Source organism: Cupressus sempervirens, chromosome 1 (genome assembly GCF_028749045.1).
Source record: "Cupressus sempervirens isolate cs-2001-9-10 chromosome 1, ASM2874904v1, whole genome shotgun sequence".
Taxonomy (NCBI): domain Eukaryota; kingdom Viridiplantae; phylum Streptophyta; class Pinopsida; order Cupressales; family Cupressaceae; genus Cupressus; species Cupressus sempervirens.
In genome coordinates this window covers 407319073-407383902 of record NC_143118.1, presented here as the reverse complement: position 1 = coordinate 407383902, position 64830 = coordinate 407319073, and the positions used below count along the sequence as shown (strand labels likewise).

The window sequence follows — 64830 nt, the reverse complement described above, 5'->3', positions numbered from 1 at the left end:
ACCATGGTTTGGGCTAAGCGAGTGGAAAAATCATGAATTATGAGGTAGCTTGCACTAGGTTTTCAATGGAAGCATGAAAAATACATCCACAAAGAGAGTGTAGTGGAAGTGTAAGAGCTATTAAAACTGAGGGTTTTAATTAGAGGCCTCTAGAGAAAAATGCAAGTGTTGGAAGAAAAAATGCATAGAGAGATGAATCTTGCTATTTGAGATGAAATTGGGGATGGATGTAAAGAAGAAAGAAATTTTGAGGAAGAGGTAGTTCTGAATCTTGAAGAAGAAAGTGTTTGTAGGGCCATCTCCAAGATTGGAAAAACATGTAAGTTTAAGATTCCAGACTTTTTGGGAAATCTTAGTAGTTGATTTTTTGGATCAATGAATTGGAGGAGTAATTTTAGTATGAAGATATTGAAGATAGGACCAGATGATAGCCAAATTAAAGTGAAAATTTCACATGGATTATTATCTTGATCTACTAAAGAAAATCCAAGGGTTATAGAAAGTGAGAAGATCATTTTAGGAGTGAGGAGTTCTATCAAGTTATTATTAGAAAAAGCCATCCAAAAGCTTATAAGGAGAAACTTACCTATTACCTAAATGGTTCAAGGCCAAGTATTCAAGAGAAATTGTGTCTTATCTAAGTGAACAATATTGAAGAGGCATACTATTTTTCCCTAAGATTTGAGGAAAAGATAAACCAGAAGTTTCATAAAAAAATTAGTGGAAGAGGTCATGGAAAAAGATCTAGCAAAGGTATTTTGATGGTCAAAATGATAATCAAAATAAGAAGGATGAAGCTAGTAGTAGGAACTAGAATCAGAGGGGAAATAATCATTTTCTTTCCTAGAATAATACAGATCCAAAGGAATAGGGAAAGGATCTAGTAGAAGAGGTTTACATGGAACCTATTTTCACTATAGAAACGGGTATAGGGCATTTGTGTTTTCTTAGTTCCAAATAAGGACTTATAGGATAACTAAAGGCCAAGAAAGAGTTGTGCATGTTGATTAAGATGCAAAATCCGCATATTTTGAAGATGTAAAAAGAGGAAAATTTTTAGTTAATAGAAGAGTCTAAATAATGGGCAAGAATGAACTCAATCAAAAGAGGAGCTTGTTACTCATCAGATGGAGATGTGAAGATAAGAGTTATGATGTGATCATTCATGGTGGAAGTAGTGACAACCTGGTGTTATAAAACATGGTCATGAAGATAAATGTCAAGAGGTGGAACACCTACAATAATAAAATATTTGTTGGGTGTAGGATGACCATAAGGTAATTATTAATGAGACATGCCTAGAAAGTTCAATATTTGGAGCTACCAGGATGAGGTGCTTTGTGATATAATGCCAATTGACATATGTCATACATATTTTGGTATGTCATGATAGTTTGACAGGAATGCTATGCATGATGGACATGCACATTGTTAGAAAGTAAAGTCCACCAAGATAATTGGAGGGGGGTTGAATTAGTTATCCACAAACATTGCATATTGAGATTTTAAATGCATTTACTTTCTCCATTCTATGCAATGATGCCTTTAATTAAAACAATATAGAAATATCTTTATTATAACTATATGGCCTAGTCCAAAATAAATGTCTAAAATGTAGTACATATTGGGAATATGTATCAGCATAGAAAACCACATTTGTAAAGCATCACCTTACAAGAGAGTTCGAGAAGAAATATGAGTGCATTCAATAACATTCTATATCTTTGAAATATTTTTTTCATATTTCAATAAGTGACATTGGGGTTTCTTTCCTGGTTATATATCATATTTGTTTTCTACTACAATAGTTTTAGGCATGTACCTATCATAAAATTTTGGGTATTGGTGATTTTGGGCTTTACTGATACTAGGTTGTTGATCAATATGATTAGTTTAAAAACTAGGTGCTCAAGGTCCAAAACCTATTATAGAGGATGCAACAAAGGGATGGCTAAATTGAAAGTTCTAAATCATGTTGATTAGACCAAAAAATTGTATAATTATCATATGATACTGATTTGTGTGTGCTTCAAAACTAAAACACGCCCAACATTAGAATATTGGCCTATTTTTGTGATAAGAAAAACCTACTATTGAGGAAATACTAGTTAAATTATTGTAATGTCAACTTTGAGAGAGAGAGAGAGCAATATGCAGTAAGGTAATAATAAAACCTTATGTATTAATTGAGAAAATTTCACATGAACATTCTACTTTGTAAAATTTGGGTTGTAGGTCACATAGTTTACGTTATAGATCTTGATGATAATTGAAGGTTCTAGTAGAAATATGATCACTATCTATAACCTAATAGATGTTTTAATTAGACATACTAAGTAGAGTTTAATTAAGGAGTTCAAGATGGAGTAGTATACATGTTCACCTTTGTGAGCATCACCTAAATTGAATGAGTGCTAAGTGTTCTATTTATTTTAATGAGAGATGAATTCATGTCAATCATCAAGGAATTCATTCAAGATATTATTCAAGTTGATTTTGGTGAAAATAGTCATATATTATTAAAATGTAAGTAGTTCCAACCATCTGTAGTACAATTTGATGAGTATGGATTTGTACATGCACATACATGACAATTTTTATCAAAAATAGATGAGCCATATGTTTTCCCTCTCCAAATCAACAAGTCTTTCTTAGTTGATGATTGTAGAAGCCCTGTTTGGTTATATGTCATTCAAACAGAGTCTTGTTCCAAACAAAAATTCATGGAAGCTTCCAATGTATTTCTTCATGGGCAATATGTTAATTTACAAGAAACATTTGAAGAAGTGGATGGAGATAATGAGAGAGTTATTGAAGAAGATATTTTAATTTCCAATGAATAAATTAGGAGAGAGAATGTACTACATTTCATAGATGAGGTTGATGAAGAAAATCAAGAAGATATAGACATTAGTGATGGGGATTTTGGTCTTCTTGAAAATGATAATGATTATTCAAAATCCTCACTTTTTATGATCATTCTATGTAAAAAAATCATCTTTTCTGATGTCTACTATATTTTGATGTCACATACCTATATAGTTTAAATGTTTTCTATATAGATATATGACATTAAATTGCACATGTTATGAGTCAAAATATTTCATGTTGACTTTGATCTTAAACTATATTGGAAGTTAAAGGCAATGAATTAGAAAAATTATGTTTATTTAATATTTTTGTGGTATTTGAAGATATTTTTAAATCTTTCCCTATATTGGTGGAATTTGAAATTATCTTGGATTCTTCATCTTCTTTATTTGATCAATTTTATAACACATATTTAATGTTTGTTCAACATCCAAAATTTTTGGTTGAATTCCACTCTATCTATTGTTTTTGTCATTAAAATGTTTACATCTTACAATTGTTAATATTCCTTGATAAATAGAAATTCACAAACCAATCATATAATACTTTTAACAAAAAGTAAGCAATTTTTCAATAATTATTTGCCAAATTTCATATGTGTGAAATATTATTTTATAGTTATTTTTTCCCCTCTTTTTCATTATACTTTCTCCATTTCTATCATGATGGTTTTATTTTTATCATGTTGCTAATCAATAAATTAATATGTTTTTTGGCATCAAAAAATGAGGTAAAATAATACAAGACATACACTAGATAACATTGACCAGAATCATACAATTCCAATAACAAATTATGGGTGCCTTTGTGAAGAATGAGAGGCAAAAAATAATGACTCTTTTAAATGTCTTGGCTTGAAATAATGACAAGTTTCAAATCTACTCTATATTATACTAGCATGATTTAATCTAGAAAATTTGATCACAAAATAGAAGTTCTACGTAAATTAAACTTGATTCAACTTTCTACTCTTTCCTTCCATTTGACATCTTTAAAGTCTACCAAGTGCCATTTTTTAATCCATCACTTCATAGTCAATTCCTAAAGTTAAGTATGTTAATTTGATTAGATGTTGTCACTATTAGATTTCTATTTTAGTCACCAGTTTTCATTTGCATAATAACTTGTTGTTTATCAAGATTTAGTTAATATGTAATTAGTTTGACTTTGATACAATATTGTAAATTGGTTAAATTTTTTACATTGAATAGTAAACTAATAACTTTGTCAATTGATTTTTAGTTGCATGAACATATGATAGTCATGAACAAGCCTAGGCCTAGTTATTATTTATGATCATAGTATAGTCTACCTCTACACAGTATAGTATGGTATAGTTAGTTAGTATTATTACTACTACTATCACTATTACTGACTGACCTCTCCTTCCACTACTCCTGTTATACACTAATGTGGTTATATGTAAGCCACTATGTATATAAGACCCTTGATGCAGAGTGCACAACAATAAATTCTCTCCAATCTAATCATTCAATATGGATCAATATGCTGATGTAATATTTATTCAAACTATTACACTCCCTTTCTTGGGTTCCCACTTCACTCCCAGGGTTCATCTTCCTTAAAAAGGCACTACAAACTTCAATACGCTCATCCAAGTCCTAGGGTATCATAAACTAGTTCAAATGATATATTTCATTCTTAGTTTCAACCACCAGAGATCTTAGAAAAGAATTGATTACATATATTGTAGTTTTGTGGCTTTTTGACCTTCTCGTAAACTAAGCCTCTCCTAAAAACTTTCCCATAAAATAAGGTTAAGGATGTGGATTCAAGACTTCTTGGAATGGATTCAACAGGTTCAAACACATCTCTTTTGTTAGGATTAAACCACAGACATAAATAACAATTACATACAAAAATAACCAATAACAAAAAATAATAGATCACATAGAAAAGAACACAACGCACCAAGATTTAACATGGTTCACCCAATCCCTAGGTTACTTCCACCAAATAGCAAGTCCAATATTTTTATGATCTAGTGATTACAACCTGATTACAATCCATAATCCCTTACAGCTCAATATTGCTGCAAGAACCAATTTCACATCACACCTTATGAAATAATCCCTAACCCTAAGCCCTTTTATACAAGTATTTTAACCGCTTTAGGGTTATAATTAGTAATTACATGTTGGCCCAAAATCCTAATCAATCACCACAATCTAATAATCTCCCACTTGGGGATTGATTAGGCTCCACACTAAACAACAATCTCCCACTTGGAGACTGATCCTGTAGCAATACTGCTACCACATGGGGCTCCCACTAGATCAAACCACCCTAGATTCTACTATTCTTTTATTCATATTTAGTCTAGAAGACCAATTAAAGCTAAACAGGATTTTAGCTTCTCCCTTGTTACAACCTTTGTCAATATATCTACTAGATTGTCATTTGTATGTATCTTTGCCAGCTTTAACTGTCCATCCTCCAAAATTGACCAAATGAAATGGTACGACAACTATATGTGTTTGCTCTTAGAATGTAAAGCTGAATTCTTTGCAAGATGAATGGCACTTTGACTATTTGTAAACAAATAATTATCCCTTTGAGGGTGTCCCAATTCTTCCAAGAAGAATTGAAGCCATATCATCTCCTTGGCTGCCTTTGTAGTAGCAACATACTCTACCTCTATAGTGGATAGAGCATTAATCTTCTATAACCTAGAAACCTAGCTCACGGCAGGCCCACCAACAATAAAGACATAACCTGTAGTACTTCACCTAGTATCAATATCCCCTACCAAATCTGAGTCAACATAGCCATGTAAATCAGTAGTAGAGCCCCCAAAGTGTAAACACTTATTGGATGTTCCTTTCAACTAACTGAGAATCCATTTGTCTACATTCTAATGCTCAATTCTTAGATGACTCATATACTTACTAACAATTCCCACTACATGTGCAATATCTAGCCTAGTACATACCATAGCCTACATCAAGCTTCCTATAGTTAAAGCATATTTTACCTTCGACATCTTATCCTCCTCTTCTTGTGTCTTGGGACACATCTCCTTAGTCAAGTTCAAATTACTAGGTAAAGGTATGCTGATAGCTTTAGTATTCTCCATAGAGAAACATTGCAACACCTTCTCAACATAATCAACCTGAGATAGCATCAATGTTCTATTTTTCCTATCTCTAGAAATCTTCATACGAAGGATTTTTTTTGCTGCCCCCAAATCCTTCATAGCAAATGCATGTGTTCATTGGCATTTCAGCCCCTTAATATGATCTATGTTAGACCCAGCTACAAGCATATCATCAACATATAAACATAAAATAATGTAGCTATCATCATCCAACCTCTTAAAATAGACATAGTAATCTAAATGACACCTATTATATCCATGCTCATGCATAAAATTGTCAAATTTCAGATACCATTTGTGAGGTGCTTGATTCAAGCCATATAAACTTTTCTTCAATTTGCACACTAAGTTCTCCTTACCTTTGACCTCAAAACCCTATGGCTGAGCCATATATATTTCTTCAACCAAATCACCATGAAGGAAGGCCATTTTAACATCTAGCTGCTCTAAATATAAATCTTTAGTAGCCACAAGACTTAAAACAATACAGATAGAAGCCATTTTAACAACAGGAGAAAATATCTCATCAAAATCAATTCCCTTTTTCTCTACAAATCCTTTTACAACTAACCTGGCTTTAAATCTTTTCTTACCTCCATCCTCTTCTTTTAACCTATAAACCCAATTATTTTGTAAAACCTTTTTACATACAGACAACTTGCACAAATCCCATGACTTATTCTTCAGCAAAGAGTCCATTTCATCTTTCATTGTAGACTCCCACTGAATCTTAGTGTCCACCTACATAGCTTCATCATAACTTTCAAGTTCATCAACATCAGTAAGTAAAATAGAATACAAAGACGGAGAGAATCTTTCTGGAGGTCTAATTTGCCTTGTTGACCATCTAACATTCACCAGTGTGTGTGGTATTTTTTATTGTGGTTGTTGCACATCATGAGGAATGGTTGGAACATCAACTTTTGAAGTATCATCTAGCACTATATAATCATCTTCTTTCTTCCCATGTTGCTGCAACAGATCTTTGTATAACACTTTCTCATTGAATATGACATCCCTACTTCTTAAAATTTTATGATTTTCAAAATTGCAAAGGCTATAACCAAATTCATTAATGCCATATCCAAAAAATACACATTTCTTTGACTTGGTTTCCAGATTGGTTCTATTTTTAGAATCTATGTGAGCAAAAGCTTCACAATCAAAGGTTTTGAGAAAAGGATAACTCACCTTCTCACTAGTCCATGCTTCTTATGGAATACCACAACCCAAAGGAATGGAGGGACTTCTATTAATCAAATATTCAAAAATATTGATAGCCTTTTTCCACATGTGTAAGGGCAACCCAACATGCAATCTCATGCTCCTTGCACGCTCCATTATAGTCTTGTTCATGCGTTCAGCCACTCCATTTTCCTATGGAGTCCTTGGAATAGTCTTCTATCTATGAATACCATTAGTGGCGCAATAATCTTCAAATTCATGACTATAATACTCACCACCATTATTAGATCTAAGAGATTTTAATTTTTTACCAATCTCATTTTCAACCAAGTATTTTCATTTGTTAAAAGTTTGAAATACATCAAATTTCTTTCTAAGGAAATAAACCCATACTTTTCTAGTTACATCATCAATAAATGTAACATGGTAATGAGAGCCACCAATGGAAGATGCCTGAGCTGGTCTCCATACATCAATATGCACAAGCTCTAATTTCTCCCTTTTATTTTCCTTCCCAGTCTTTGCAAAACTCACTCTCTTTTGTTTTCCATACACACAACTTTCACAGAAATCCATATTAACACATTTTAGACCTCGTAAAACTCTCTTTGAATGAAGTACTTTCATACCTTTCTCACTCATGTGCCCAAGTCTGTTGTGCCATAGTATTGTATCAAAATCTACAGTAGATATTTTTTTTCCCTGCTCAACTATAGAAATTATTCCTAAACACTCATTTTTCTCTGAAACAATTAAAGTAGAAGGAACAATATGATCTGTACAAAGATATAAGGTGCCTACTTTCACACCTTTTGCCACTACAAGGGAACCTTTTGAAACCTTCCAATTTTTATCATTAAAAGTAACCACACAAGCCTCATCACCATGTTTCCCTACTAAAACTAAATTCCTACTCAGCCTTGGAACATGTCTTACCTCATGTAGTAGCCAATGATTCCCATTGTATAACTTAATCTTAATTTTTCCCTTTCCAATAATCTGACAAGGTTCATTATCCCCCAAATAAACAAGCCCAAAATCCCCTTGGACATAATCAACGAAATAACCTCTATGAGGTATAGCATGAAATGAAGCACCAGAATCTACAACCCAAGAATCATCAACACTTTCTAAAGGCAAAATCAAAGCATCCTCTTCAAATTTATTATTTACTACATTTTCCTCCTTGTCTCCATCTGGTTTAGCTCCTTTATTTTTCTTTTGATTCCAGCAATCTTTCTTTTTATGACTTGGTTTCCTAGAGTACTAGTAATTGTTCAGTCCTTTTGATTGAAACCTCCTCCCCTTTTACTTTCCTCTTGATTTCTCACAATTTCCAAAGTCACTGCCTCTCAAGGTCGTTTTGCCCCTGCTTTGTGCATTCAAAGCACTTCCTAATGTAGATCCACCTTAGGTTTTCCTATGAGTTTTCTCAGTCAAAACAACATCGATCACATCTTCACATTTTAGGGTACTAGATCTAGGAATATAATTACTCATCGACATTACCAAGCCATTCCAGCTTTTAGGCAAAGAAAACAAAATAAAGAGAGCCCTAATTTCTTCTTCAAAATTGATACCCACAAAAGATAACTAACTAGTAATAGTATTAAACTCATTTAAATGATCTATAAAAGATCCACCTTCTACCATTTTCATATTTAAATAAATGCTTCATGAGAATACATTGTTTGAAGTGGAGGGCTTTTCATACAGTGTCACTAGGGTTTTCATCAACTCTTTTGTTGTCTTCACTTTTGTAATATTAAATGCCACTGATGGTGCCAGGCATAACTAAATGCTTTCGAGTGCCTTTTTGTCCAAAAGATCCCATTTGACATAGATCCTTGATTCTTGGCTTTGCCTTCCAACATCTTCCATAAATCCTTTTGATAAAGATAATCTTCCATTTGAATCTTCCAATCAGCTTACCCTCACCTGTCGTCGCTCCCACTCAACTGTGAGACTTTCCTATAGAGGATAACTAAAAAAAAGCTATGCTCTGATAGCACTTGTTAGGATTAAACCACACAAAAAAATAACAATTACATAAAAAAATAACCAATAATAGAAAATAATAGATCACATAGAAAAGAACACAAGGCACCAAGATGTAATGTGCTTCACCCAATCCTTGGGCTACGTCCACCAAATAGAAACTACAATATTTTTATGATCCACTGATTACAACCTTATTACAATCTATAATCCCTTACAGCTCAATACAACCGCAAGAACCAATTCGCATCACAATTTATGAAACAATCCCTAACCGTAAGCCCTTTTATACAATTATTTTAACCTCTTTAGGGTTATAATTAATAATTACATGTAAGCCCTAAATCCCAATAAAATAGGGCCCAAATCTTTTAAGTTTTTCTAATGAAGTATGTACAGTACTTTCTTGACTAGTCAGCACAATCTAACATCTTTCACTTCCTCAAACACTAATTACTATTTTCATCCCTTCAACACAAAACAAATGCAAACAACACTTTTGCCTAATTGATCAAGTTAGGCTAGGGTTTGATAGAATTTCCTTAGTTGGATGCATGAAACCAATCCATTGGTTTGGTAACCTCCTATAGAATGAGTTTGAAATGCTTCATCAAATAATATTGATCCACAACCTTCATTTTCTGATCACACTCAAACAGTGTATTTTTAGGCTAAATACATGGTTATATTTAGCCTAGGACATCAAATTAAGGATAGAAAATGGCATTTTACTGTTGTGGTGTTTTGGAATAATAAAATACAACATATTAAATTTTAGTTCACTGAATGGAATCAATTTCCAATAGTCAAATTGCAAGTTAGGGCCATTTCTTTGCTCCAAACCCTTAAATTGATGGTTTCAGACTTGTGCTCAGTAAAATTGTTGTAACTCTATTCAAAATTAATCAAATTCAACAAAACCAACTGAAAATGAAAGAAAAATTAGATAACTAACTTTACACATGCATTATTTGTTCCCACTAACATGTACATGGCCATAGAAAATAAAATTGCTCTAGAGAACAAGTTTTTTCTTAATAAAATGTCCTTACCATCTGTACAACTTGCTGATATGATATGGTAAAGATGCATTATGTATTAAGTACCTTCAATCACAATTTATTGAAACCACTCTTTATGTTTATGAATATTGGGATGTTAAAAGGACTTTTTATGACAACTTTTCAAAAAGTTGCATTTAGCAATTTTTCCATTTTTGCCAAATGTGACAACTTTTTAGCATTTTTGCTCCTAATTGTTACCAAATGATCCCAAACCTTTAGTAATAGTGGGATAGACATATCTAAGGTTAAGAAAATATTTTCTTTAGTTATTAGACTCCAAAACACTCAAAACCAAAAAAACCTAACCTATTGGACTAAGGACTCTCTTGGTTTATAATGTGACCACAAAGAGCCTTGTCTATGTAGAAGTTTAAAACACACACACAATGGATGGTGTTGTCACATCCTTATTACATCATAAAAAAAGAATAAAAGAAATCTTCAAGAAGGAGATAGGTATAGGTGCCCTACACCAACCCTTCATTTTCCTTTTCCCTTTCTTCCTTCACCACTAAAAATATAACTGCAAAGACATAGATCACAAGGATATAACAAGAGATAAAATATATATTCACTCCTGATTTCTAAATAAATGAATTAATGGAAAAACATGTGAATAACATAATTAAAGATAATCCAAAAGATCATCCATTGCCTTCAAAGCCACTTGATTGTCTAGATGGTTGGTAACTATAAGGAAACCAAAAGGCTAGTGAATGAAAAATTAGGTCACAAGGGAACAAAAAGGAGTCTATGGGGCTATAGAAGATTGGTAAAGGACTATATGAATTGACTATATTCACAAAGATATCCTGTATTCCATGTTTAATAAACCCCAACGTGTGGAGTCAAGCATAAGATAGAAAAACATGACATGTATAATATGATGGAAGAGGAGCATGCATCATTTTTCATGTGTAATGAATATGACAAGGAGTAAAACTAGTCTCAAATAAGACTGTGAAAACAATATGGAAATTTGTATAGGTATGTTAATTCATGGAGTGGTTCAGTGGAGTTTGGACTATGTTGGAATATAGTGGGAATGGACTAATCTTTCAAAAAACAAGTAAAAATGAATAGCATTCAAAATGGAGGGTCAGGGCATTATTTTCTTAAGGGTTATTGGGCATGACTATCCTTGTCTAACACAAAATGAGTAATGGGCTTGTAATTTGGGCTAAGTGTTGTAGGAATTGTTGATTTAGGTTTAATGTTTTGGTTTCTCACCCAATTAGGCTAGGATAAATAATTATTTGATGAAAAATTCATGGATGTAATGAAATGACACCTACATGTATGTCTAGGTCACTTTTGGCAAGTTATAAGCCAAAGTTGCTAGTTGGGCAAAATTGGGTCTTTTTGAGGTTTTATTTAATATAGCATAGGATTAGGTTTTTTAAGTTGATTTTGAATAAGTTGGAACCTTTTCCAAGTCTTAGAGTTGAAAATTTCTTGAAATGGAAAATGTTGCACTTTTTGTGTAAAATTGCTAATTTTCAATATTGTAAAAGTTGGTTAAAAATGTAACATAGTTGAAAAGAAGTTGTAACTATTCAAAAAATAGTTATAATAGGAGAAGGAGACTTGTAGGAGGGCTGAGTATTTGGAAATAAGTTTGAATAAAGTAAATAGAAATTCTTGAGCATTGAGTGTGATTCCATGACCCCATTTCCCTATAGTTGCTTTGCAAACCAAGCCTAATTAAGCCAATAAGGACTATGTTACTTAGTGAAGGAAAGGGAGTGCTGGAGTGGAATTGAGACTAGATGACTTAGGGTTGGACATAACATTGAAAATTTTATCTAGGACCCTAATTATATTAATACTTATTTGGGGCTTTTGGATGTTAGACCCCAAAAACCTTGTAAGATGCCTAACAGGGCTACTGGATGAAGTTGGGTTTGATACATTATGGAAGTGTGGAGATCAAACCCATGATGTATTTTGTGTTACATTATTTCCCTAAGTCCATTTTATGCCTTGGAATGATTAGAGAAAATTATTTTTGAGTTTTCCTCATGTTGCCCTAGTTTTGGGAATTAAGTCCTGAAGCCATAATTTGGATTAACTTGATCCTTAGACCATGGGTGCTTGAAGAAGTTGGTAGTCTTGTTTTCTTCAACTTTGAGAGGATTTTAAATTCTTATGACCTTTTGAGAATTTTGGGGATTTGGTAACTTGTTGATTTCGTGATAAAATGGGAAAGCCCATTTACACCTTTCTAGTTCTGTACTCTGCATCAAAAGGTCTTACTTGAAGGTGTAAAATCATATGATGGTCATGATGAAGCCTAGTCATAGTTATTATTTATGAGAAAAAGGTGTTGAACCAAAAGAATGAGGAATTGTGTGCCAAGCATAGACAATATAAAAACTAGTTGAAAAACCGTAATGGAGCTGAGAAATTGAAGACAAAGTTCATAGAGATTAAGAAGTCATGGAATCCTAGTAGGCCAAATTTAGAAGGAAAAATGTGAATTGAGATTGATGAAGATAGAAAATTTTACATTAATCTGAAAGATGATGAAGGACACTTGAAAGAAAAGTTGAGAGTGTTTTATTATAAGAGCATAGAATTGCAAATTAAGTTTAACAAATATTTCTTTTGTTCAAAAAAAAGCATGATAAATAATGCACTATACAAAGAGAATAGAATGGTGATTTACAAAGAAAGTTAAAAGAATGTGATGGAAGGATTGAAGAATTAATTGGAAGATTGGGTTTTTGGGATACAAGGAAAAGTTGGAAGGAAAAGTTGAAGATATTTTAGATGGAAAAAAGATAATGAGTGAGGAATATGATGAGAAATTTGTGTTGGAACAAAAATTGAATGAATAAAATGATAGAAATAACAAATTACATGACAAGATAAATAAAAATTTACACATGTGGGAAACTTGTAAGTCATATTTTACAAGTATAGTTGCAGGACTAGAAAATGAGCTTGATTTGATGATTAGGGAAGTAAGTAGTTTGAGACAGAAATATGTAGAGTTATATAGTGAATGTGCATTTTTGAAGGAACAAATAGGAGATTATGATGAAGAGATAAGCTCTGTGGAAAAGGAAAGGTTAGGTTTAACATCTTAGTTAGAGAGGAATTTAAAGAAACTAATTTTTTTTTTGCAAAAAAATGTGCAAATTATGAGTACTAAATAATGAGAATTGAGCCAAAAACTGAAAGAACAACTTAGAAAAAGAAAAAAGTGTAGAATCATTATTAAAAACTTGATCTAGTAGCAAGGGAGAATGGTTCATTGAAAAAATAAATGTAAGATATTGAAATGAAGTGGAAGAAAAATAAAACAAATTGGTTTATGTTGACTAAGAAGGATTCTATTGGAGAACACACAACATTTTGTGTAAATTTTTGTCCCATTCTTATAGATAGGCAGCCCAGAGAAAGAAAATACTCTACCACAAAATATATTATTGTCCCTCCTAGTGGGTTTCTTAGTGCATGTCCTCATGGGTGGTGTGGGGGAATAGTATGAACAATCACTTACATTACCACCAAGCTATATAAATGCAATTGTCTTATTTCTCTAGCTCTTGTTGAAAAGCTATAAAATATCATTACTGATTTTTATTTCTTGTATATTGAAATGTACATGGTGGATATTTTGTTCAATGTTAATGATAGTTTTAATAATATCAAATTTATTTGAAGTCAACTTAAGCTCCTATAGGAACCATTTAGTATAAAAAATAAAGCTTGGATTGGGTTTAATATAAGGTTTTACAAGCACTATTAGCATGCCCAAACATACGGATTTGAATTTGATCATTTCATATTAACTACACTATAATTCTATTCTATAATGATATCTAAGATTTTCTATATAGTGAAAAAAGTTTGAGCATAAATGTTCACAATTGAACATAAACAAATTTTTTTTTGGGGGCAGATATAAAGTCTAATTATTCAATTCATATTTCATTGAAAAAATTGTTCGTAAATCTTCATTTAATACAATAATTTTCAATATTACAAAGATTGGAAACATAAAATACTTGGGACAAGAAAATATAATAGACAACAATGATGGAGTAGAGATAACTACAACCTTATATGTAGTCCTATTTTCCCACAATAATGGTTTCCAACCCAATTCTTCTATTGCTATTGTAAATTTATTCTTATGAACAAACTCTAATTGGGATAACATTGGTGGTGTTAGACATGCTTAACATTAAAGCCTTGACATATTGGAAAAAGACCTTACTCATCAAGGAAAAGTTGGGAGGTGATAATGTGCTTGTAGAAATGTAAATGTGCTAAGGAAGGAAGCTGATGGCCCATATTCACTAACAAAATTTATCAATATTTCATTAATTCATCCTTACTACGGGGTACTTTCTGATAGGTTATAGTAATTTTATCAATATGTCATTAATTAATCCTTAATTTATGATCATAGTATATTCTGTCTATGCATAGTATAGAAAGGTATTTTTAGTGTAGATGTCAAATTTATATGGAGTATAGATAGTAGTATTTCTTTGCAAAAGATTATCCTAATAGATGTTAATTATCTTCCCATCTAGGTCTGAAAACTAGATAATGTGTTCATAGACCTATATATTAGGAAAAAAATAGAAGCCTTTAGGTACCAATATAATCACATTTGTTGTTAAATTTGCATTATACATCCTAACAAACCCTCCTCTAGGTTTTGGATGCCTAATTGGAGTCGTCATAGAAGCAAGTATCAATTATTCTTGTATCTTAACAATTTTGTTCATGTGAACATCTAGAGGCATCCAAAAAATCTTTAGATAGATCCATTCTCAGGTTTTGAATTGATGCCCATGAAAAGTTATGGGGATTACTGCTTCCTTTTAACCCAAATCTATTAGTCACATAGAGATGCCCGGTTAGGGTTTTATCCATATCTCTCCACAACTAACACCATTCATTATAAAGCCCAATGAAAATGAAAATAGGCTCATGTATCTATCTTTTGAACTAGGTTTTATAATTTTCCCATGGTTAAAATGAGAGATATGATCCCAAAAATTAGACAAACCTTATTTTCTATCAAAACATGACCTATAGGTGGCTATCCTTCAATTTATCTTCCAATTCAAAACTATAGAACCTAAAATTAGATGAAAAATAAAGTTAAGACATTTCTCCAACTTCTTATGGAGTTATTTTTCAAAGATCACTCCATACAGACTCATCACAACCAAAGAAAAGAGATAAATCTCCACCAAAAGTATAGATTTTCAATTGAAATCCTACTAGTTTACAATACAATTCATCTCAACAACCCTTGAAATGAGTGTTCACCCCATTTTGAATATTTTACCAACAATTCTAGCTGATTTATTATATGTCGATGTGTCAAATAGTTTATTAATTTTTTAAAGAAAAGTATATGTTGGCAACTAGAGTATAAAATGATGTAGATTACAATATATTTGTTCCTTCTGAACTACATGTGAGAAAAGAATTGGGGATAGAAAAATTTCTTGTGTTAAAGGTCAGAGGTGTATATAATTTTTCCATGGCTAAATTTTGGCTATGGTCCTTTGGCAAAGAAATTGGTTGTGGAGAAACTAGCATTCATGACCAACTAGCACTCAAAGATTGCTTTGGGAGCATATCACTCCTAAGAGGAACAACCAAAGCCTCACAATTATTGGAAAGAAAAATAAAAAGCCCTTTCTAGGTTAGAGATAATATTCCTTGACCTGTGTCACATCTAGATGCATTGGACATCAACTATTCACCTATAGTATGGGTAGAGACTCTATCATTAGTATCAGAAACATCATCCATTATTCCTAGCTATAACCAAAGGATGTCTATTACAACACCATCACAAAACTAGAATACAAATAAACAAAAAAATCTATGTCCAATAATATTAACACAATCCTTATGTGTCAAATCATTCTTCTCAAAAGAATAGACCTAAAACCATTTTCATTCCACCTAGCCCTTATGCTAAAAGGAAAGTCCTTCTCTGATAATGTTGAAGCTACTAGCACAATATCTAAACTACAAGAACAAAACACTCCTCATTCTAGTCATATTTTAAAGAAAATGAAGGTATTTCTAGCTAGTTTTTACCCATGGATACGTGCAACACAATAAGGTATGAAGCACATTAAATTTTTAGTTATATTATAGCTTGTAAGAAATAATTTATGGTTGGGTTGGGAAATTTCCTTTCGCCTATGTTTATGAATTGACATTTGAAACTATTTTAGATTTTCTAATATAATGATCTATGAATCATGGTGAGCTTCAAACAACGCTATGAGGTTATATAACCAAAATATTTTCTTTATACTTTTAAGAAAGGAAAGGTTCTTTTTGGGCCCATGATGCCTAGTGTTTGGTGTAATTATTTGCACTAAGACCACAAGGTGCACCTAGGTGTATGTAGATTATGAAGTATGCCTATCTAGAGTCATCCAAATTTGAACATGTGGTACCCCACTCAAGTACAAGAGTTGTGTTGTCAAGTTAACTTTGGTCATCCTAGTAATTAGATACCGATGAAGCTAGCAAAAAAATTTCTTTTAGAAGAAGGATTACATTAATGAATATATTTGGTCATTTCCTTGATATTATTTTATTGCCTTGCACTTTTGATAGGATATGTCAAATTTTTCTTTAGTTAGTTTTAAATGGAGGATGAATGATTTGTATTATAATCATATGGCCCTTATAGTGTGCGTTCATTGATTCTACATAATACTGTAACATAAGAGATGCTAGTCCAAACTAAAACATCTACTTTTATTAATTGGAGCATAGATCTAGGATAACAAGAAGCAAAAAAGTGGAAAATGACAGAATCACTAGATTCTAAGAGAAGCTCAATGGTTTTGATGCGGGGTGAAAGCACAAACTAGTGTCACCATTTGTGATATTTTGAGGGGTTATAGCCGAAACAGTTTTGGCCGTAACAATTATAGCCAAACAAATTATAGTTGTAGATATGTGGCAAGTTTCCTTGTTGACATGGCATCCACGATTACGGCTAAAAAACTTCTGGCTGAAAGGGTTCCGGTCATAATCCCCATGTATCAAATGGCTTAAAATATCATAAAATCTAGCCAAAAAGTAGTTGACGACAATTTTATAAGCCTGGGGGCTTTAGCTGTAACTCTTCTAGCCGAAATTGTTATGGTTGAAATGGTTTTGGCCATAGCCACCTATGCAGCATCCTAGGTGGTAGCCACACAAGCAAAAATAAGAACTAGAAATTTCTCACTTTGAAGGCCAATTTGACTTACTAAATTGAATTTTTTCTTAAAACTAAAAATATAGTTTTGTAGGTCTTAGAGTCAAGATTACGATCATCTAATTATTTTTTAAATTATGATTATGGATAATATTTTATAATTTGAAAATATTACAAGTAGGTATTTTAAGATTTAGGAAGATGTCTATTCAAAAATAAGAAAAAAACAGTAAATCATGTTCAAAAATTATTATTTTTTAATGCTACACTAGAGGAGAGAGTCTTCTTCAAGAATATGTAATTTGTTTTAAAAAATATGTAGATTTGATGAAAAAAGTTTGATGGGAGAAAAAAACTATCAATTTTTGATAACTTTGACTTTGACCAGTTATTACTTGAAAAATATTACCCGAATTTCAATTTTTATTTTTTGGTGCACTAGGTATACATGTCGTCTCTTAACATATTTCAAAATCAGACCAAAATATGAATATTTGCATATTTTTTTTGACAGGAAAAAAAACTCTATATTTTTAGCATTTTTTAAAAATTAAAAAATAGACTTTAAAAAAAATTACAGACATAAACTTCATCTAATTTTTACACATTTCATTAGTTTACACCATCTTCAAATTCTAAGTACAAATGCCACTTTTAGGTCGTTAAAGTTGAAGACTTTAAATTCTTATATCACTTTTCCTTTATAAAAGGTGACATAGGTTTGTGCTTTTACCCTGCAAGCATAACCAAGATTATGGTGGATTCCTGGAAAAATGGGAGAGTCAAAATAGATAAGGTCACTCACCATGTCAATATGGAATTGATGCCTTAGGTAGCAGAAATCCCTCTAGAAGGGAGTAATTTTTTCAGAGATACGAAAATATTGACAAACGTTGTCAAGGACTTTGCGAAGGATGAAAAGGAGCTGAATAAGCTCATCAAGGTGGAGACATATTATGACATGGAATCAATCAGAAAGCTATGAAGGTATGTTCTCAAGATTATCATTGAATATATCTCCCTGGACCCCAGATTTGATAGGATAAGAATGCATCATTTTGTCTTGCTTAATCACTTTAGGCATGGTATCAAAATTTATTTTTCTTTTTATCTCGTCACCTCCATGAGCAAGGGCATCGAGTGTTTTAAGAGGAAATCAAATATTGACCCAACTCTCCACAAGCGATTACTCCTAGTTTATGAGTATATGAAGTCTCAAACTAGGAGAAAATCCCTTGGTGATACTAGGTGTGCTTCTGAGGAAATGGTGAGCTCAGACTCTGAGGATGTGTAGAGCATAAAATTGGAAGAAGAGGACATTGTTTCCTCTAAAGCCAAGGAAGAAAGAAAACCCTCTACTATCATTTCCTGTAGAAAGAGCCCTAGAGGTCTTCCTCCCATTCCCCCTAAGCTTGAGCCTCAAGAGAAGGAGGAGGAGGATAATGACGATGATGAGGATATATACTTGAAGGAAGAGGAAAAGGGGGAGGAGGATGAGAAGGAGGAGAAGAAGGTGAGGGAAAATGAAAAGGAGGAGGAGGATTCAGCAGATGTGTTGGGGAATCCTAAAAAATGAAAAGCAGATGAGGCCCTTGAAACCAAATACTAGATTCCTGTGATTCCAGGCCCTAGCCCAACTTCCTCCCCATATGTTTTGGGAAAAGTGAGTGGGGAGGTGATATCGAAAAATAGGAGAAGGTCTTGAAGTAATTTTAATTCGAACAAAGCCAAATTCGAGATTGTCAGGGAGCCATTGAATATTCAAGTGATGGAGGACATTGATGGCAAAACCAACTATGATGATCTCATTGATCCTGGTCTACTCATGATATCTGATAATGCGAGGGAAACTAGGCTTAACTTGTTGAACAATGCAAAGAACAACATGATAGACAACTTTTAGTCTATCAAAAGGTTATTTCATGAAATTGAAGAAATTAAGGGGAGAAGAAGCCAGGAAGGAAACCAAAACATCAATTGTGACCAGGGACACAATGAAGAGGACAAAAGCTAGGATGTAAGCCAATGGCTTTCCAATGTCTAGGAATACAGGGTAGGCCAAGAGGAAAGAATCACCAAGGTTGAACAAAGAGTCCAAAGGATGGAGTTCTTTCAGAAAAACCTAGCTAATTAGGTGATCACCACTTTGAATGCTCTAAATGAGAACATTAATAGTCTAGGTGAATCACTTATTAGCACTAGATTCTATGTGGATATGATGCAGAAGACCAGCCTAGAAACTAGGTAGGCAAAGCATGATTCAAAAGAAACCAAGGCCCAGATGGAGGCTTAGAACCAGGACCAGGAGGATGCAGACAACAGGAAGACCAATGAAGCTGCAGAGACCCTGCAGGTTCTTGGCAGAGAGAATTGATGGTTAGTCATTTTCTATTGTTTCATACTTTCCTTGTGTTGCTGGTTTTTTCTTGTTCTAGTTTAGCTAGTTTTTTATTTCCTGGCCGTGGGCCTATTATTTTGTGTTGGCTTTTGTTAAGCAGTTTCACTGATGCTGGACTTTTCTGAATGTTTCTATATTTGATATGCTGTAAAACTTTTGGGTTTTAGGATCTCTACAAAACCTATTTTACTTAATAAAAAACAAGAAGAAAAAAAAATTGAAAATATGATAAATTATTGATACTCAGAGGTAGATTAATTTAATATTGTTGTGTTGGTCATAACCTTGCTAGCCAGAGTATTTATTTTTTCGTATCATACTATTCTTGGTGCTAGTTGAACCTTTATTTGTTGATTTTCCCATATGGTGTGAGTTACTACACACATTAAATAAGTTTTATCTTTAGTCTCATTCACCTTTAGGTGGTCACTTGTTAGAAATTAATAAAATTTGTCTTTATCTTCATTACTTATTTGAGGTGCTTTTCAAGGATATCATAGTTCTATTTGTTGCCATACAATCTTTATAAGAAAAAGATGTGCAACTTCTTAGAAGGTTGAAGTCCTATGACTATAAAAGTTGTGGTATTATATTTAAGTTGTAGTATTTGAGGAGGAATTTACACCATATGGTAGATCTTTTTCGGTGAGTAATTTTTTATTGAGTTTTAATGTATGGTGTCATAGTTTGTATGAATCTTGATCTTCTACCTATCTAGGCTATTCTAACATTCCTATTGGATTATGTGTGCCAATTTTTTATTTTTTTGTGCATATATATTGAACATATATTTCACATATTATTAGCCATTTGTTTTAGTGAATGAGTTGTCTTCTTTGATTTTTTGATGGGGGTAAACATCTATTTTGTGTTTCTTGACATCTATGCATGCATCACAATCAATGTTAAAGATGGAAATAAGTTGTCTTTTGAATAATAAAAGATGTTCAATAATGTAAAAGAACCTTTAAGGAATTTTTTGTGATTTGATAGCTACAATATCATGTAGATTGTTGTAGTTGTAATTGAAATGGAGCTCCTCCTACAAATACATGATTAAAAAGTATTCATTAAACTCCCTAACTAAAGAAATTCATTAGATCCAAGGAAAAATATTATGTGATTCTTATGTTAAGATTATACTAAAACATACTAAGAGGTAAACTCATTCTCTTAGCTATACTGAAAGTCAAATTTTTTTACTAGCTAACAAGAAATACCAAGCAAGATTATGTTCTCTAGTGGCTATGACACTAAGATGAACAAACTAGTCACAAGACATTGATTCTACAAGTTAGATTTATAAGAGAGACATTTTGATGTTTGTATTTTTATGTTTTGAGCATTTGGGACTCTTTCAATAAAATATTTTTCGTTTAACTTTTTTTAAACTAGCATAGATATACATGCATCTATCTAAAAGATACAATATATATAAGGAATCTACATGGAATTTGATACATAGGATAGACATTAGCCTCAATATTGATCTCTCTATCAGTAAGATAAATGTATTTAAGATATTTATGCTATTTCATTTCTATATAGATGTATTATGTATATACTATATACTATATAGTATATACAATTGTACATATGAAGTTTTTCTAAATGCTTATCAAATTTATCTTAGAAAATCTGTGCTAACGAATCACACCATTACAACACTTTGCTACTTTTGTAATTATGCCTATTGGCATGATTACAACTGAAAATTCACAATATTTGAGTACTATGTATTAGCTGAACCTTTATTTTTCATTATCCCATATGTTGTGGGTTACCAAAGATATTGAAGAAGCTATATCTTCAATCCCATTGACCTTTAGATGGTCACTTGTTGAAAATTAATAAAATTTGTCTTTATCCTCATTACTTGTTTGAGGTGCTTTTCACGGCTATCGTATTTCAATTTGTTGCCATACATTCAAAAAATAAAATTGTTCAACTTTTTAAAAGGTTGAAGTCATATGACTATAAAAGCTATGGTATTATATTTAAGTTGTTGCAGTATTTGAGGAGGAATTTACACCATATATTGGAGCTTCGCTAATGAGTAGTTTTTTCTTGAGTTTTAATATTCGGTGTCAAAGTTTGTATCAATCTCCATCTTCTACCCATCTGGATTGTTATCATAGGTCTACAAGATTATGTGTACTGATTTCTTATTTTTGGGTGTGTATGTTTCTAATAGGTATTTGACATCTCCTTAGCCATTTGATTTATTCAATGAGTTGTCTTCCATTATGAGTTGATAGTAAATTTTCTTAATAGATGTCAAGAAACACAAAATTTCTATTAATTTAGTTTGATCCACCTATTTTTGTATTACAAGAAAGAAGAAAAGTGCAAAGAAAATGAACACAAACATACAATGTTGCTAGTTCATAGAAGCCAAAGGTTTTTTGATATAGAAAATGCTGATAAGGAGATGGATATAGCACATGATGATGTGCAAATGAATACAACAGATGATAATGCAAAGATTGATGTAGCACCTACAAATCTGTTGCCTGATATAACACATCCTAATGAACAACTTGATGAATATCACAAAGAGAATCCACTTGAATATGTTGTGCCACCTCATAGTATAGTCGCTACATCTATAGTTTTTGATGAAATTGGTGGATCAACAAAAATATTGATGGTAGTTTAAGAGAAGATGTTCCTACTACTATTAAAACACAAAGATTGAGCTAAACTCTATATAGATCTATAGAGAAGAAATAAAAGGAAAGAGTATTATAAGGTAAGAAGCCATTCGTGGTTGAGTTATCAGGAGATGTTGAACCTATTGGGTATAATGTTGTAAAGTGGGCTACTGAGTTGGGTATAAGATGTAGAGCTCCTTTAGATATTTGAAAATCAAATTTAATAGAGAAAGATCCAAAAAATATGAATTTTTTTATATACTAGGGCTTCGGCCTCTATTTCAAGCCACTTCCCAACATGACATATAGATAATCTACCCTAAGCTCAGTAAAATCAGAAGATCACAAAAGACCACATATCATAAATTAGCTCTTAAACAAACAACTGACAAGTACTAAAATATCACTATTCATAATCACAAATTCCATCACTCCAATCACCCTAACAGGACTAATTAAAAATCAAGTACACATAAACCAATCCACATCATAACATGACATCACCAAGAACAAATCATACAAATAGCCTAGTCGTATACAAGCGATTGAAAAGCAATCCAAACACAACTAATGGAAGACTCAAAGGTTATATCAAATAGGTCACACCATTCACCTTAGTTTCATAGAAGAACACTGAAAAATGCAATAACAACTAATAGAGCATACAAGACAGATTACCATGGTTGAGTATTAAAGATCATATACAAACATCATCATGACATCATAGAACAAACGCCCAAGCCTCTAGTAAACATCCTAACTGGCCAAAGCTAAGACAAACCCAGAAACCCCAACACTATTAAATCACACATCACATAAAACACATACAAAAGTGAATTTCATAATTCATTAGGTTTTGAAAACACTAAAGTTCAATATTTACTAGAGGATTTTAGATTAAATCATTGACAATTTTATAATGGAAATCAATTTTCTCAAACAAGGGTTTCAACCTAGAGAAATTTGAAAACAGAAACACAACAGACACGAAGAAGATAGGAATACAAGGAATGAGCAACTACTACACAAACCCACAAGATCCTACCTGAATTGATGGTAAAACAATGAACTCACAAACATGCAAGAATCTTCTTCTTCCTTCAAAAACCCTCTCTTCAAAAATGAGCTCCTCCAAACCTACGTATCTAAAAATGAGCTCTAATTTCTGTAATAAAGAGTTTTTCCGCCAAATCAAGGCTTTGATCATCTAATCATGTGAAAACCCTTTGACTTTAATTACTATATTTTAATTTTCATACACACACTTTATGTAATTTAATTCAAATAAACTTTATTAAATTAAAGCTTTCTCTCCCTATTTAGATCATGCGATGTTTTTAATATAATATTTATTAATTTAACTAATAATATTATTTAGAGTTTATTAAATCTTTAATCTTTTGATATTTTAATATTTTGTTAATCTTTTTATAATCTTTTAAATATATATCTGTTATTTAATTAATTTTTTAATTAATTAAATATAATTGAATATTGAATTTTCTATAAAAATAATTTCATGCAACAACTTTATGCAATTTAAATATATTTATTAAATTAGTTCTCTTTCTCACTTTGATTCATTATGAGACATTTTTAATATAATATTTATTAATTTAACTCATAATATTATTTAGAGTTTATTAATTAAAATAAAACTCCTAAATAAAGTATTATTAAATAAAATAATTATAGATACACTAGAATTAGAAATATAACTTTATCTTTAAATTTTATTATTTTATTTAATTAATTCATGAGATGTTTTTAATAATATATTTATTAACTTAATTAATAATATTATATAGAGTTTATTATTAAAATAAAGCTCATGAATAATTATCATTAATTTAAATAAATATTAATACATCAAAAATAGAACTTTAATAAAATCTTTTAATTTAATGGTGTTATTTAATTAATTTATCAACTAATTAAATATAATTAAATATCAAATTTCTTTATAAAATTTTTGTTAAATTGAATCATTAAATTATCTTTTAATTTAATTTAAATATAATAGAAAATCATAATAGACCCACAAAACCAAATATGACAACTTAACTGAAAGTCAAAGAACAAAGTCAAAATCCAAGGTCAAAGTCATGAATTCATGCCATTTGATGAATTCAGAAAGGTGAGACTAAACTCAGATAGTTGTCCTACTTTCTAGGACAATTGGCTTAGGGTTTAGGATTCATACTCAAGAGTTATATCCCCACTTATACCATTGCAATACTAAGATAGGGTACACTCATCTTGGCAATTTAGAAAAGTTGATACCCAATACATATAATCTGCATAAAATCCACGCATGTACAAACACAATATTCTAAACTAAATAGGTAATGGTAGGATGTGATTCATCGTATAGATCCTAGCTAGCAAGTGATTATGACTCCCTTCCTTAACCACATCAGAAACATCAAACATTAAGAAACATACATGCCCACCATACACAAGTATGGGGTAAGTATCCCTAGAAACTACATAAAAATCATTTGTCTAACTAACATCATTCAATAATATATATACATATATGGAATCTAGTCAAAACAAATCAAAAAAGTCAAGTAGGGGTAGGCATTACACTATAGACTAGGTTTTCTTTGTACAAGAAAATGTTTAATTTTTTAGATCTTCCATCTCTTCATACTTCTATGCATAGGTATAATTCAAATGCTATTATGTCTTTGATTCTGGGCATTTTCTTTCTATTTTATGAAAGATATTTATGTTTCCATTCCATTAATCTTTAAATTTGAAACTCTGTGATTGGATCAAGTCAATTTCCATTACCTTTATGGATTAATCTCATTTTATAAAGAACCTAAATCTATCTTATTTCTTTATAAGTATCACAAGCTTTCTACATTAATGTTTGTTAAATGAAGCAAAGTATGGATTAATCTCATTTTATAAAGAACCTAAATCTATCTTATTTCTTTATAAGTATCACAAGCTTTCTGCATTAATGTTTGGTAAATGAAGCATAGTTTTAGGCAATGAGACTTTAGGATTCTATTTTGTTTATATTTTATAAATAAATTATGTAATCATTTCTCTTTATGGATGATGATTTGATAAACTTGCATCTTTATGACACTCTAAGGGTAATCTTTTCCTCTGTTTACATTGGATCTATGATCATTTCTATACCCTAGCCACCATCAACATATAATCTATTTTGTGAAACACTATTTTTTAACTTTTTTATAAGAAGGTAGGGAAGGGTTTTGAACCCATAAAGTAACAATAAACCACCAGCTAGCAACACTCGAGGGCATTATAGCCAAGCAACGAGGTAGTACAACACCAATCATTACAATGTAATATCAATCCTTCAAACAATATAATTAAAAACAATCATGTTCATAGAGTAAAAGTTCATAAAATTACTTCTCAAACTAACCATAATGTGCTAGCAACTCAACCAACAAAAAAAATGCTAGTAAGAGAGTCAAAACACAAAATGCATAAAAGTATTATCTAAAATTAACCAAGTATCTCTAGACCATATCCACTTTCTTGAACTTTTTCTTCCTAGTGATTGCCATTCTTGCGTATAAACTTGACATTACTTCTATATTGAATATTGAACCAAAAAGGTAAGAAATTTTCAACCACTAAACAAATTTTATTAGAATAAAAAGATTGAAATTATTATAAATGTAGAACTCCTTTCTAACTTGAAGTTGTATATATATGTTGTAAGTGTAATTATATTTTAAATATAGTTTATATATTTTCTAAATATAATTCATACAATGATTTAATATGTTATATATTATTTGTCAATCATTTAATTTGACTTAATGTTTTAAGCAACATTCAACTATTTACTTAATTTTACTTAATTTTTACACTCAAACTATAATAGTCAGAAATAAAAAGGTAATTCTTTGTAACTAATATTGTAAACTACAACTCTTTATGCCTACGGCTAAAAAAGACACGATGTTAATGAAGTCATCGATAGGAGCAACATCCATATTAAAAAAAACATAGGTAGTATTCAGAATAAATGATAAAAAGCACATCGAAGAACGACACGCATACAAACAATACTGATCAATTCTCAGAGCACACACACACAAACAAGAGTGAGAATCTCTCGCTACTTCTCAAGAGCACACTATATACTTTATGTTATACTCCGATACTTCGGAATCAAACGCAGGAGGATAGATGATGGCATTGGATCTCACTGTCTCAATTTATTTAGATTAAACGCCACCATGTTATATAACCATTCAACTGATCACTATTTGATCTGAACGCCAGAGTCATATGCAGTGCCAGATTTCCAATTAGAAGGTATTGGGTTTTGAGCATAAGTCCATTCCCCTCCTGACAGCTGAATTCGGAGAGCTAGATTGCCCTTTGGAGGTGACATTACTATGTCCCAAACACTCCCATAACTCCTCCGCATTGCTTTCCAATCAGATGTAGTCTCCTGCTTAGTACACCGTCACTTGTAATATGTTTTAAAATGTAAAGTAATCTCAAAGAATAACTTACACTAAGGTAGTATTTTCTATACCTCACAAAGTTCAACAGCAACTATATCACTTTCACCTCCTTGGTGCAAAATCACCAAGGATAGATAATATGGGTAATTGCTGCTCTTGTTAATCTTGAACCAGATATTGTACCCTTGATAGTCGCAAGGTACTCTGAAATATATGCACTCATCATGAGAAGGAATTTTAGTTGCTAATTTGTAGAATAAAAGTATTAAATAATCAAATTTAACTTAATTTTCAGAAGCGAATTAATATTTTTGATATAATATTTAAGATGGACCACAAAAAAAATTCTAAATCTCTAATATTACCGCTTGTACACAATTTCAACAACACCCAAAGCTTTAAGTTGCTCAAATTTCCCCTGGTTGGCCATAGTCATGAAAGCGTGAGGACTCATAATGAGATCAGTTCGATCACCTTCTCCATAATCTGTGACAACTAGCGTTACTCCACTGGCTGAGCAGAGGTCCATACTTTTACATTTCACCTATTTATCACCAAACACTATTTATTATTCCAAACAATTACAACGTAACGTGAATTTTTATTTGAAACAAAAAAATAATAGTTTGTAAGGATTGATAAAGAATAACTACCTCATAGCAAGCGCCACATCCAGCCCCGTTTCTGTATAACAATGGACTTACCGCGGCAACATCTCCTCCCTTGACATCTCTCCCATACTCCCCATATCCACAAGCGCCACCTACATATTGATTTTAAGCTTCAAAATCCTGTTTTTAATTTAAAAGACAGCTAATATATCATATCACTATGAAGTTGTACATATAGTTTTACTTTTTAATTCATATTTATGAACTGGCTTATAAGATCAAATTTCTAATCAGGTATACTTAGTATCAATTCTATGAAGATGATGCTCAGAACGTGAAACCTTAAATCTTTTGATCATCCATGCTCATATTACTCTAGTTTTAAAAATATTTATCTTGTTCTGAATTAAACCATCTCATTCATTATTTTATCTGTAATTTGAACAAGGTAGTATCTATTCTACCAAATGATGTTCAATAGTATCAAATCACCCATCCTAATACTAGAATAGTTATTGAAAAAGAAATAGTTTTACTTAAATACTGGCTACCCTATTTGTAGTTTGAGCAAAGTATCATAGAACAATTAAGAGATTAATGTGAACAAATCATATATACATACTCGAAGTTCCTAAGCCGTCTAGTGATCCATAATAAGCTGCCCTTGAATCCATGAATTCAGAGGTAAAGTGCCCACTGCTAAGCACTACTTTTGTCAGCATAACCAAGACACACAATATGGCTGAGCAAGGGTAAGCCATATCTAAACAGAGAGACAAGAGACTAAATTCAACTGTAAGATGAGATGCATTGATGTTATTCTTGGCTATTTATAGCCAAGCGGAAGTGTTAGAGCCTTAGGGTTGAAGGAAGAATAACTGCAGCTTTATTGTGCTTGGCACACAAGGTATAATCACAACCTAGTTCTGGTTGAATAGGATAATCCATGTATACGTGTTACAGCATTATCCAAATACTATAATCACTTCCTATTTGTAGAAAAAATGTTGTCTCTTGTTTCCTACTAATTGTAGCTTCGTTGCAATACTCAACACTTCAAAACATTCCGTCGTCGGTGGTGAACTAGAGAAATGAATGAAGAGAGGAAGGCACAATAGGTTTAGGGTTTAGGGTTTAAAGTGAGCAATGAAATCGTAATCAAGTATGCTTGCCTCATCGACGAGAAAAAGCTATTTGATAAGTCTTGGAATTTTGAAAAGCGGGCAGGTATTCAATTGAAAAAGTGACTAAAGTGCCTCTGATTACTCTGTACGGATCTGCGTGAGTCGACACATTTCATAGTTCCCTATTGGAGCTTCTTCAGTGAAATTCTCCATCTCATCAATATCCATTGGATAAAAGAAATGTTATGATGGTTCGCAGCATGCTTCGAATCAAGAGGGCTAAAGCTATATGCCTTTATTTACTTTGTCTGGAATGGCTTCGAGTAGTCTGGCTAAGTTATGCAAAAATATCTGAATGCATTCAATGCATTCCGCCGGCTAGTTAAATTTCCAACATTGACTTTTAAAAAAGGTTTTTTTTACTGTAGATCAAATTCGATTCTAGTAGATAAAATACTTTATAAATTGTTTTTTTTTTCATAATTTAGAATGATTTAAGTTGTCATTCCCATATTATTAGGGTCCGTTTGGTTGCGGGTATAGGAATGGAGAATAGGCATGTAATATTGGGAATAGGAATGGCTATTCTAATAACAAGTATTTTTTGGAATGGGTATAAGCTCATTTTAGAGGCAAAATGGGAATACGTATTCCTATTCCCTATTCCAAGTGACCAACCAAATAGAAAATGGAAAACGTATTCCAACTTTTCTATTCCTATTCCAACAACCAAATGGGCCCTTCTAGATTTTCATTTATTACAATATGTGTTTTGACATTTTATAATTTATATATATTTTTATGAAAATATTAACAATAGTATATGTAGGCTTGTTTTTCAACTAGGTTCTCATGTTCTTATTTGAGTCTCACTTCCTCATTATATGGTTTCCTATGGGGGACCCTAGTAATGTGTCTTACCTTTCCCTCCTCAACTTAGTGCTGGTTTGGGCCTCCAAGTTTGGCTTCCCATCCTTTCCTTTCCTCCTTTGATTTTGAAAGTTGTAAGTCTTCCCCTATTTGCCCAACATTTGGACTTTGACTTGAGCTCTAATCCCACTCCCTCCACTCCGTCCTTGTTAGTCTAAGGAGGTTTTCTTGGTTCCCCCAAAGATCTTGTAGATCCTACCTCCTTTTCTAAAAAGGTGTGAGGTTGTTCTCTCCCTCTAGGGCAGAAATTTATGTTATTCCTCATATAATGCCTCTTTCTAGACTGGTAGAACTAGAGTACATGTTCTTGATGAAATCCTTGATGACATAGTCAACTCATTGGAATTATCAGTTGTGGGTAGATTTTTCTCCTTAGACCTTAAATTAATCAACTTGGAAAATTTGTAATGATCTGATGGTCCCTCAAGGGGAGTGTTAAGATAAATATTCATTCGTGTGGCATGTTCCTTTTTCAAATGTGTGAACAAAGACGACCTAATGTTCATTCTTACTAATTGACATTGGGCTCGTGATAGAAAGAAAAGCAATATCCTAGCTCTTGGAAAATGGATATGAGGAATAGACCCTCACTCAGACATAAGAATCATTTCTCCAACATGCATTCATCTTCTTAAAGTTTTATTGAATTTTTTAAATGATAAGGTTTCCAAGGGTATTCAGAAATCTTTTGGCTCACTTATGGTGGTTGATAGGGCAACTCACCTTAAGTTTCACCTTGTTTTTGCCAACATTTATGCTAGTGTGGAGGTCAACTCTATGCTACTGACATATATTACTCTATAATCTAGGTATAGTACATGAACCTAGCATTTAGAATATGAGCATGCAATTCTATTTTACTTGGCATGACAGAAATATGAACATCTTTGTAACTCTTATGAGAAAAATAAATATTAACTTGTCCTCCTCCTTTGACTAGAGAGACTACTCTTGCTTGGTTCAAAAGGCCTCTTTGACCTTTGAGTGTTTGGAATGTTTCAAGGCATCTTATCCTTTGGTGGCTATAAGACCGCCCTCAACCTCTTCACTCAAAGTTGTTTTATTTATTTATGTGTGCAAAATATTAAACGTTATAATCTAAGTGGTTATGAAGTAATAGATCACAATATTGATAAATTATTATGTATTTATTCTTACTATAGAATATGGTACTTAGTTATAAAAAAATCACATGCCTCAAATTAAATCTAACCATGTCAAGGGGTCATAACACTCACTGTAAAACACATAGAGACAACCACAAGATCAAACAAGTTCAACCATATAATCTAGAAGGTATTATTTCCATAAGCAATAACCTTCAAACATTTTAAAGGCACTCTGAAACTCAAGCAGCTAGGTATAGTCAATCTACTAACAATATTACTGAATTGTATGTTAGCATGAATTCCTAGATGCTTCTTAAATAACTATAAATAATTGACCTTAACTAAAGTATGCAATTCCTTGTGAAATATACATTACAACTAATATTTATAATCACATAGAAATTGTCCATGTATATGTGTATTTATTTGAAACTCTCTCTCTCCCTCTCTCTCTCTCTCTCTCTCTCTCTCTCTCTGTGTAGTGCCTGCCCCTAGATTGCATTTTGTTATTATTGCCAAACTCTTTTAGAGCTAGTTTTATGTTATTGGTTAGTAGCATTGTTATGAGATTATCAGATATTGTGTTATGGATTCAGTTCATTATGTAAAGAGATTACTTAGACTCTACATTTCATGTATGTATGATGATTATTTTTAGTGTTCGCAATTATTGATGATGATTATTACATTGCTTCCAGTTATTAATGATGATTAGTAAGATGATTAATCATATGTGTTTTTTTATGGATACTTACCCCATACTTGCATGTGTATGGTGTGCGTGTTTACTTTGTGTGTTTGCTTTTGTATGGCGTGTCTGATGTGGTTAAGGAAGGGAGTCATAGTCACCTGCTAGTCGAGATCTACACGATGCACCACTTCCTGCCATTGCTTGTTTAGTTTAGTATATATTGTGTTTGTACATGCGTAATTTTTATGCAGGTTGCAGGTACCGGGTATCGACTTCCCTGAATTGCCAAGATGAGCGTACCCTATCACATTATCTCAATGATAAGAGAGGGGAGATAAATTCTCAAGTCCAAATCCCAACCCTTTAAGCCATTTGTTCTAATTGAAAAATTAGGACAACTATCTGAGTTGAGTACCCTCCGAATGCATCAGATGATGTAATTCGTGATATAAACTTTTGGTTTGATTTTGTATGTATTTTGGCTATGATGGGTTTTCATATTTTTACCTTATGAGTCTTTGATGTATTTTCTATTAATTAAGCCTAATTAAAAGATTTAATTAATGGTTTAATTTAATGGAAAATTAATATGATATTTTAATATTTATTTTATTTAATTAATTGGGAAATTAATTAAATAAAATAATTAAATTTGAAAATAAAAAGTTAAAAGTTTAAATTTGGAATGTGACAATATTTATTTTAATAATAATATATTTGGAGCACATTTTTAAATAAATGACTAAATAATAATATTATTAAAGCTATTAAATATTTTAGTAATTAAGTTTTGGAAAAAAAAATTTGAAAGTGGAAAATATATTAAAATTATTAAAAGATTATAGATTTCATGTGCTTAAAATATAAATATATTAAGATTTATAAAGTGGAATTATTAAAGTTAGTGCATGAGATTTAATAAATAAATAAATAAAATTGCAAAGAGTAAATTAAATATTATATTAATTAATGTGCATTATTTTAATATTTGCTCACATAGGAGTTGGCAAATTCTCGGAAGTTGTCATGTAGACAACACAGGGGTTTGCACTCTAAGAATGCATAAGTTGTCTACACTTAGAAGTTAACATTTTATTTGAGCACATGGTGTCTACAACCTTAAGACTCATCTAGAAGGTTGGAGAAGACTCATGCTTGGTTGTCATGCTTATCTTCTAGTTGTTTCTAGAGACACTCTAGATGCATCTTAGATGCCTTTAAATAGAGACTCTCCTAGTGTGTTTGGACAAGCTAAAATGAAAAGCTGAATGGAAGCTACAAGCTACAAGTTTAAAATGAAAGCTTCAAAGCTTACATGCATTGGAGAAGTTCATATGCTCATATATTTTCTACATGCTTTTATGTTCCTTTTAGCTCTTCTAGTCACTTGGAGGATTTGGTTGGCTTGGATCTTGGAGGAATTGTGAATGATGGAGAAGGAAGGGATTTTTTATGGATTTCTAAGGCATGGTGGATTAGCATCAGTGTCTAGGTGCATTTGTGATATTCGCATATTCTCTTTGCACTATTTCTCTTCCTGTCTTCATCATGTTTGTTATATGTATCTAAATACTCTTTGTGATTGAATCTACAATTAAATTGGAATTTAGATATGTATGGTTGCAAAGAAAACAATAGAAAAGCCTTAGATCCAATTAAGGAGAAATAATTAGATTTGAATCGGGTTTGGGTTCGAATTTATATTATGAAATTAGATAGACAAGATTTGAAATAAAAATAAAAATTCTAAGTTGAAAATTTGAATGGTTAGATGTAATTTTTCTATCAAATTATATTTTCAGATGCGTATGGACAAACCTATTAGATGGATGAATGGGTAAATTTAGAGAACAATTGCCTTTTAGGAAAAATTCTTAATTCATCACAAACTGCCCTGTCGCTGCCCCTTGGATAGACCCGAACTCAATCATTCATAACTTTTTATCATGATCGCATTTATTCAATCGCTCCAGTCAAAAGTGGCGCAACTTGGCCCTCTCCAACATATTTAAATTTCAGCTCGATCCAATGGTTCATTAGGGAGTTATGGCTGTCGTACTGGGACTATTTTATTCAAGGACAGATATTTCTCCATTTCCCATATCCAAGAGTTCTTTATGCTTAAATTTCACAAAAATAATATATCAAAGCATGGAATGAATTAAAAATATTATTGTAATCTTTCCTTATTAGAATCTTATTAATATGCATTAGTTTTATATGGTTTATTATCTAATCTAATTAAATCAAATTTAATTAAGATTAGTTAATAGTAGAAGAAGTGTAATTAATTATTAGTCAATCTAAGTAAATGAATTTTTAAATGAGAGAAATTAAAAGAAAAGAGATTTTAATATAGTTTATATAGTGGACTTTTTATAATGTATATTAAATACTATTTAATATACATTAAATAATTTAGAGATGGTAATTTTATATTACGTTTTTAAATGAGGAGACTCTAATGATAATGGATTAAGATTTAACTGACATGGAGTCACTGTTATAACATTGTTATAATTTGAATTACTATGGTATTATTAATACGTTATATATTATTAACTAAATTATTGATATACCTTAATGGGTATTATAATTTAGCTAATGAAGCTTATGCAAAGTTCTCTAGATCGATTAATAATAGTTTTGATGAGTTTATTATTTATTAATGTTTATTGGGTCTAACAAACTATTAATAAATAATAGTTTAAATAGTTATCAATTAATACGATCAGAGTTAATCTAAAAGAGATTAGTTAATGATTGAAGTACTGTAAAAGATATTAATCAAATTGAATTGGTTAATAATTTGGAAGAGTATCAATTAACTGAATCAATGTACAAAGGGAAAACTTATTTGAGATAATAATACTTAGTATTGGAAATTTATTATAATTTGTTATAATTAAAATATAAATGAGAACATTGTTATAGAGTGACGAATGTGGTCATTATAGATTCTTAATATAACTTGTTATTAAATATTAACAGTTATTATTGAACTATGAATGTGAATATTTGTGTACTAGATTATAGTTGGCTTTTAACTTACAAAATTATAGTTAGGAACGTTGCCATGTATATGTAATTATTAATTAAATTAATTAGAGTTAATTAGATTTCATTAATAATTAAGTTATGTAATAAAGTTTTAATTGATATGCTAATATCGATTCCTCTAGAAAAGTTGTGAAGTATGTATATCAAAGTTGACAAGTCGTACTCTCATGACTTGAATAATGACTTTAGATATTATATGGTTTTCAACGATGATAACGAATTAATTAAAAGGCTCAAACTTTAGTAATATTTAATTGAGAACTAATAGAATGTTGGAAGGTCTAGACTGTGTACCTATGTTAATTGAGTTTTTTAATAACGTTACAATTTTGTTATTCAAAAATTGATAATTGGTTCTCTTATAAACGAATAATGATCCTTTGATTATCTCAAAAAGTTGAAGTAACATTAAAGAAGAGTCATTCAATTTGTAACATTGATCTTAGCAAAATAAAGAGAATAATTTAATTAAAGGTCAATAATGATCAGTTTAGTGAATATTTATCCTTAAGTTATTCTTAGAATATTATTTTAATGATGGAAAGAATAATGCTATCGGGGAACAAATGGGTTGACTTGTAGGTCAAATGATTAAACATAGGCACTTGAAGTATTCTTGCAAACAGAAATAGAAACTTTCACACTCGATTCAACTATGAGATTTTAGAAAAACCAAAACATCTGTTTGCATCGTGTATTCTCTATGCTTCTTGTTTTGGGTTTCGGGTTGACTAGTGTTGACCAGTCCTAGGTTGTTACCAGAGGCTTGGGGGTTATGAGATATGATGGCATGTTGATCTTATTTGGTCTCGATCTTTATAAGCCCAACCATGGTTATGTGATCGTGTGCTCTATGAAATGTTTGTATTTACTGATTGTTATTGTTCATCAGTCTTCATGTGTGAAGCTGAGATGTATGTGTATGAGACACTTGAGCTAATCATTTTTGAGTCATCGATCAGTTACCTTTGGATTATTTTCTAGTCGTCATGATGGGACTGAAATGTTGATTTATTTCTTGATGATGTCATGTTGTGACATGTTTTGACTCAACCATTTTGGAGTCTTCGATTAGTATGATTTTGAGATATTCTTGGTTGCTTGTTGAGAACCAATGGATATTGTAATTTTTTTTGAGATATATTTTGGTTGTTGAGAACCAATGATTATTATGATTATCAGTGATGCCTTCAGTTGCCAATAGAGAACTGTTGTGGTCATGATTTTCTATGGATGCTTTTCTAGATGCTCATGGAGATTTGATTCTTTTATGCATATTTGATGATTTTATGGATTATCTTTTAGATTTTTTTTACAGTCACTTGTATAGGACTATGGTGATTTATGATTCAATGAGCTTAGGGTAGGTAATCTACTTGTAGTGTCGAGAAGTGGCTTGCAATGGGGGCCGGGGCCTTAAGTGGCAGCCAAGGTAACTCATTGTAAGTTTGGTTAATAAGTGATAATATTTACACACTAAATGGGGATTAAATGAACCTAAAAAGATAATTGTTGATGTTCTCACCCATGCCTTGAGCGCTTGTACAGGCTAGGATGAGAGTAGTGAGAACGCATGGTTGTGATCGTGCATTCCGTAGTATGCCTCATCAGTATGAGAGGATACTAGTGGCCGCATGAGATCAGTATGGACCCATGGAGTTTAGTTAACTGCTAGGGTAATTTGTACATGATAATTGCAATGACACTTTCCCGCTTGCATAGTAGGTTTCCTACATGTCTTTGTGTGCCTCTGGGAATTAGATGTTGATTTTGTCTATGTTGGAACCTTTGAGTTAGTGTACTTTTACGATTCCTGGACTTATAGAGATTTATGCTATGTGATTTTGATAGCCTGTTTGGAACTTGAGATTATCTAGTGGACTACTTAGGTTCCACGTGGTCAGGTGGTAGTGTATTTTTCACTCTTATCATTTGAGATCCATCCGAGACACTGTGGCTGGAGCATTCTTGATTAGTATTTATCTTCATTCTATTCTTGGAGCATTATGATAGATGATATACCTTATGATGGATTTATTTACTAGTATGTTTCTTATATTGATGATTTTCATATGTTAGATGATGTTATCTTATGATTTACTTTGCATGTTAGTAGGATGTTTTAGGAGTGACATTGCTAGTATGATAACACCGATGATCTCTTCGGTGCTTTGGAATTTTACGCACAGAGGGATGGCTAGGATCCACGATGGTCTAATGATGCTATTTACGGTTGGGAGGAACTATGCACTTAGTTATTTATGTTTGTGATTTATGGTTTTCTCTTATGATGGATGTTTATATCTTTTGTGATGATGTAACATGTATGATATGTGGTTTCATTTATGTTATTGCATCATGGATTAGTATTAGATGATGATGTTCTTTATTTACACAGATGAATGTTCTTTTAAGCTTTTCAAACCTTGTAACATGTACAGTGGATGATTGAGCTAAAATGTAATTACTGAAAAGGACACTTATGTATTGTTTAGGTACATTGGATGTAATATTGCTAAGGATGTGATGTTAGATGAATAGTTAATTTAGATGTGATTCAAGGTTAAGGGATCTTTAAAGAATGTGATCTCTATGTATGTTATGTTTACTTTTAGTTGGATTCAACTAATGCTTCCGCAAATGTTATGAATGATTTTAATTTCATGTTTAAAAAAAAAAAAATGTTTGGTAAATTTAGTGAAATTCTTTGGATCCCTTGGCGGGGCATCACACACACACACACTCTCTCTCTCTCTCTCTCTCTCTCTCTCTCTCTCTCTCTCCCTATGTGTGATTATAATATCTTTGATTATGAAGTAGTATATCACAATATTAAAATTATTACATATTTATTCTTACTATGAGATATTAAACACAAATAGATTATAATCATAGGCCGTAGATTAAAACTAACCATTTAAAGAGGTCATAGAAACAAGGTCAAATACAATTAATAAGGTAAGTCAAGCCAAAATCCTAGCAAAGAACAAAAGTTTATAAGATAACATAATGAAGATCCTCTGCAAATTGTCCCAAGGAGGATAAATAAGTGAAATGATTAAAAAAAGTCACCTTGAAATCCTACAAAAAAGGTAACAAACTCAATTTTACTAGATAAAATAACATAAAAAGGGAAGAACATGTAGTGACATTGGTACTATCTCCATAAGTAACAATCTTTGAGGATTTTGAAGATACTCTCAAACCCGAGTATCCAAGTAGAGTTGATGTCTTGTATATATTACCCTAGATTATTGAGATGAGAAGCACACACAAGCACAAACAAACATATAGGATACAAGGTAAATGAGTGTGACAATGTGCAAATCTCACATAAAAGTGACTACAATTTCATACCCTTATCTTAAAAGGACATCAAATAGGATTCATACTAAAACATAAATTATTAGTGTTGTTAGTACATAGATAATGATACCCATATAAATGCAATAAATGAAAGGTTAAACATCAATAGTGGCAATGCAAAATTTTAATGTAAGCATAATCATAGAGACAATCACTACTTTTGAATCATTACTTAGTGAGAATAATTTTATAATCAACCAAGTAGACAACAAAGATCATGTATATGCAAACATAAAAGATAATGACAATGAGCATAATATTTAAATGAATGTCATAGTCTAATATTGTATCAACATCTAAGTCTAGTAAGGAGTAACACACAATCGACAAATGATAACATATCACAATCTTATTTATTCTCAAGTATAACAAGTAGTATCATTAGGATGGGTATCAAAATTGACCATTCATAAATAATAAGTAATTTATCTAAGGTAATGACAATCATTGATAAGGAGTACCTCACATGGTAACATATAGATCTATTAGGTGGCCTCAACATGTGGGTCGTAAAATATATTGGCATTTTGGGGGAAAATGAAAGCAATAAAATTAATAATGTAAACTAGATGAGATAAATTCATCAAAATTGTGCTTTACATGATTTCATGCAATACAAGAGAAATTAGGTTTTTTGAGCACAACACTCAATATAACTCAATTAAATTAGAAAAATTAAAGTACCATGAATGGATGCTAATACTAAATCAAAATTATACAAAAGTAGTATGCAATAAATTTCTTTTCATGAAATGTTAATGAACTAATTAAGATGTGTAATATAAATTTCAATTGGGCTCATTGATTAAATGAGAAAGAAGTAATAATTCTAGGATCTATATATGAAATCAGCCTAGTTAAAATGATAATCTTTGGCAAAAATAGGGATTAAAATTTATTAAATTAGAAAGGATTACAACAAGGAAAGCTCAACAAGGGGTTGTATCCTAAGAAACAAGTCAAAATTCTTCTAACAACACAAGGAGAAGCTGCCCCGTATCCATAATATTCCACCCTAGAGCATGACCAAAAGCCCATTAGGCAAAACAATCAATAGCTCTATTCCATTCATGAGGAATGTAAGTAAACCTAGTGAAGTCAAGAGAGGTACAAAAGAGAAGAGTTTGATTAACAATAGTGGCTAGCTACCAACTAAAGGAAGGAAAGCAAGGAAAGAAAGTTCACCACTACTTGGGAGTAAGACTCATAGGTAATCTTACACCATTCCCACAAACAAAACTATTCCAAAACATATAAAATGGCCCAAGCCTCCATGAGATTGTTCATACAGTCACCCTTATGCACTAAGAAAAATAATTTAGCTTCACTAGAACTGCAATGAGCCACTCCCCCAATACTAGCAGGGCCTAGATTTCCTTAGTAAGAACCGTTAGTGTTAATTTTTAGAATATAGAGTTTCCAACTACATTTAACAATCCAAAAAATAATTTTACATATCAGTAAATCACAAATTTATGGATTTAAAAATAAATAAGGGATTATAAATATCGAATAATAGGAGAGAAAATAACATAAAAATTGGACATGTTCCTATTCATAGTACATATTGGTAAATTTTTCTTTATATTAGCCACAATAATATCGAAAAAGTTAGGGTCTTACAAATTTCTACTAAGATTAGAGATTACTTAACCATGAAACATAATAAAAAACCTCTTTAAATTTGAATCTCTATGGTTCCAACATAAAGATTTCTTGATTCTAGTAGAAGAATGGTTGAGCAAAGAGTCCTTTGAAGCATCAAAGATGTTTTTCTTCACTTCTAAACTTAAATCCCTCAAAAATAGAAGTCTAAAATGGAATAGAGATCATTTGGAAGAATAACAATAGAAAAATTTATAAATACATTAAATCAAGAAGTAATGATGATGATGATGATGATGATATTATCATAAGAAGAAAAATGATTGGATAAACAAGGTCATCTTGTAGAAAAAGAAGAAACTTTTTGGGAAAAAAAAAATGTAAAGAAACTTGGCTCCTAAGAAGTGACTTGAAAATGAAAATATCCCATAATAGCACTTAAAACTCTAGAATTATAAATAGAAAAAAGAAATCAAAAATCAACTAGGTAGTATTATGGAAGAATCAACAAAATGGAAACAAGAAATAATAAATTACTACTACCACACCTTAAATAACATTGACACATATAGTCCTAAAGATCAATATTAGGTTACTACACTCAATCCCTAAATTAATAAATATGAATCAAAATTGACACTTAAACAAAAATTTCTATTTACCATATATTAAAGTTTTGTAATCCAATTATACTCATATTCAACTACATGTCAAAATCACTTCAATATATACAATCTTCAGAAATATTGGCATTCTATAGGTACAAAATTATGGGAGGTTATACAAGCTACTTATAACTCAAAAACTGTAATATCTTAAATTAAAAATAAATGTTTAGCCCTTATTATAAAAATAGAAAACTAATTACAAAGAGTTATAGGACATCAGACACACTCATTCATGTAAATACCATTTATAAAATTCTCTCTGAAGCTTTAGTAAATAGCCTTAAAAATGATTTTACCTACAATTATTTTTAGTGAATATACATATTTTATATCCAATAGATCAATATTTGAAGGAATTATACCCAACAAATTATTCACATATCTCAATTTAATAAATAATTGTACATGAATATTACACTTGATATCTAAAAAGCCTATGAAAAAGTGGATTGGAAGATTTTTATTCAAACTCTTAGAGGATTTTGGTTCTTTTAAAAGATTAATTAATAAGATTATAAGTTCTATTTCAACTCCTAAAATTTTAATCTTCTTTTAACAGAAGTCCTGAAGGTTTCTTTAACATCTCAAAAGGTATTAGACAAGAGAACCATACATTCCTTTTAAATTGCTTTGTAATGACAAAATAATTCAAAAGGAAAAATCAGAAAGGATAACAAGAATGTAAAATAACATGAGTTAAAATTACTAATATTGTACCTAACATTACTCATGAATAATTATTTAATGATATATTATTACAAGGTGCTAACACAAAAAAGAAATCTAGTAAATTCCAATAAATATTCAATAAATACATCATGGAAGCCTTAGGTCAAAAAAGTGAATGTAGTCAAATGTGAAATCTTCTTTTTAAATACTAAGTCCATTTTGGAACAAGAAATATGTAGAATCCTAGATATAAAATCAGAAATTTTACATGTAAATAATTACAAGTAGCCATAGATAAAGGAAAAATGAGAAATATTCACATATAAACTTCATAATAAGATGGATAGTTGAAAAGGGAGATACTTGTCCAATGGAGGAAGAGAAAAAATAATCAAATTTTTTCTTTCAAGTGTTCCTATATACCAAATGTCATCTTTAATTATAATAGATAGTGTCAAAATAAATCTAGATTCAAAATTAAAGAATTTTTTCTACAAAGGTACATTGGTAAACAAAACATTTCCAATGATAGAAGAGGATAACATGGGAAAATTTAGGTCAAAACATGGGAATAATTTTTTCTAAATAACAAGAAAAATATACGCTTAGAAGAAAAGTTAATCTAAAATATGTTTCAAGAACCCAAAAGAAAGTGGGTCTCAATCTTGTTAAATAAATATATATTAAAATAAAATACAGTAAACATTTGCAAATCGAAGCATCATAATAAGGCCTCATACATTTGAATCTTCATGATGAATTGAGGAGATATAATAAATGATAAAATACAATTGGATATTAGAAAGGGGAGAAAAATATTTTTTTGGGAAGACCCATGGGTAGGACATGAACCACTAGACATTGTAGGGGTTAAATCACAATATTAATATTGTATTAGGTCAATTTTGGTTTAATAAAAAACTATGTCATGACATTGAGAAAAATGAGAATAATCACTCATCTTCATGGCAATGGAGAAGTCTTCAAGATACACACCTAGCCATAAATTAAAAATTGTGCCATTTAGATATATTAAAGGATAAGAAATTTTCATTAAAGGATAGACCAGACAAAAGCATATGAGGAGGATATAATGATGGAAATTACAATTGCACTGATGCTTACAAAACAAATACAGATTCAAAAAATTAGCAAAAGTTAGATACTACTTTAAACCTTTGTTGGAACAAGGCACTTTCACCTAGGGAATATTTCTATGGACTACTCTTCAAAATAATATACTTACATTAGAATGCTTCAAAATCTTCATTATAAATGCCCCTAAAGATGCTCTTTATGTAAAGAAGAGGAGGAATCTATAGAGCATATCCTTCTAAATTTCACATATGCAAAAGTTTTTTGGATAGCAATATGTCATAAATTAAGCTAGTAGTTACATTATCCTTAAAATCTAGTAGATTTCTCAAATATTGGCTAGAAAACATGAAAAATATTTTGTATAAAAATATATCAACAATTGCACCTTCCATCATTGTATGGGAGTTATGGAAGGAAATAAAAAGAGAGATTTTTCAATGAAAACTAATCTAGTCCAACTCCATGATCAACAAACTAAAACACAACACTGTGGAAACTTTGAACAATAGTATTAGAAATTTAAACCATATAGAGGTCATATTTTGAAATATAATAGGTTTGTATTAAGTATCTAACAACAATATGGTAAAGGAGGAACCAAAAGTAATATAGATAGAGCTTTATGTATGTAAAACCCCCTAAATATGCATGATATAGATTGAATTTTGATGGAAGATAGTATAGATAAAACTTTGTGTAAATGGATCCACCCTAAATATACATGGTATAAATTAAATTTTGATGGAGGATCTAGAGGAAACCCTTGGGTTCCTGAATTAGGATGCATTATTTTTACATTAGAAGGTAAATTAATCAAAAAATTAGCAAAAATAATTCATAAACCACAAATGTCATAGCAAAAATATCAACATTTAGCAAATGTGCTAACGCTATGTAAACAACTAGGCACTAGTCTATTGGAAATTGAAGGAGACTCACAAATTGTCATCAATGCACTAAGGTGTGGTAAAGTGAAAAAACAAAAATTAAACTCAATATTAGAAAGAATAATTTAAAATTTAAGCTTCTTTTTAGACACTATAGTTAAACATATATATAGAGAGAAGGGAATATATTAGTATTGTGAACTAGCCAATAAAGTAGTAGATGCCACAAGTGTAAGAGAAATATTGAAAAATAATAAGTCAAACAATATGATAAATTAATAGTTCCATAATAATTAGTGTATTTAGAAAATACCCTATTATCCATAAAGTAGAGACAACTTTCTATTACAAATTAGAATATAATGATGCAATTCTAAAATAATTAGTATATAGTATACTTATTTATTTAAACATATAAATTGTGTGTGTGTGTGTGTGTGTGTGTGTGTGTAGATATGTATATATACATATCTACACACACACACACACACACACACACACATATAGACATGGAGATGTATGAATCTCTATATGGAGTACTATCATATATCAATATGCATCTGATGACAAACTCACACATCTCTCTAGATATATCCATATCTCATCACAGATAACTTTGTAAATATATGTATATACATGTATATTTATGAATTCACACACATGCATGAGCACACATGTGTGCACATATTATTTAAATTATGAGTCCAAACATAAAAAATTAACACATTTACATTCACAATTTGAACACAAAGTTAATGTGTCACTTCCCTAAATAAGGGCTTTTCATAAAATGACTTCATTCTCACTTAAATTCTTGGACATGGATTTAGAAAAGTTTTTTAAAGTTATGAAACCCTAATTCAACCACTTGATCATGCCTTAAGAAAACACAATAAGAGTTTCCCAACTTGATGTAGTAAGTAGGTCAAATTTTAATTAGGTTCTTGAGTATTAAATTTATTTCATTCCAAAAATAAATTTGGAAAAAGGAATATCCTAATATGTCTATAGAAGATACACTATTCATGAAAAACTCAGGTCTTGTAATCTAACTAGGTACCCACAAAGAAGCAAAGTGATGAGTGACCTAATAAACCTAATTAGGCCTAATCTTCAAACAAATGACTAACTAGAAGGACTAAAGACAAAGAGAAGGGAATTATTAGTTCCTATAAATAATTTTAACTCCTACTCCAATGTTAAACTTGGTTCCCCAATCTCCCAGCCTTCATTACATTTCAATTTAATTAAAATGGTTACCAAGAAAATAAGAATTTCTCAACTAGGGCTTATTGCAAAAAAATCCTAAATTACGTTTGCTAGGTCATTCCTTCTAGAATACTAAAGTTCATAAACCTTATTTAATTACTCTAATAATTTTTAGGATCCTATGGTATAAATAAATTTAAGGGCCCATCTTGATAAAATCCTAATTATTTAAAAGGTTTGCTGCTAATCTTAACAAACCACAAAGAATTCCTTCATCATAGCATAGGACAAATATGAAATCAATTGAAATTAAATCCCAACACAATACTTTAATCAACCATTAGTTTGTGCATCATGAATGAAACATTCAAACTATTTTGCAATATTAAAATACATAAGCAAAATTGGATAATTAGAGACTTTTATTTATTACTATTGCCAAAAACTCACACACAACCATACCTTTTGTGTGTCAACCTATATTGGTTCTATATACCCCTTATATTATTGGTAATTGAAATTTGAGATATTGAATCCATTGAGATTATTTTGGGAAAAAATTCTCAATTTTGAAAGTGAAAGTTGCAAAACTTGTAAAGCAACTTTTAGCCCTTTGATAACAATTCAAATTGTTAACATGGTAAGATTGACACCAAATAAATCACAAGGAAACAAGTTTGAAGTTGGAATCTTTTCCAATGCTCTTTAGCTGTCTGCTTATGGTGGTTTCAATAATAGAAATCATATTCCCCACTTACCAAGTGGTCTACCTTGACCTCTAGCTGGTTATATTTAAGGAGATTCACCTAGATGATGGAGGGAATTTAGGGGACAGGAGGTTGACCTTTTAAGTGTCACCCGATCCACTAAAGGACCTAGTTTTTTTTTAGAATAATAGGCCCAATAATAGTCTTTAGAAGTATGTAGATACAATGTTCCCAAAGAAGAACTATAAAGGAGCATTAGTGGGAAATTCTAACATATTATCCTCACCTAGGCATCTTTCATTTGTATCCCATGGTGGTACTGGGCCAAAAATTCTTTTGCTCAATTTGGTTATTTACAATAACACGAAAGGATTTTCTCTAAGCCTAGTTTGTATGTTTCTATCTTTTAGACCTACCATCGACTTGGTGATAAAATGGGTTTCTAATAGATGTAAACCAAAGGGTTTTGTCAAGGTTATAGAAATGATGAGAGCTCTATTCCTATTCCAATATTCCATTATGGACAATAGAATCCAATTTTTAGTGGGAACACAAAGTTTTGAAAAGAATAATATGGTTTTAGGCAAATGTAAACCTAGCTTTGACCAGAGTGTTAATCTTTAATTGATGGCCCCAGTCTAGGTTAGACTACCTGGTCTACCTTTCAAGTTTTTGGATGAGAAATTGTTTTAATGGATTGAAGGTTCCTTTGGTCAATTAATTAAGGTTGATGTGGTCATTTATAATAATTCTCATTTAGCATTTCCCATCCTTTGTGTGAATGTAGTGGTGAACAATACTCTTCAAGTAGTATTTCCTTATAGTCTAAAAGGGAGACTTGGAGGAGAGAACTATCAATTATGAAAATTCTTGTCTATATTACCAAAGGTGTATGAAATATGGCCACATGGTCATGAAACCTAAACCCTATCAAAATATAGGAGAAACTAGAAAAGAGAAGGAATCTTCTTAGGAAGCAAGTGCGAATTAGATGATTCTTAGGGTGTTTCCTTTAGTATTTTCCAAATTAGTGACAATTGAGAGGAAGTTATCAAGGAAGGAAATACATCATATGATGCCCAAGGGTTTTCCTCAGAGATGGGACATAAACTTAAAAAGGCTAGAGAAGAGTCAGAGGATGGTAAATTCTAAGTGGATATTATGGTGGGGAGGGACCCTAGGTCTCCTACCATAAATAACCCAAAAGACCCACTACTGTTATAGATAGAAAATGAGTACAAGGAAGGCATACAAACAAAAGCATTTGTGATTTGTTCATCCTTATAGATTACCCTAATGGTTTCCCTCCCTTGTCTAGTGGATTCACTATCCTTAGTCTAGGACTCTCTACTGATGGTGGATGAGGGTTGGGAAGAACCAAAGAAGGAGTGAGGCCAAACTAAAGCTAATGTGCACTTAGAGATAAGAGTTGGACGACCACCAATAAGAGTGATCAGAGAAAAAGGTGATTTCCTATGATATTGCTCTTTGGAGGTAGAAAACCTTGGAAAATATCTAAAGAGGTAGGAAATGAGATTCATTTCATGGAATATTAAGGGCCTAAATATCCTAAGGAAATATTTTTCTTTGGAAACTATGCTCAAAGATCATAACGTAGATACTATCGTTATTCAAGAGGTTAAAATGAAAAAATAAAATTCTAGGAAGATTGCTAACTAAAAGAGGTGAGGGGAAAAATATGTTTATAGAAAAATTGTTGGTGCTTGAGGTATTTCTACATAGTGGAATCTTAATTGATTGCATGGTAGGGGGATCCTTTTCCCCTTTAATTTTGTGGCAATTACTTTTACTAAATAGATAAATAATTGGGAGCTCCTAAATTTATATTCTCCTAATGCAAAGGGGGGAGACTTCAAGTTGGGAGGAAGCATCATTGTGCATGAATGGTTGGAAAGGAGTCAGGTACATTTCTGCAGGGGATATCAATACCCCTTTATACCCCTTAGAAAAGATGGGAGGTCTTGATGATGTCCCAAAGGGTATGTATGATGGTGATGGATTTATTTGAAAGAATGATCTTATTAACTTGGAGTTGAAGGGAGTTTAATTTACCTAGTCTAACAATTGCTTGGGAAGAAACCTTATTCAAGTTGCTTCTGTCAATGGATTGGGACATTTTTCTACATACCATACTTCATGGTTTCTTTAGATCAAACTCAGACCACTCTATACTTCTATTTAACTAAATAACCAACACCCAATACAAGAGAAAACCCTTATGCTATGAGATCATGTGTTACTTACACTTTCTTTTTCGTGATTGTGTTAGCATGTAGTGAAATACTCAAATCTAGAGGACTTCCATGTTTCACATAGAAAGGAAGCGTGAAATTATTCTAAAGAAGGTGATTTCTTATAATAAAAAATTCTATGGAGATATTTGAAGAATAAAAAGAAAATTGGAAGTAAGTTAAAAGAAGTCCAAGTGAAGATGGTGGAAGGAAACCATTCAATTATTACCCATGAAGATGACTAAAGCTGGACAAGGAAATTGAATAAAGTTATTAAATAAGAGGAACTATTATGGAAATAGAGGTCCATGATTTAAAGGCATATGAAGGGAGATAATAATATGACCTTCTTCCATAGGTTGGCCTCAGAGCATTAAAAAAGAAACACAATCTTAAATCTCATTAATAATGAGATTGTTGAACTTACTAATGAGGAGGATACTAGAAGATGGTCACATGATATTTCCAAGATATATACAACCCCCGTCTACATTAGATTAACCTGTTGGTGGAGAGAAACTTATTGGAGATTATATATCTGATGAAGCCCAAATTTGAACATAAAAAATAATTAGATTTATTTAGATATTACTTCTACTACGAACTTGATAATAAAAAATGAACTCAAATTATATTAAGTTGAATTCATAATGGGACGTTTTGTATAGGAGAAAATGTAGTTGAAATTTGTGTCAACCTTATTCATGAGGTTACTTGTCAAGAAGAAAGTTGAACTCAATACTAAAGAAGTTTATAATAGCAAGGCAATGGTGATCAACACCATTAGACAACATGACGTGAGATTATTAAGAAAAATAATTGCATATTCTATTTGTCCAAGTTCTAAGAGTGACACGTTGTCAACAAGATTTATCTATGCAGCCTATAGGATTTTTATTGATAAAGAACACATAAATTTGAGTTAGATTTTGAGAGTTCAACTCCTTGAGAGTAAAACTAAGAATTGTGTATTCAGATTTTAGTCAGTAATCATGTTGCAAGCATGAATGCTAATGATATTGGTATGGGGAAGTATTGTAGATTTGTTACTGTGATGATATGTTACATTCATGAGTGAGTTTGTCATTGATGTCAACATAACAGTTTTCTATGGTATCTGATAGAAGAATAGTAGAAAGATCAAGTTGTTTTAGACAACTATTTAGGTGTTGAAATTTACAAATGGGAAGATTTACTTCATAAAGGGGGGATGAATCAGAAGTAATAGACTTTATCCTTTTAAAAATTTTAGCTAAGATCATTCACATGCATCTACCATATCTAATTAACATAAAAGTAAAGACATGCATGAGAATAGATAACAAAAGATTTTGGTCACCCAGAAACCCTCCAAAATGAGAAGGCAAAATTGGGGTGGGGATGACACTTACAAATTATCACTGCAACAATATGTAACTATTTAAGTTTACAAAGTTTGACCACTTCCAATGGTCTACCCTATGAAAGGCCTACCTTGTTAAAGGATTTACACTCTATTAAAAGTGAACTGGTTAAAGGATTTACAAACACTCACTTGGAATGTTACCCTATTGAAGGATTTAGCACCTTGCTGAAAGGCTTATGACATTGTTATTAAACCAACCTATACCCATAGGATTTTCATTCCAACTACAATGGCTAGAAAGTATTAGAATGTGTTGACCTAATGACTCACAATCTTCAATTGTTGATTCTAGATCCTTATTCTACTCATTTTGATTTGATCCTTCCTAATCTAATATGTCTCTACTTGAAGTGTTGATACTCTGCTCTAACTAGCTGAATTCTACAATGCCACTGTTCCTTCTCTAAGTCTTTACACCTTTCTAAACTTTGCTAGCATTCTCCCATAAACTCTCACTCATGCATTCCATATATATCTCTTCCACTTATATGAATTATGGGGCATTGTCCTCCTTTTAAAGGCTTTGAAGAATTAGGGTTAGGTATGAATCTATGATTAGTATTCATCCTTCTTTTTCCACTCAAATCTTTACACTTTTCTTATTGGTTGCATGATTTCTCCATTTTTCTTATTGGTTGCATGCTAATTACATAAGAAATGTAAAAGATTTGATCTGATCTTTTAGATCCTTTGAGATTTATCTTAAGTCAGCTCAAAAATGGTTTACATCCAATTTTGTGAAGGAACAAATTCATATGTTGATTTTGTATTACTCACTACTTAATGATTGTTGATGCTCAACACATATAGGAATCTATCTTCCTTGGCTCCTATAATAATTCTATCTTTCTCAACGTCTATACTTTTTTCAGCACCTCTAGTGACTTGGCATCACTTATCACTCGGTAATTGACACTTGCTCAAGACTTGAAGTTCACTTGGCACCTATTGAGTTTCTGAATTTACACATACTGTAGCTCAACATCTGATTATACTTGGCATGATCTTAGAAATTGGTTAAGTGTGTTGACACTCAATTGTTAAAACCAATCTAAAACCAACAATCTCCCCCATTGACATGACTAGCAAAAAAACTTAACTATGCATTATGAATATGACCTCTATGAGTATAATACACATCCTATTTGGCATGTGTACAAAAGTTCAAAAAACTTATACAAAATTTTGAAGAAGACTATATACCTTAAAACTTGTAACTCCCTCTAAGCTGATGTGTTGATTCTATATTCAAAATCTCTTAAGCTATATTTGTCTCATGTTGTTTCCATTATCTGCCTTGTCATTCCTTTGCTTTTGTTTCTATCTACTCTATTTCTACTCTATGTTTGCTCCCCCTTTCACACATCTCCTTGCAGTTTTTGTATCCTTTTGGTTGTATCTCCTTATCACTCCTCAAAATTTCAAAATTTGATTTCTCCCCCTTTAGGTATTCTTTCTTCTTTGGGTCTCATTTATTATCTTTCTCAAATTATTATATCTCCCCCATTCTTATTATTTCTTATCTTTATTATATCTCCCCCTTTTTTGACACTTATGTCAAAGGGTCCTATGAATGAATTGAATATTTAGCCAAAAATGTTTTATTTACCTCCATTATTATCTTCAGAGAAGCATCTCAATTGTGCAATGTTATTTCCAATGCTTTTAGCTAGATGGTTGTCTTCGCTACAAGATGTACTACGCCTTCTAATGTAGAAATATTTGTATCCTTCTTCAAAACATTCTCTGTATAGGCCATCTCTTTATGCAGTACTTCCATGTGTGGTGTTATTGCAGACTAGATTTGTACCAATTTGGCCTTAATATTAGCCTCATATGTTGTTAATAAAACTAACTCCTTTTGGGTGTGAAGCATTGTGGCAAAATGCTTCTCACTTTGAGCTAGATCCTTTGGTAGTTGTGTACTTGATAGCTTAAGGTTCCTCTCCAAGCTCTATATTCTCTTGCTAGTCTCTTGTGTGAAATATGAGGAATCACACTATTTGGAGTACAATAATAATATGTTTTGAAGTATTTTTTTCACCTTCTCAACTTTCTTAGCCAATTCAACTTGTGATAGTGCTATTTCACTAGATATTTTTTCACTAACCTTCATTTGAAATCTCTTTTCAAACCATTCCAATAATTTGACATTGGTATCAAGGTCTTTATTCTGTACATGGTCCACTATATTAGATAGTTGCTGCATAATGGGCTTTGTCTCATCAGGTATTGGTAGGATGAAAGCATCAAGAAATATATCTTTAACTTCTATCAATGCTTGCCTCTACCTATACTAATTTCTAAGTATTTCCTACTTCTTATGCTTCTCTAGTGCCTCTTGCACTTCATTAATCTATGCTAAGTTCATTTTTTTGTAGTCATAACTTGGTATGATTATGTCTTCACAAATTGTAGGGTCTCCATAATGAAGTATCCTTGCTACCTTGGTAGAGCTTGAGCTTCGTGTTGATATTTGCAATGGTACTACATTAGTGCTCAGCTACTTAGTAGGAGTCCTTGTAGTAGGAAAATTGACTCCTTGCTACCTTGGTAGAGCTCAAGCCTGGTGCTGATATTTGCAATGGTACTACATTACTGCTCGGCTACTTAGTAGGAGTCCTTGTAGTAGGAAAATTGACTAACATCTATATTACCTCTTACTCTCTCTCCTTAGGGTTTTCTTCTCTTCCTTGTCTTATTCACTTCTACCTTGATCAATTACAATGCTTAGAGGAGGTGCACCTTGGCTTTGTGATGTAGGAGCTGAGGTATCCCTTTCTCCTATTTTCTCCTTTTCTTGCTCCTTGGTACTTGAAGACTTTGTAGCTATGGAATCAACCTTAGAAGTTGCATCTTGAGCTATTTTCTCTTATGGTTGTCCACTTGTAGCTATAGTAGGTTGTGAAGGTAGTTCTTGTGTATTCATCTTCTCTTTGGTTATTTCAGCTACTACCTTCTATAACTCTTCTACACTCACCAAAACTGGTTTTGTGCGCAACTGTGATTGCAAAGTTATTTATTGAAGGATCTTTCTGAGATCCTCTATAGTTAATGGGTTAATGTTCTGACCTGAGGTCTTAGGAACATCCTTTACAATTAGAATTTCTACAGATGTAGGTGTTGCATGTGGAGGACTAGGTGGTGGTAGTTGTGTGTCCTAGACACTATGTTCTTGTTGTTGCTCCTTAGCTATTGCCATGTCACCTTTCTATATTTCCTTCTCCACTATTACTTCCTCCTTCTCTTTCTCTCCTTCTTCCTCCTTTTCATTTTTCTCTTCCTCCTCATCATTCTTTCTTTCCTCAAAGGGATCTTCTTGTCCTTCCTTCACTGTAGTCAACCCATAAATCAATTTCCACATTTGTGTGGACTTCTTTACAACATCCTTAATCTTATTATGAAGAATGTTGAAGGCTTTGTATTTGGATGCAAATTTACTCCCATGTTTCCTACTAGCCTTGCTTATTTGACCTTTAGTTAGGTTAGGCATTAAACAAGGCAATGTTGATTCTCTTATTTCTTTCTCCATGTTCAAGTAATAATGCCATTTATTTTCAACAATTAAACTAAGCTCCTTAGGCATAGAATTATCAGGTTCAAGTGGAGTAGTCTTAAACTTTGCCATCATAGTGTAGATAGATTCTTCTGCTTTGTTCTAATCTTCTCTTGTTAGCTTATTAAAATTAATCTCCTTTAATCCAGTTAAATTTGCATTATCCCTAATGTTGTGACAAACATTTTCAAGGTTAGATTTAGTGGTGTGACTTACCACTCTGAATTGTTCATTGTCAAATTTTGTCCTCTCTTCATCTAACTCTAGGGGTGCCACATATTTTATTCTCTTATTTTTTGTTGGCCCTCCTTGCTCTGTGGCTCTCTTCTTTTCTTGTTCCTTTGCCACTACCCTTATGTTTACCCTTGTGGTAGGCTTGGCTAGGCTTGGCTTTGCTACTTTCTTTTTGCCTTTTGGCTATATTGTAGGCTATTTTTGTGCTCTCCTTTTCTTGGGTTCTATCTTTGATGCTTCCTAATCAGCACCTTCTTCTTCTTCAACATCCTCACCCATTCCTTTGGTTAATGTAACTAGCCCCTACCCTTGTTCATCTTCATTGTCATCTACCTCTTCATCTTCTTCTTCCTCCTTTGCCTCTGTTGTGCTTTCTCCAAAGTTTTCCTTTAGCTTCTTCACTAGTTTGTCCTTTTTCTTCAATGTAGAAGTTGTCTTTAATTCCATATCCACCTTTCATCTTACCACATCATAAGTCTCGATATGTGGTGCACTCTTATCCACTTCTTTTACTAACAATGTTGTTATTGCTGCAGATGCCTCATCAATGTTTATTTCATAACCAAGAGGTCTAAGCCATCAAACCCTTGGTATGGCTTCTTGAATATAGGTATAATCAATATCCACAAGAAAAAAACATCATTTACATGCTTCTCAACAAGTGAAATAGGTATTCTCAGTCTCTGTTTCATAGATTTCTTGAAATCCTCAAAATAACTTGTCAAGTGTTTCAAAATTATCTCCCATTTGTTCAATGTATTAATTTACTTGAGCTAAAATGGACATATTGGTTTTCCAGCTAACTTTACCAAAGGGTGGAAATTCATTCTGTACGTAGAAAAATATATAAATCAAAATTGCACCAAAGTTGCATTGTCCTCCCTTAGTTCTCCTTATTGCTCCTAAGTTCTCATTAATTTTTTGCACTTGCAACTCTACAAGAGCATAAGTATGATCCTTCTTAACTAATTTGTAGCCAATATATACTAAAATGCAAGGAACACTATTGAGTCTATTGGATTGATAGAACTTGTGTGAAATAACTCTAACAACAAAGTCAACAAGAGGATCTTGAATGGAATCTATAGTCATTCCTCTCTTGTTCCATTTTTCTCATGTATTCTTCTCAATTGCTTCCTTAGAGTCACTTCTGAGGGTCTTAGGCCAATCTAGGGTTGGATACCCTATTACTCTATGAACAGTCCTCTTTGATATGTTAATTGGGACCTCCAATGATTAACTCCCATCATGAATCCTACTCAACAATATTTTGATCCATTTAGATTTAAAGATAGTAGGAAATTATAGGGCATGAGTTAGACCCTTCCTTTCGACAATTTGGAACTCTTCCTTCAATACTCTATTTTCACACAACCTATCATAAGCTTCTCTCATCTCCATGTCTCCAATAGCACCAATCTTACAATTATAACATCTCCTAACATCCTAGACCATAACTATCTTAGGAGGAATAATAGATAGGGCTCTGGTTGGGTCATTTTTGTATGCAACTTTAGGGATAGGCCAAAAATATAGTTTTTTAACTTCATTTGATACAAGTTGAACTTCAAATGGCTCTTTCTCTTAAGGTTTCCTAGAATTGGAGGCCATTTATTCTATCTAGGGTTTAAACATGAAGAAATTTGAAATTGTGTAACTAAACACTAGTGTAAATACCTTGGAATCAATGAAACTGTACTAAATCTATGTAGAAATCTACTCAAATGATGGATTCTCTACTTCGAAATCATTATACACTCTTTTTCATCTATGCTCTTTGTTCATGATGAGGAGAAATGGTTCAAAATGAGATCATGTACCCTTATTTTGTAGTATTTAATGCTTAGTGCATTTACAACTATCCACTTGGCTTCTTAAGCATTTCCACATCACTCGGCTTACATTATATTTCAACACTCAGCATCCACTAGAGTTTCATTTACTCAACTTCTACTAGAGTTTCTCTTCACTAGGCATCCACTACTTACTTGGCTGCAACTAATCATTTGGCTTCTACTAACTTTGGCAATCAACTCGGCATGTATTGGAATTTTACTCAGCATCTGAGGCAACTTGGCAACAGTTATGAAATCTTGAAATTTTAACTTTGTATCTCTATTCAAGCTGATCTATCCTTTTTAGTACTTTCTTTTCTTGGAACTAATGTAAATTAAAGCTTTATATATTAGTCCCACATATGTTCTTTTGCTTAGTTGGATGAAGTGTGACCGCTTGACCTTTTAGGTGAAGCGATCCCTTTATTGGATGTTCTGCTTCCATCTTTCTTCCTCCATGTCTTATTCATTTCTCCTCTGATGTGTTCAACATCTACCTTTCCTTTTCCTTTGTTGAACTCTGAGTTAGGTGCCTTTGACCTTGTTGGGAAATTTCTACTAATGTGACCAGTCTTCAAACAATTGAAATATGTGGTTTGGCTCAACCATCTACTATAGTTTCCACTAAAATGTGTTTATATGCAATTTTTAGGGATGTGTCCATATTCCTGATTGTAGTGACAACTATGCTTGGTGTTGTTATCACAATTACAGTGATGTCCATGATTATTTCCCCTTGTTTATTGATTAGGTATCCACATAGGCTTTGATATGCACTCAAAAGCTCTATGTTCATACTTTTTGCAATTGTAGTAGTGACCTTCAAAACTTGGTGTTCTAATAATCCTAGTCCTCCAATCATGTGCTTGATATCCTTGCTTGATGCACTTGTGACAGTGACCCATATTTTTAGGTTTTTCATGCTAATGGGAGTTCTTGGTCCTGCACACATTAGAGGTATGTCCCTTTTTACCATGAAAAAGACAGTAGTAGGTTTAGTGTTCTTACCTTTGTTTCTTCTTTCTTCTGCAGTCTTGGATGACTCTCCTTTTCTAGTGTTGGTGTATCCTAGTCTTGAAGTATCATTGTTAGCTCTTGGTGATTTCAATAGCTATTCAAAGTACTCGATGGCCTCATTTGGTTTGTTGAAGCTCTCTGGAATTTCCTTCTCTCTTTCTAGGTCATTTTCTTCCAACCTATTGCCAAGGTTTATCTTGTCTTCTTGTAGCATAGGCTTATCTTCAAAGGCTCATTTCTTCTATTCAATCACTTCACAAATCATCATGGCTTGAGATTCTTGTTCAATCTTGAGAGTTTTGATCTCTTCTGCTTGGTCTTTATTCTTCTCCATCAAATTTTCTATTACTGCATCAAATTCTTTGGAATCTCCATTTGCAAAAACTTTTGAGGTGTCAATCTCCTTATATTATCTATTATTCTCAATTATGGCAATTTCTCTTCTTCTCTTTAAGGATTCTTTTAGTTCTTCCCTAACTTCTTCCAAAGTATGTAGAGTGAGTTGTACATGAGTCACCTAGTTTTCTATGATCTTCTCAAGTTTGTAGACTTCCATTTCCAAATCTTTTCTCCAAGTTATTAGGATCCTCCCTATGAGAGCTTGGCTCTGACACCAATTGTTGAAATTTACAAATGGGAATATTTAATTCTGAGAGGGGGGTCACTTAGAAGTAATAGAATTTAGAATTTTAAAACTTTTAGCTAAGATTATTCACATGCATCTACCATATCTAATTAACATAAAACTAAAGACATGCATGAGAATAGATAACACAAGATTTTGGTCAACCATAAACCCTCCAAAATGAGAAGGTAAAACTGGGTTGTGGATGACACCCACAAATTATCATTGCAGAAATATATAACTATTTAAGGTTATAAAGTTTGACCACTTCCAATGGTCTACCCTATGAAAGGCCTACCCTGTTAAAGCTGTTACACTATGTTAAAAGTGACTTAGTTAAAGGATTTACAAACACTCACTTGGAATTTTACCCTATTAAAGGGTTTAGCACCTTGTTCAAAGTCTTACAACATGGCTATTAAACCAACCCATCTCCATAGTATTTTAATTCGTAATACAATGGCTAGAAAGTATTAGAATGTGTTGACCTGATGACTTACAATCTTCAAATTTTGATTCCAAATCATTGTTCTACTCAATTTGATATAATCCTTCCTGGTCTGATATGTCTCTGCTCAAAGTGTTGATACTCTATTCTAACCAAGTGAGTTCTGTAGTGCTACTCTTCCTTCTCTAAGTCTTTACACCCTTCTAAACTTTGCTAGCTTTCTCCCATAAACTCCCACTCATTCATTCAACATACCTCTCTTACACTCGCATGAATCATGGGGCATCATCCTCCTTTTAAAGGATTCAAAGACTTAGGGTTATGTATGAATCTATGATTAGTATTCATCCTTCTTTTCCTATTCAAATATTTACACTTTTCCTATTGGTTACATGTTTTCTCCATTTTTCTTATTGGTTGCATGCTAATTACATAGGGAATTTAAAAGATTTGATCTTATCTTTTAGATCCTTTGAGATTCATCTTACGTTGGATAAAAAATATTTACATCTAAGTTTGTAAAGGCACAAACTCATATGTTGATTCTTTGTTACTTGGCACTTACTAATTGCTGATGCTTAGCACATATACAAATCTATCTTGCTCGACTCCTATATTAATTCTATCTTTCTCGGCACCTATACTTTTCTCAACACCTATATTGACTTGGCATCACTTATCAGTCGATAGTTGAAACTTTCTTGACACCTAAAGTTTACTAGACACCTATTGAATTTCTGACTCGACACATACTGTAGCATGACATCTGTTGTATACTCGACATCATCTTGAAAATTGGTTAAGTGTGTTGACACTCAATTGTCAAAATCAATCTGAGACCAACATTAAGTATTATAACTATTTGAGTTTATGAGAGAAAGTTCTAAGTATGTGGTATATATAGTTAACAATTGAAGAAGAAATGATAAGTCTAGAATAAGTTATGTAAGTTTTGGTGATGTCTATTTTAAGATAGAGTTTGTATACCTATGTTCTTGTAAACTTGTTATATCTCTTAGCAAAGTTGATATTCTAAGGATCAAGGTTGAGGACGTGAAGGAGACATGTTGATGATGAAGTGGCTAAGTTTTCTCATCATAATATTGTGTATAGAGAAATTTATTCAAGTTGCAAGGTAGAAGATTAATATTATTGCAAGGTAGAAAATTAATGTTATCACTAAGTGTAACATGTTCTAATGTGGTTGTATAATAATTAATTGAGAAGGTCTAAGAACCAACTCAAGGAATTTTTTGGAGGACTTGGTATAAAGGAAGGATATTTTCCTTTATCATGAGGTATCAAAAATGTATGGTTTTTATTTATGATAAGAAATAATAAGAGTAGAATTTGAAGTTGAGAAGAGCAAAGCCGAAGTGAAGGAAACTTCATTGGTGAGGATTTTTGAAGTGATTCGAGGTTTGATATTTTTATCCAAGGTTCATGACATGGTCTACAAGGTTTGACAATGATTGGAAAGAACATAACAGTAAATTGCATGTTTGAGAAATGAGCTGTTCTTGTAGTTAAAATTACATGTTTGAGTAGTGGGCTCATCTCGCATACTATAAGAATTTGGCTTAGGCCAGAATTCACCCAAGACTAAGGAACTCAAACATAAGCACAACATTAGACTAGAGGGAGAGTATGATTAGAATGATGATATATTCATTCAATATGGCATATTAAGAGTACACTAGGAGTGCCTATATATATAAAGGCCTCTAGAGAGATTCTAAAATGCATAGAAGTTAGCATCATGATAAGTCATACAACTAGGCACATGTCAACTAGATATGGTTTATCCTCCATTAATCATGAAAGTAAGTGCGATGATGAGAGGATAAGCCTACAATGGTGTAGAACACAAATGAGTGGTGTAGAAAACATGTGCTAAATTAGGAGTGCAAATAACTGTGTTGTCTATATGACAACTGAGTGAATGATGCAAACTCTAGTGTTGTGGACACCATGTGTTGAATTAAAGTTGCATACTTCTGTGTTGTCAACATGACAACTCATGAGAGTGCACAAAATCCTAAGTTTCTTACCTAAATAAATAATAAAATATTACATTAACCTAAGAAAACTTAAGTAAGTGTAAATAGTAAATATGTTTTTGCACCAACACCTCCCCTTAACTACAACTTAGGGGAATGCCCTTAAGCTTACAAAAACTAGGATGCAATGCATGATGGGTCCTAACTACTAGGACATGTTAGGTACCCATTTACATAATGCAAATTCAATCTCCCATAAAGAAAGGAAAGAGGGAAAACCTCATGGGAAAAACCCTGCCCCAAAAAGAGAGATGAAAAACACATACGATGTATGGATGGATGGAGTAATCAAGACCCCCCCATTATGACATACATCTAGAATATATATAAGAGAATGATGAGAAGTGGAAGAGAGATAGGATGGCCTCCCACCCCCCCCAAAGAAGAATTTTTTCTAGTGACTGCTCCAATGAAGAAGCTGATCCAAGACTCTAGAATGGTGTTCCTCTACTTAGGAAGAAACAATGTCAAAGGTACAAATGATATGCTTCTACTGTGTGTGGAAAGAATCACATTGATAAGTGATGTCTCTATAACTTTCTTAGCTAGCTAAAGAACTTCTCTTAAAGATCTATCTATCTCTACAATTGATGAAGAACCCTTTTGCAAGTGTTGATCATAAGTATCGACAATCACTTGAACTTGTGACGATCGATCATGTAGAGAATGAGCAAGATGGTTGGATGGAGCCCTCATGACAACTAAAGAAGGTGTTGCTACATCAAGAAGAAGAGACAGATAATCAATATTGTCTCCCAAATATGTCACTAAATCTAGACTTGGAAGATTGGATTTACCCTATTACACTAGACCTATCACTATGGCAATATATGCATGTGGACTAAAATGATGTAGTGACCTCTCGCTACAACTATCAATACAACGCCACATGTCTGAATTTGTAGAAGCACTATCACTAGTGTCACTATTAGTTTCCACTCTATATGATGTGCAGAGAGGATTAGAGGACAAGCTAGGTGAAATTTTCTCAAAATGTACATCCTTCTCCACAAAAATTTGATGTGTCTCTGGATCCATGAGTCTATGCCTTCACACTTTCTTCATAACCAATGAAAGTATAAGGCCAAGGTGATTGTGCCTTGCAACCCCTAGAATATGTGTTTGCCCATGTAGGAAAACCAAATACTCTGAAGTGTGTCACAATTTGTTTTCTACTAGACCATGCATCAAAAGGAGTCTTGCCATCTAAGGCTAGATGAGGAGATTGATTAAGAATGTGAGCAGTACTACTAATGGCTTCAACTTCTAGTGATGGATCTAGAGACTTGGCTTGTATCATGCAACTTGTCATAGACCTAAGAGTGTGGATCCTTAGTGCTGCAACATCTATCTTATGTAGATTGAATACTGGTAAAGTTTGAAGATCAATTCACTCAAGTATGCAAAAGTATTTTAGTCTTCTATTCACATACATGCTTCCATTGTCCATTCTTAGAACTTTGATGGCTTTCCTCGATTTATATTCAACATAAGTCTTGAAGGCTAGAAACTTGTCCAACACTTATTCTTATGATGAAGAAAGTAGACCCAAGTGTATCTTGAAAAGTCATCAATGAAGGTCAATATGTAGTGACCTTGGCTAACTACAAAAGGACTTGCTAATACAATGTGAACCATCTATCTAAAACCTAGTGCTCTAGAAGACTTCCCTAACTTCCCTTTTGGATGCATATCCACTAAATCTGTTGAATATTCACCTTTAGAAAAGTTGATTTGGGGTAGACCTTTAACCATTATGTCTGTTTGGGGTAGATGTCCATACTACTCATGCCATAATTGCATGTTTGAATTTGATTGTGTAAACAAGGCCTTTGAAGGACACTTGGGCACAAAATGGAAGAAAGAATGCAACCTTTTGTTATGATTCACTTTCCCCACTACAACCAATGAGTCATCTTTAAGACTATGCACCTATATTGAGTCTTGAAGGAACTCAACTCTATGTCCATCTCTGGGGTGAGTGATTTGGTAGATTGATAAGTAATTTGAGCTTAGGTTTGGAACATAGAGAACATCTTGAAACTTTCCATTTTCCATTTCCACATTTCCTTTCCCTTCAACATCCATTTTTGTACCATATCCCACGAAGATGTTTTGTACATTTGACTGCTTCATTGAAGAAAAATAATCCTTTGAAGAATGCATGTGATAAGAGGCACCTAAATCAAGTATCCATTCCTTTTAAGAATGTGAATTTTCCATTAGTGCTTTCCCTTTTCCATTTGAGTCTGAAGAAGACCATTTATCCTTATAAGCATTAGGCAATGGAACATTATGTTTCTTCATTATGTTGGTCAACTCATCAATCTTCTTAAGATAACACTCATGTTCTTTAGGACCCATTTTCTTGCGATAGGCACACTTTTATTCTCCTTATTGTTGTCGCCCTTCTTGTTCAAATTTAGGGAAGACTTTCCTTGTTGATTGGATTGTGGTGTTGTCCAGCTGAATTTTGAGAATAATGTCCAGCTGAATTTTGAGAACCCCCATTGTTGGCCACCAATGTGTTAGACATAGGTGATTTGAGAATCCCCATTGATTTCAACTTCTTTTCTTTTGTATCCAATAGATCATCATATTCATCAAAAGTGACTTTCTTTTAGGTAGACCCTAGTGTAGTCTTTGATGTGTTAAAAGAAGATGCAAATGTGGAATGCTCTAATGGGAGCTTGTTATGAATCAGATAGATCAATTTTTCATCTTTGATAGAAATCCCACAATCAATAAGCTTTGTCCTTAGTTCATTCACCTTAATGATGAGATCTTGTATTGAATCAAATGACTTAGGATCTAAGGAGACAAGCTTATCTTCAATTTTGAAAACATCCTCTTTAGACACTTTACCATATAGGTTTTTGAGGGTATCCCAAGCTTCCTTTGATGTAGAATACTTCTTAATTTGATACATGATCTTATCAGCAACTCTCAAACATATATCACCTAGGGCTTTCCTATCCATTGCCACCCAAGCTGAAATATCACTTGCTGATACAATATCATCTGCTAGTTTAGGAAGAGTACTATCTACATATTGTTAAACTCCATTGTGCATTAAGTAATAGCACATTTTGATGGACCATGTAGCATAGTTATGTGGATTTGATTTTGGAAACTTAAAATTTCTCATAATGTAGAAAATGAAAGAAAATTGTAGAAAAGAGAGAACACAACACCAAGAACACCCTCCCTTTTCACTAAATCAAGAAACCCCCCCCCAAAAGATAGATGCTTTTGGCACTTTATCAATAGTGTGATTACAATGGCCACTTGCCAATTTTGGCCTTCATGGACTTCTAATTTTTCTTGTTACAACCTCTTAATAGATTACAAATTTGAAACTTTACAATCTGCTACAATTCTGAAGCAATAGAAAGAAAAGAATGGTCCTATTTCTAAAAGTGATACTTTTGTCCACACAACCCTACAATCTAATTACAGATCTTGAAAGTAGATAAAAAGTAATGCACTTTCACAAAAAAATAGAACCTATATTTGAGTCCATATGTGCCTTTACGAAGCATTTGAAGTTGCAAAATGTAGGATTATGCAGGTATAGTCACCAAAAGCTGCAAATTCTAACAAATCTATGCTCCAAAACTAGAAAAGAGCTACACCACTAAATTTTTTAGGAAATTATACTTAATTTTAAAAAATCACATCTGATTTGGAGTCTAGATTATTGAGATATGGCTTCCAAAAAGTGGATTACAAAGTCAAAATCAATCTAGAGATGGGTTGCATTAGCAAAAGATGGGGTTAAATTTGACAGTCATATGACTATCAAAATAGTTCTAATTTTTCTTGGAATGACAGTTAGATGATCATCATATTTAGACTCAAGGATTTGATGATGTCAGCAAAAAAGGATAGCTGGGTGATGTGTTAGGCTAAGTTGGTGTCCATACTATATGAAAATGTTGATGTGGCATATGAAATCTAATGTGCTAACATGTACTATGAGTCACTTGCTAACTAGGCTAGATGATGTCAAAGCTATGCTTGTAGAGTGCTAACATGGAGGTCAAGCTGGTGTGACGTATCAAGTATAGTAGCACATCCACATGTACTATCATATGTTGTACTGTCCTACATGTGTTGCAACACATGTATACCTAAGAACATATCCATGTGGCTAGAATGATGTGGCTCTTGCATGTCAAGTGCGTGGGTGGAGATTTTAAACCTCATTGAAATATTTGTTTAGCGATGGAATATGCTATCATAGGATTAGAAGAAGACAGTGCAACCCCAAGAAAACTATTGGAAATTTGCAAGCTACTAGAGATTCCACTTAATGCACTACCTATTCAAATGTTTGATATAATATACCTTTCAAAGTGCCAGAGTAGACTGGGTGATTACCTAAAAAGGTTCACCACTTGCTAGAGAATTGTGTGCACAAGAGACAAATTTTTGTGGGCTTCCAGCTTCTTTTTTTATGACATGGGTTTTATCCCACATGCATTGTGGAATAGACCTACATGTGGTTCATAAAGAAAATGCCATGAAGCCTTCACTAAAGGCAAGGCCACTAGAAGTTGGCATAGTCGTTGAGTCTGTGGCTAGTAGAAATTCTATCTACTAGATTTAATTAGCAGTATAGCTAGTTGAATATAATGCTCAATTTGATGGTATAACCCAATGATGGAATAATGAGCCTATAGATTATGATGATATCCCTACAAAATAATAAACCCCCAAATTATAGAGTCGGGATTTGATAGCCTGGTTCTACAAATTTTTTTCTCTAACTTGGCAACAGACAGAGAAATTCTGAAAATAATTTTGAAAATTGAAATTTGGAAAAAAAAATTGTAGAGATGAAATTAAATATCAAATCTAAAAAATAAATAATTAGATCAACTAAATGACCATAAACAAACAACAAATAAAGGCCTCTAGGTTCTGATTTGCAAAAAGATTTTGCCTCACGATCAAATTTCACCTAGCATAGGCAAATTCATAGTCAGTCTTCACTAAATCGATGTTCTAGATGCAATGGCGAGGACACATGTGGCTCTAGATGTTCCTAGTTTTTGTGGATACTCTTGATTTAGGTTGAGGTGCTGAAGTATGAATAGTCTTGAATAGCTATGTGTAGAGAATCTCCTCGAGAGATCTGATACCATGTAATAATTTGGCTTAGGCCAAAATTCACCCAAGACTAAGGAACTCAAACACAAGCACAACAATAGACCAGAGAGAGAGTATGAACAGAATGACAATATAGTCATTAAATATGCCATATTAAGAGTACACTAGGAGTTCCTATATATAAAGGACTCTAGAGAGCTTCTATAATGCATAGAAGTCAGCATCATTATAAGTCATAAAACCAGACACATGTCCACCAGATATGGGTTATCCTCCATTAAGCACAAAAGTAACTGCAATGATGAAAGGATAAGTCTACAATGGTCTAGCACACAAATTAGTGGTGTAGACAACATGTGCTAAATTAGAGTTGCATACTTCTATTTTGTCAACATGAAAACTCATGAGAGTACACAAACTCCTAAGTGTCTCACCTAAATAAATAATAAAATAATGCATTAACCTAAGTAAATTTAAGTGTAAATAGTAAATATGTATTTTCACCAACACATACATTGTACTACAACTTCTAATAGGGTTGGTAGAACTACTAATAGGGTTGGAATCTCCTAACAAGGACTCTATATACTAAATGTTGTAATATATTCCTAATAGGTTCCATCCTCTAACAAGGAATATTTATATTAGTACATCATCTTGTGGACATCATTCCCACTAGGGTTTTCCCTCTAATCAAGGGTTTTCCTAGTTAACATATTAAATATAATTGTCTATGTGCATCTTATTATGGTTATTGTTTAGTTTGGTTGAATGGTTAAGTTTTTTTAAAGAAGATGAATGTTTTAATTATTAGATAACCGATTCACACTCCCTCGCCCTTGATTATATTGGTGGACTATTGTTTCTAACAATTTGTATCAGAGAATCACTTCCATGAAGATAAAGTTTAACAAATTTGGGAGATCCATCGCAAATATATTTTGGAAAGATAGTCTGAATTTCAATGGAATAGATTATGATAGCTGGAAAGAAGAGATGAAGACACATCTATTGTGTATGGATTTGTAATATTGGATCTTGAAAAAATTAGTGAAGACAATCATTTCTGAAAAGGATTTGGAAACTTGTACTGAGGTAGAATGAGATCTTGTTATGTGTGACATGAGAGCTAGAGAAGCACTATTGACTGCACTTCCTGAAATTCAATACAACTAGGTAAAAACACTTGCTACTTCACAACTGATTGGAAATCTTTGAAAACTAATTTTGAAGGTGATGCACATTCTAAGAAGTTGATGCTACAAAATTAGATTTGTGCATTTCAAGATGCTAAAGTGATGGAAGATGAATCTATAAGATCATATATAGGTAGGATATCAAAAATTACTATAGGTGTCAAATCTCAAGGAGGAACCAAAGAAGATGATGAGGTTATATGCAAGATATTGAAGACTCTAACACCACCATTTAAGTCAAAATTTTAGATGATATAGTTTTTGATATCTTGTATCAAACATTTCACAAAAAAGGAGTCATTTATTGGAAGACTTGGATAAATGGAGAATGATCTTAGATAGTCTAAAGAATTGACTAGATTAGAGACAACTTTTAGTGCCTTAAA

The 64830-nt window shown here is 32.2% G+C and overlaps 1 protein-coding gene across 1 annotated transcript; it reads right to left on the bottom strand.

Moving 5' to 3' along the window:
* Window positions 1-26712: 26712 nt before the first annotated feature.
* LOC149578024 (expansin-like B1) lies at window positions 26713-28339 on the bottom strand. Its single transcript, XM_089795729.1, has 5 exons — window positions 28201-28339; window positions 27621-27730; window positions 27333-27511; window positions 27039-27171; window positions 26713-26951 (listed from the first exon to the last, which is right to left on the bottom strand). The coding sequence occupies exons 1-5, from the start codon at window positions 28337-28339 to the stop codon at window positions 26760-26762; spliced, it is 753 nt and encodes a 250-aa protein (XP_089651855.1). The 3' UTR covers window positions 26713-26759.
* Window positions 28340-64830: the final 36491 nt, after the last annotated feature.

Excerpts from the sequence above, each read along its gene's own strand:
- LOC149578024 (XM_089795729.1), bottom strand. The coding sequence starts at position 28,339 with ATGGCTTACCCTTGCTCAGCCATATTGTGTGTCTTGGTTATGCTGACA. Across the intron at positions 27,512-27,620 it reads GATGTGGCGCTTGCTATGAG|GTGAAATGTAAAAGTATGGA; the intron begins GTAGTTATTCTT and ends GGTGATAAATAG. Across the intron at positions 26,952-27,038 it reads TTGCTGTTGAACTTTGTGAG|GAGACTACATCTGATTGGAA; the intron begins GTATAGAAAATA and ends TGTACTAAGCAG.